At 35.6% G+C, this 60,948-nt stretch overlaps 3 protein-coding genes and 1 long non-coding RNA gene across 6 annotated transcripts; 2 read left to right on the forward strand and 2 right to left on the reverse strand.

Annotated features, from left to right (window-relative positions):
• Window positions 1–26,042: 26,042 nt before the first annotated feature.
• Window positions 26,043–29,241, reverse strand: LOC113283061 (hydroxyethylthiazole kinase-like). The gene is made up of 2 exons (XM_026532212.1): window positions 28,623–29,241; window positions 26,043–26,769 (listed from the first exon to the last, which is right to left on the reverse strand). The coding sequence occupies exons 1-2, from the start codon at window positions 29,076–29,078 to the stop codon at window positions 26,368–26,370; spliced, it is 858 nt and encodes a 285-aa protein (XP_026387997.1). The 5' UTR covers window positions 29,079–29,241; the 3' UTR covers window positions 26,043–26,367.
• A 1,597-nt stretch (window positions 29,242–30,838) lies between these two features.
• Window positions 30,839–32,985, forward strand: LOC113277928. The gene is made up of 2 exons (XR_003325224.1): window positions 30,839–31,118; window positions 31,627–32,985. It is a non-coding gene; the product is annotated as an uncharacterized LOC113277928 (long non-coding RNA).
• A 9,974-nt stretch (window positions 32,986–42,959) lies between these two features.
• Window positions 42,960–47,364, forward strand: LOC113283062 (transcription factor PIF1-like). The gene is made up of 8 exons (XM_026532213.1): window positions 42,960–43,406; window positions 43,494–44,409; window positions 45,182–45,280; window positions 45,365–45,430; window positions 45,550–45,615; window positions 46,090–46,401; window positions 46,498–46,560; window positions 46,792–47,364. The coding sequence occupies exons 1-8, from the start codon at window positions 43,306–43,308 to the stop codon at window positions 46,909–46,911; spliced, it is 1,743 nt and encodes a 580-aa protein (XP_026387998.1). The 5' UTR covers window positions 42,960–43,305; the 3' UTR covers window positions 46,912–47,364.
• Window positions 47,365–47,896: 532 nt separating this feature from the next.
• LOC113283063 (zinc finger HIT domain-containing protein 3-like) lies at window positions 47,897–53,373 on the reverse strand. Of its 3 annotated transcripts, XM_026532215.1 has the most exons (8): window positions 53,107–53,373; window positions 52,859–52,890; window positions 52,490–52,567; window positions 51,860–51,940; window positions 50,797–50,885; window positions 48,752–48,802; window positions 48,246–48,305; window positions 47,897–48,142 (listed from the first exon to the last, which is right to left on the reverse strand). In XM_026532215.1, exons 1-7 carry the CDS (start codon window positions 53,184–53,186, stop codon window positions 48,291–48,293), a joined length of 426 nt encoding a protein of 141 aa, XP_026388000.1. In that variant the 5' UTR covers window positions 53,187–53,373; the 3' UTR covers window positions 47,897–48,142; window positions 48,246–48,290. The 3 variants fall into 3 exon arrangements, with proteins under 3 accessions (XP_026388000.1, XP_026387999.1, XP_026388001.1); XM_026532214.1 differs by lacking the exon at window positions 48,246–48,305; XM_026532216.1 differs by lacking the exons at window positions 48,246–48,305; window positions 52,859–52,890.
• Window positions 53,374–60,948: the final 7,575 nt, after the last annotated feature.

Below are 60,948 nucleotides of genomic sequence, written 5' to 3' on the forward strand. Positions count from 1 at the left end.
CTTTACTTTTTTCCATTGTTCCCTCCGAAAGTGTGTTTGCAAGTTACTATCCAGAGCAGTTGGATACAACAATTCATTGTTCAAAATTTTAGAATATTTTTTTTACAGTATTCCAAAAAAAAAATCTCAATCCCCCTATTATGAAATCATATTTCCGCCACTGTTTATAAACCATATATACTAATATCAATATTTACATCACTCTTAATACTCCTCGATGTCATTTTTTCCCATCGCATCAGTCTTCATGACGAAATAGTGATAGGTTTTCATGTTTCCACAAGTGAAAGATTTGTCCCAGGATATATGTCGAAAGATTCTATCGTAAAAATCATTCGATATGGCTTGGTAGTCTTAAGAAATGTTCGAGTCTAATTATATATCCCATTAAGAAGTGACCCCTATAGAAAGCTTCCTACAGAGTTATTTTCCTTAATTCTTTTAGTTGTCTTTTCTTTTTCTCTTAATCAAAATATATGTCTATTATTTATTTATTATCAAATTATAATTAGGTAACTATTTGTATCCTAAGTTTTACTAAGTGATAGGAGAAGGTTTTCTAAATATCTAGACTCAAGCAACCTACTTAGGATAAGGCAAAATAAATTACTCACAAAAAACTCAAATGACAGCTAAGTCTGGTATAACCCGACCCAAAACGTAAATAAAAATATTGGATATTATATTCTACCACTCTTAAAAGAAATTTCGTCCGGAAACTCGTAACACACTAATAACCTCAAAATTACACACAATATAAATAGTATAATAAACAACACAGAAATTCATTCCAGTGCACAACTAACAATTTGCATGAATTCCATAAAAGGATGCCCACGCCGCGTATATTAGAGAGCATCTTCCCCTATAACATCTCACTTGATAATTGAAAATTGGGTGAAAAAATGAGTGACCACATCATTCTAATGGGATGACCATGCCTTTTACATATCACATCCATTAAAAATGTACATCGTTCTTACAAATGAACACGACCTACAAACTGATTTATGATTATAAAAAAGGTTTGACAACTTCCCACCTGAAATTGAAATCAGTTCTTCTTCTTGTTAGAGTATTGCTCGGTTGATCCCACAAGTTTTGATATCTCAACCTTATTGTTAATGTTAGATGATCAAAACTATATCTTGATTTTTAGTCTACTAACTCAAGTTTCAGATAGGTTAGAATTATAGCTGGGTGTTAGAGATCACCCTTGAAGACTGAAGATCGGCGAAGCCATTTAGATAACTTCTATATCAAGTATGTGAAGACTGGACCATTTTATTTGACTAATTATACCATCATTCTATATATTGAGACTATATTGTATGACTTATAATAGAATCGCAAAGAAGACGTTTCCGGTCAAGGTTGTCTTGTGAAAAATCTCGAAATATGATTTAGTGATTAGATGTTCAAAGGTCCTTAACAATATTAGTTCTATGAATTAATTTGTGGATCAATTGAAAATTTCCCATGCAAATGATTGTGTCGCTTGAGAATGTTCAAATATCATAAGAGATAAATATAAACTTACTGAAACTTGTACTCAGGGTAAGTTGGCGAACAAGTTTGAAAACCATAAATATCTGAGATATATAAATACAAGAAGTTTTTCGAACCAGTTCTCAAACCACAAGTTCATTTTGGAATAGTTCACGAACCGAATCGTGGTGAACTGAATTTTACAAGTTGGATAAATGGGTTAGCAGTTGGCGAACCCAGTTCACGAACCGTGGTCAAATGATTTCGGTATTCTAGTAGGGTTGGCGAAGTCGGTTCACGAACCATAGCATCCTGACTCGTGAACAAGCCCCACGGTTGGAAAAACGTTGTACCAACTGTCCTGACGATGTTTAGCAGATGCTTAAAGACTTATTATTTTAATATGTTTAGTATTGTTAAAACTCTCTTAAACACTTCTAAGACTTCATTGATTACTTAAAGACTAATGTGTCTGTATCATGATTAATTTCGTAGGTGTTCAAATGAACATCAAATAGCTTTTCGTTCTTTGGATAACTTTCCAAACCGAACAGTCATTATACACGGTTTCGTAAGTGAACCTATGTGTATAGTCTTCTATTGTATTTTGAAGTCCCTAATTGTTTGCTTGATTCTTCAGTTATCTTAGCTTGAATTCTAAGCTAATCCTGGTCTTTGAAAACTATAAATAAAGCATCTATGTCAACTGGGAAAACTAATCCCTGACACTTTGTATCCTATTTGATTTATAGAGTCGTCCTCTATTGACCTTTTAGGTCAATGACTAAAAGACTTCGCTTTGGGGATTCGTGAATCCAGGTCCGACTATCTTTACCTTGATAGTTCGTGAATCCTGATCTTGTTTTTCTTTTATCGAGGTTTTCGTAATATTTTTCAGACAATATAAGTAGTAATCACATAGTTCTCTTCGTCTCATACTTTGCGATTCCTCAAGATAGATATCTAAAGACTGATCTTAGATTATCTTTCAAATATTGTTCTTGAGAGGTGGTTAAGAATATAGGCTGCTCTTCGAGAATAGTAAGTTCCGGATTTGTAAGGTTTGCTAGCTTTGTCTATTGCAAACAGATTTTCACACTTTTATCTTTGATCTAAATGGAATCAAATAGGTTTATCTGTTAGAGGAGGATTGGTATCAAAAGTCTTCACTTCAGCTGAAGCAACTCTTAGGATATGTAAAGGACGTCAGCTAAGGGAGTCAAGTGCGTAGAGCCTTACGAGCTTCAAGAGACGTAAGGAACACAACTATAAATAATTCGTTTAGAGGCTGGGTTACATTCCAGTCTGAAGTATGATAGTAGGATAGTGTCTGTAGTGGCTTAATACAGTGTGGTATTCAATATGGACGAGGTCCAGGGGTTTTTCTGTTATTGTTGTTTCCTTGTTAACAAAATTTCTGGTGTCTTGTGTTTTTTATTTTCCACATTATATATCGTTTATATTTATTATTATATTTACATAGGTTAGTACGTATTTAATCTTAGTATATACTATCACTTAATTGTAATTGATTATGGAACTAGTATATACTAGATTGATCTTGGATGTTGATTTTTGAGATCGTCCAAATACTCTGCTTAGAAATCAGATTCAATTATGTCTATATACATACTGATTGAGTAGAGGTTAAGATATTAACTCTATATACATATTGTCAAGGATCATTAATTCGGTCTACTTGCAATTGTACTAAGTTTTCTCTATACGGGTTGTCAAATTAAAAAGTTGGGTGTACTTGGTATCGTTGCGTTTCCAGTTCTCAATAGTACTAATAAAATAAATTAATTAACCCAAAATAAACTCTTAAATTCACCAACTTCTTCCTCCCCTCCAACAAATTGACTTGGCAATCAAATGCATATTCCCAGTAACAGAAAAGAGTGTTTCTGGGGCAAAGAGACAAGCGAAATTACACTCCTAATATTAATTCACAAACAAAATAATGATTATAATATTTATCAACAATTTCATCACAAAAATCGTAATAAAAATCATGACTAAATTATTCATCACAATTTCACCATTGTTGAAGTAATTCTTCCCGAAGATAAAATGACACCCAAATATTTATCTGGGAAATAAGATAGTTCCATGTTAACTGTTTCACTTATCTGCTGTTTCCTTGTAGCTGAAGCTCCATCCACAAAGCACTTACTTTTTGTTTTGTTGATAATTTGTCCTGAACTGACTTGATAATCATCCAATAAATTTAGTAAGTTCTTCAGACTTTTTTTAGATCCATTACAAAATATGAACACATCATCTGCAAAAAACAAATGAGTGGGATGTATGCCATTTTTTATCACCATGGGTTGAATTTTTCCATTGGACACCAATTTTGAAATATTTCTGCTCAACACATCTTCCATTAAAACAAATAGAATTGGAGATAATGGATCTCCCTGCCTTAACCCCCTACTAACTGGAAAAAATCCACATGGACCACCATTCACCATAACTGAAATTCTTGCTGATTGAAATAGAGTTATTAGCCAATTACACCAAGAGGAAGAGAAACCATATTTCATCAATGCTTTCATGAGAAATTCCCAGCTTACAGAATCATAAGCTTGAGAAATATCCAATTTTAGTCCCACATTTCCTCATCTTCTTTTAAATTTCATTTCATTCACTAACTCAGATGCAAGTAAAACTTGTTCTTGTATGCTTCTTCCTTTTATATAAGCTGATTGTTGTGGAGATATTAATTTGATCATAAAGCTACTCACTCTTGTATTAATAATCTTAGTAAATATTTTGTATATAACATTACTCAAACCTATAGGCCTGAACTGGTTTGCAGTCTTTGCTCCTTGTGTTTTTGGTATTAACACTAAGAAACTAGAGTTCATACCTTTAGGAATGAATCTCCTCCTCCAACAGAATTGAATTGCATCCACCAGATCATCTTGTATTATCTCCCAACGACTTCTATAAAAAATTCCAGAGAAACCATCTGGACCTGGAGCACTTTCAGGGTCCATGTCAAACACTATTGTCCTGATTTCCTCTGCACTAGGAATGGCATCCAAAAAACTTTGATCTTCTTCAGTGATAAGTTGAGGAACAACTTCTAGTAATTCTTCTTTAGTGTTGACACCTTGTTCTTCAAACTTTTTTTGGAAGTGTTGCACCAGTTCATCTGCAATTTGAGATTGATGTGATATTACATTCCCATCACTGACTTCCAATTCAGTAATTAAGTTTCTTAAATTCCTTATTTTCAGATTAGTATGAAAAAAAATTGTATTGGCTGCTCCTTCCTTTATCCACTTGATTCTTGACTTCTGCCTCATTAGTGTATTGAGTTGCACTTCTTTATTTGCATGTTCATTTTGTGCCTTAACTAACTCATCCAATGCTTCAGAGTCAAAAGGATTATTATCAGATATTTTCATCATCTCCAAGACTTTATCTTCAGATTCTTTGAGTTTTACATGCACATTTCCAAAAACTGTCCAGCTTCAGTAATTTAATACTCTTTTCAACTCTTTCATTTTCTGCATAAAGATGAATGCAGGATCACCTTCAATAACATTTGACCAACTTGCTTTTACTACAGACAAGAAATCTGGATGGCTAATCCACATTTTTTGAAATTTTTTGGATACATTTTTTGGTATTGGAATGCTAGCACAGCCACCCAGTAATGGAGAATGATCTGAAACAATTCTTAGTCCTACTTTGTACCCCCAATCACCATATATCTGCAGCCATTTTTGATTGTAAACTACTCTATCAAGTGTACGGAGTATTCTCTTTTTTCCTTGCTGGCAGTTAGACCAAGTATATTGCACACCTGTTTTTGGAGCTTGAAGAAGTTCACATTTATTCAAACATTCACTGAATTCCAATATTGATTTTCTGTTAGGAGACCTTCCACCCACTTTTTCATCTGGAGATAATATAGCATTGAAGTCACCTAGGATTATCCAAGGTTTGTTGAGGTCATTAATCACTTCCATTTCAGACCAAAGAAATCTTCTCTGCACTAACTTAACATGTGCATGAACTCCAGAGACAAGTACATCACCTATACTAACAGTAACCATTTGACTTGACATTGATAGAACTGTAGGTTGAGTAAGATTTTTATTCCAAAAAAGCCAGATATTACCTTTATTATTTGAAATAGAGTTATGAATAACCATTCTTTTCATTCCTGGAAGATTTAATTTGCTGCAAAAGGAGACACTACACTGAACTTTTGGTTCAGCAATCCATACTAAAGAAGGGCTGACTTGATTTATCAGAGACCATAATTTGTCTTGAGCCCTTTTTCTTCTAAGGCCTCTGATATTCCAATACAAAATCTTCATTGTTTAGAAGAGGGGTTTTTGGTACCCCCTTTACCCTGGTTCTTTCTAAAGTTATACTTATTGTTGACTGGAACTTGTTTAACTCCTTTCACATTATCCCTTGGCCTGGTTCTTTCTAAAGTTATACTTATTGTTGACTGGAACTTGTTTAACTCCTTTCACATTATCCCTTGGAATGACTGAAGAAGAAGTTGAAGTTTCTTTTTCTACCACCTTAGCCCAAGATGTAACTTGTACTGCTTAATTAGTAACTTTACCATTTAAACCATTTACAAAATTGACAATACTGTTTTGTAAGCTATTTGCTACAGCTATGTTGAGCAAGTTTATTGCTCCACTTACTTGATCAGTTTTTTCAACCTCCATATTTTGATTTTTGGTCTTGCCTTTATTAGAAGTTGTATCTGAAACTGCATTTCCAAATTTGACAACACTATCCACTTCAGTATCTTCTATAATGTGAATCTGTTTTTGAGGCTCTATTTCTGCTAAGATTTCTTCATCAACACTAATCACATCATCTTCATATTGTTCCTCTTGGTTGAGATCATTGAATCTCCCACTATTCGTTTCTTTTTTTTTGTTTAGCAACTAAATAACTTTTCGAACACTACTGTTTTACAGGATTAATAAAGCATCAACCTTGGTAGTTGCCATATTATGATTTCTTAAAGCTACCAACCACACCAGAAAACTGGTGTGTTGATAAAATACTTACCAACAGATTTACTTTGTGGCTATACTTGGTGACTTGAAGTATTTACCTTCAGTTAAACTTTTTCGTTAGAGAATGGTCGTAGCTGAAAGCTACTAACAATGCAACCAATTTGATGGTTGGTGTAGGTTTCTACCAACAGATAGTGTCAGCGGGTAAGATGAGTGACAAAAAACTTTCACCTTCCAAGGTACATTTTCGTTATCCAATCATGGTGGAAGAAGGGTAATAACCACAAGTATGATATTTTTGTTGTTAAATTATTGGTGCTAAAGAGTTCCACATACTCTCGTTGCTAGAAAACTGGAGGTCAGAGGTTTCTTCCAACCGGAGTTGTTTTTAGTTACCAGAAATTATTGCTGAAGAGTTCCACCAACTACGGTTGGTAAGAAAATAGTTACTAAAGCCAAGTTTTCTTGTAGTGTGGTCTTATGACTCCCGAAGAGCAGCGCTAGATTGTTATTCACCTCACAAGTATAAACTTGTTGAATCACAAAATCTGAGAAGAAGAACTTTGCGTTTTCTGTCTATCTTGTTTGTTGGAGCAAGATCGACAATCAAAATAAGATCAGATACACAAACTATCAAGATAATGATATTTGAATCTGGCTTCACTAATCCAAGATGAAGTCTTTTTAGTCGCTAAACCCTAGAAGGGTTTTAAGGAGAAGACGAATCTAGTTTACAACTAGGACACACAAGACTAATGTCATGGATTCAAATATCTCAGTTTTTTGAGGTTCTCCTCATATAGACTTTCAAGATCAAGGTTGGTTTGGATTTAAGCTAAGATAGCTTTGGAATCAAGCAATCAATAATCACCGTTATATAAAAAACTTGACTTGAGATTAACGTAGAAGAATATACAATCTGCTTAGGATGAACCATGACCGAACCGTTTGCAAAGACTTGTTGATGTTCGGTTAGCCAAAAATAACCACTTGAATAAGCTTAACCATGTTTATATAATCATGAGTCACAAATGTGATCAATCATGTCTAGATAATGTTTCTAAAGAGTTATTGAAATGTCGATTATCTCATAGAAATAATTCTGATGCATCTGAAAATATTCAATGGGGTAAGTATGTGTACTATACCTATTCGCGAATATTCTTGTCATAGTATGTATACTGGATATGTGTACCCTTAAGACAAAAACGGCTTCAGAAACTCACAGATCTTTTATGGTATGCGTACCTTATTTGGTTTTAAAACCAATAGATCTTTTCCGATTTGCATACTAGGTATGCGTACTTTTCCTGGTTCACGAGTTCACGGACTTTTGTGGTATGGATACTGGGTATGCGTACCAAAAAGTCACTGCCGAACTATAGCTACGTCGGTACGTGTACTGGGTACATGTATTGCGGCTCCGGACCTACAATGGTTCTCCCAGTATGTAAACTTGTATGCATACTTTCATGTATCCAGATTTACATTAGTTCTATATCTCTCTAATAATCGGTTCGAAACATTTCCGGATAACATCAATGACACGTATCACTATTTCATGCATTTTCAAATGATTAAATCTTGAATCATAATTAGGTCATAAACAATAAATTGATCTTCACTAAATTCATCAAGTATGAACAAATGTTCTTAAGATTAGCATATTCAAGAACAATATTCAAGATAAACTTGTCTCGGAATTTCTGTTATGCATATACTGCCTAATTTAGTCATGCGAAAATGTTTCATAGATAGAAAGGTAAAAACTTGAGAAATAGGTGGTTCAGTCTTCACTTACCTTTTGTTGAAGAAGTTCTCCAGAGCTCCTGTTGATCTTTGCCTTCAAATGGTAGAACGCAATGATATCCGAATCTGAAATACACACTTCTATCCTAATCCTGGACTGAGTAAAAGTATACTAGAAATCAAGATATAGGTTTGACAACTAAATTTGAAAACAATATTAAGATAGAAACACTTGTGAGTTCGACCGAGCAATGCTCTAACAATCTCTCCCTTTATCAATTTTAATGACAAAACTATCAATTCATATGGATTAAAAAATAAAACTTCAAAACTACAAATTTACCATGCTTGATTTCCTTGGTTCTTAAACTCCTTGAATTCTTCATTACTTCAAGTTGCAAGGATTCTGAATGTGTTCAAATCAGCTTCGTTGTTATTGAAAATCCATAGAGATAACAACTTTGAAAAGATTTCCAATCGTCGTTATACAAAAACATAGTATTATTATCTTCTCCAAAGTTCAATCATATTACAACTTCGAAGTAATACTACAATGATATGTTTCTCCCCTTTAGTCAATACTTACATCTTTTGCATAATAGGTGAAACCTATAGAAGTTGATTCACTCCCCCTTACATAATGATCCGTAAACCATATGTATGTAATGTGAAACTACTAACTAATTCTCCCCTCTTTTGTCAATAAAAATTGGCAGAGGTACGAAAATAATGGGATCATAATGAATTCTATCAAAAAATGCTTCAAAGGAACACATATCAACTTTAATTTAGATGATATCACAGAGTATAAATACTTAACGTTGATCTAGGAGATTTAAGATACAAGCATCCTCTGTAAATTCCACAGCCATACACCCCACAAAGATATAGCAATTAATCTCAAGTTCGCTTAAGAACTCTCCCCCATTTGATGTCATTTCCAAGAGAACAAAATGAGTGACCTTACTTTAATGAAAAAGAAGGATTTCATCGGACATTAACAAATCACATGGATTTGTATCCTAAACATCGAAATAAATTAATCTCAAAGCCAGTTACGAATAAGGAGATAATTTTAAACGGTATGACTCAACACAATAAAATCTTACGGAGTGAATAGTGCAGTAATTTCACAAGAGTGTGATCACGAATAGATCAATACTGTGACAAATTCTAACAAATCTTGTTCTATTTTAAGTTTATAAAACTTAATAGATTTAACTTTTGAGCATATATGAGATATCAGTTCAATTTATAAAAAGTAAAGAACACATATATCTCATAAGACTACGTAATATATTAAACCAATAATGATTACATACTGCAAGTTCATCTCCCCAAAACTCTAGAATTTAAATAAATAAATCTAAAAACATGCAAAATGAAAATTGTTGGAAATAGTTTGTGTAATCACAATATTTTCTATACCAAACCCTAGTTATCCTTCTTGAACACAAGAATAAATTCTCACAAGAAGTTTCCTAGTACTCAACATCCTTGAAAAAGTCGTTATCATCTCCGAACTCCTTATCAACAACAGGCATAGGAACATACGATCATGAATAAAAGAGTTAACTCCTCCTAACCTGTAAGGCTGTTGATTGACGAGTGCTTCTTGTAGTTCAAGAGATTTTTTGTAGAATCAGTTTCAGTCTCTTCACCACCCTCTTAGTTTTTTTAAGTTCTTCAAGAAGAGTTGCAAACCTTTGCTAATAGGAGCCTTATGCTCTCGGTTTCTTCATATTATTCCTTTTCCTTTTAAGAGATGAATCAAAAGGATAGGACATCTCTTGTTCCTTTCTAGTTGGATAAACATCAACAACCATTGAAGCATAGATTTCACGAGAAGATGTTGTGCTTGGAGTCTCCATAATTCGTAGGAATAAAATGGATTTGTGAAAACACAAATATAATGCTCAATAAGAAAACTTCTTGTGAAAGAGATATCAGTCTTATTAAAGAAGATATGTACCATGCAGGGTTACGGAACACTAAGTTCACGTACTAGGAAAGTACATAAAACCTAAGAAGAATGAAATGTCATTTTTATCCTTCCTTAAGTTTCTACGTAGATTAAATTTTTCAGTGCCATTAATTGAGACATAGATTAAGATGAACACGTTTATTGATTGATCAAAATCTTAGTTGATTTATGTCATTCTTGACTATATCGAAATGTTGATATCCACAGATTGTATACAGTGGTAGTGTCAGAAATGACTCTCACGAGAATATATTTACATGGAATCAGTTATGTAACCGATTTATGACCAGATCGAATTATCCTGGACTATTTTGATGGAGCATGGCTCAACAACAGAATATCGCTATTCTCTTAAGAGATGGCAAGACAACATAAAAAGTCTCATTCTATCAACGAACATTTAAAAGATGGAAATCCAAGTAATAATATCCAAATTTGATTCCAAGCCCTAATCTGCACAGTCCTTATCTCTTTTAAGAGCACATGAGACAAGATGCACTTTTCAACACAATTAAATTATGTTGAGGTGAGCAGTAGAATGCTCACCACTAGGTTCGTGCATGGAATTTTTAATACCCTTCTTTTTATACCTGACTCTTCTCTTCATTTGAGATTTTACCTTTTCCCTTAAACCATTCAATATTTTCGGAGAAGAAGAGTTAACTTTACGTACCCCATGATTGGAATTTTGAACAAGTTTAAGCACATTTTCCAAAAGACGAGCCCTCCGTTGTAGTTTGTTGACATACTTTAGTTTGTGTTTGTACTTGAAACATTGTGTGAGTCCGGGACCCTCAATGGTAGAATAAGGACATGTAGGTTTTAAGATATATTCAGGAACGACATTAGTATACGAAAAATACAGTACATCCTCCAATGATTTTGATGAAGAATCATCAATCAAATTATCAAGATTGATATGAGTATTACAAATTTCATCAAAATTGATAATCTTTTCCAAGAGTGCTACACTTGATCCATCATCTTCTTTGGAATCATAATGATCAGATGTTTCATCAAGTGTTGCAGCAAAACTCTTGTTGTCGATGTATTTCTTTCGATTTGGGAATTCATTAGCAAAGTGATTGAACCCTTTACAATTGAAGCATTGTGGCATATCCTCATATCCAGTATCGTTTGAGTCTTTTTTTTTCAAAAGCGGCTCAATTCTGATAGTATTCAAAATTGGCTAGGTCCCGGGGTTTTTCTATATTTGCGTTTTCCTTGTTAACAAAATCTTATGCGTGTTATTTACTTTACTTTCGCATTATAATTTTTATTATAATTAATTAAGTAATAATATTATTATGTGTTAAACTGAATTACTTGACATTGGTCCTAATAGTCAGTCGGTTTTATTACCATAACTATTGTCAAGTAAATATATTATTGTCGTATTATCTCGACCTCGTCCATATACAATCACACAAAGTATAGGACTTATAGGTTGATATTTAAAAGATTGTAGTGTATTTGGGTACCCTCGTCTTTTCAGAACTACAATCCAAAGCCGGAAAAGATATTGCGTTCAAGGCGCTGAAAAACACTGAAACTCTTAAAAGTGAAAGTGTTGATAACTCTGTGAACAATCTTGTTGATCCTGGATTTTCAGATGAAGAACTTTATAACTCGGTTTCATTAGTCACAAGATAGTTTAGAGAACTTCCTAGGAAGAGAAATAAATGGTTCACTAGAGAAAAGTTTCCTAAGTTTGCAAAGCCACATAATCGTACAAAATATAATGCCAACTTCGTATAGTTGAGACCAAGTAGACTACCCATAGATACTTAGTTTCCTCAGTACCGCTGCGTTTTCGACTTCTTGAGTCACGTACATGAATCACTACTCCTTTAAATCGTATTCCAAACAGTAAAGGAATACAACTGTTTGGTAACCACATCAATCTTTGGTAAAGATATTTCTGAGTTGTCAACAAAGGCTCTTATGTTTAATCTAATAAACTCCTTTGTTTAGTTAGATTAATCCAAAACTTGATTACCAAACTAACCAATTTCCGGATTCGCAGTCAATCAATATAGAACTCAAAGAGTAACTATAAAGTGGTGTCGATCTTATCAACTAGATAATCACAAGTCTATCAAAGATAAACAAGATCTAGTTGGATCCTAGCAGATCAAGATGTGTACACAAATTCACAAGATACGAAAACTAATAAGAAAATCTTCTTCATCTTCAAATCTTCAATTGCCTTCTCAATAACCTGCACAAAACAAACTTGAATCCTCTCATGATTAATCACACACTGAGCGGAGTCTGTTAAAAATGGATTATCACAAGATGTATTTAGATCTACAAATAGTTCTAAAGATCCAATCGATAATTTGGTCTAGTTTGAGTGAACCTTATGTCAGAAGAGAAGGCTTTCAAAAATAATCAAACTAGGTGCAATCAAAGTTCCAACAAATGTTGATCAATCAAATGAATAATCGAAAACTAAAATAACAATGCAATTATCTAGTTTCCCATCAACGGTACTCGTAGAGCTTCTTGATCCACAAAAGTCTTTAAATGAGCGGTCGTAAGAGATTTCGCTTAATTAGGGTTTCCTCTCCGGATAGACGGCTCTATCAGAAACAACACGAATTAAGTTTGCCTGACTTTTAGGATAGTTTGCAAGAAATCCAAACTCAAGTATTTATAGACCAAGGTTGTTTGGACAACAAGGAGATTCTAAAACCGAAAATATTCTCAAGATATGCAATAAAGTACCTAAATTCGGTTTTCCTATTTCAAAATAAATGTCAAACAATATTTCTGAAATCTCTCTTAGAAAAATTCTATTATTAGCTTAGAACATTAACTAATAAACCTTTTCCAGATGGTATGCTTTAATTGTTGGTCATTAAAACATATATATTTGAAAATCATAATTAAATGTTTTTCACTATTCGGTTTGGGATCACCTTGAGCATCGAGGAATATCTTTGAAAAATTAATGATAAGAGTTATGTACATGTTCAAATAATGTCGACATCTAGAAGTTTCTCTTAGCAAACCCTAATTCCTAATTCACACACAATATGAAGAGATGTGTGAACTTTGGAAACTCGGCTTGTGACCGATTACACCTTGCTTCCCAAAATTAGTTAGGATGTTTACACTTTGTCACACAATATAGGCTATGACCGGTTATACCTTGATTCTCAATATAAGTCAAGAACGGTTTTACCTTGTCATCTTGTATTTGGAGATTCAAATATATTCAATGAAGAACCGGACCAACACACTTGTGATTTCCCTTTCGATTATGAAACAAGTTCATACATCTACTTCCTTAAACCAATGTAATAATATATAGTTTCCTACGATGAAATCACACATATATCCCACACATAATCAAGTAACTAAATACATAGATTATGTTGATGTCGTATTTACGAAGTTCAAAAGATAAGTGTTATATTTTGTAATTCAATATAATTCCTTGACACTTTAATCATAACGATATGACCAAGTCTAATCACTAGAGTATTATATATACACCTTCGCATGTTATGTTTTCAATATAATACGACTTGAAAGATACGTTAGGAATGGAAAAAAGTCAAGTCAATATTAATAACCTCAAGAGGAAGGATGATTTCTTCGTTGTAGTCGTTACTTCTTCACATTCTTCAGGTCTTTAGAGTAATACTTGTAAGTTTCAACATTCTTATACTTTATAGTCTAACCTAAACGAAGTTGACTCTAGTAATTAATCAAGTGACTCTAGATGAATTTTGATACGAAAATATGACAACCAAACTTGACATACCAACGTTTGGTGGGTTTAACCTATTTATGCTCTAACAAGTTCATAATCAAAGATCTTTAACTTTCTAACTAAGGTGTTTCTGGAATGTGTTGCAAGGTGATATCCTTCCATGATGACATGTTTCTTAGACTCGTATCTTGAAGGTAAAGATCGGAGAATTTTCATCACAATCTCCTCTCAGGGATTAGTATTCCCTAATCCAAAACAAGTATTAACAATTCCAGACACTTTTTTTATTAAACTCATCAATTAAGTATAGATACCTACGATCATGCTTCCTCTTGAACCACTTCACCACGGTACTCGTTGGGAAAGATTCTTAACCTGTCGCACGGTTCATAGTTGGGGTATGATCAACTTGTTGATTGTTGGGAACTCAAACGAATCTTCATCAGACATATGAAGATTTTCCCAGTCAGAATTTAGGTTTTGAATCCTACCTTATTTCTCTGAGGTATCTCCTTCGAATACAGTTTCTAAGTGATCGGTTGTCAATCTCCAAATATAATTTCACTTCCTTACTCAACTACAATAATGTAGAAAGTGGTAGGAAAGAGATCGTATCCATGGGGAGGCCTTTGTTGTTATGCAATTTTCGGTTTCTAAGATAACCAAGGGGGTTTTTGTTTTAACAAATCAGATAAAATAAAGTAAAGCAAAGTAAATAGTTGGAATAATCAATAAGGAGAAGATATTGGTCATGGGATAATATCATTCACAAGCATGTATTTTTCATCATTGAATAGAATTGATAATTTAATCTCTTATTTATTAAAAGTCCTAGAATACCTTGATCGCAAGAGTATCCCGCTAATTCCCTATTTTCATCACAACCACATTAAAAGATGCATATGTGAATTCTTCCTAGAAAGCAACCCAAAGTGTAAAAGCACAATTAAGTTTAACTCCCTAAAAGCTTTAAGATTTATGGAATAAGACTAATCAAAGCAAACAAACGTGTAAGAGCACTAATTTGTTTTAACCAAGGTTATGATTCATATGTGACTAGTATGATCTATCACTACAATCACTAACCACAATTATGCTACTTAAAATCAGGGACAAACAACTTTTACATATTGAAAACCCTAATATAGCTCTAGAGATGAAAGCAAATCGGATTGATTCCGGACTCAACCAATCAAACAATCAAATCCTAAAACACTATAAACCATGAATCATAAACAATAAAGTTGAGACAAAACTAATCCTTAGAATCAAATAACATGCATTGAGAAATCAACTTTTATCCCATAACCAACAAGTGTATTTAGTTACTCATAATAATGGAGTTCATCATCATCATGATCAATAAAATAATAAAGAAGATGAAAGCAAAGCAAACCGTAGAAGTAGTTTTCTCCAAAGCTCCAAAAAGAATAATAAAACTAATAATCCCAAAAGTTGTAGAAGTCTTCCTTTTATATCCCTTTGCTTCCCAAAATTAGGTCAAAATTTCAAAGCCCATTATATGAAAATCCGCGTGGCCCAAAAGTCACAAAAACCCGTGTAGAAACTCTGCTGAAAAGTCGCCGAAAAGTTAGCCGGTGAGTCGCCGGAAAAGTGCTCAGGTGACCGGAAAAGTCCACCCGATCACCGGTCAACGGCCTGAATCGGTCGGGTCAACGAGTCGACTCGGGAAGTCAAACCAAATCAGAGACTCAACTCAGTGATGTCAGATGCTGAGCCTAGTCAGACCTGAGTAAGAAGCTAACTCAGCTGACTTGGTTCAGGCTACAGTTGCATGCCACTTTGCACAGGCCGGAGCTGTGCTGCACAATGATTGTGCATCACTGCTTCACTTCCAGTTCCACCTGCAATTCAGTTCAGGCCATAATACACAGCAACACACTTGAGCCAGTCTCAATCTCGAGTTGCACTTACTCAAATCAACCTGCACTTCTGCAACACAGCCAAGCTTCCAGCCTTCCCTTCTGCTCGTACAACACACATTCCATTTCCAGCTCATCTTACCAACTCATACTTGCAGTCTTCCATGGCCTCACTGCAACTTCATACCTTCTCGGCTCAACCACACTGTCACAAAAACTTAATCTCACCTGCAATCAGTTCCGCTTGACTGCAATCTCTGCCATTCCTCATTAGCTTTCAGCCGTGACTGCACCAGCAGGACCATCTGCATCTCTCTGTACAACTTCATGAATCACCACCACTGCCTTCACTGCCATTTCTGTCTCTTTGTTGACTGCAATTGCTACAGGTCCTACCAACAACTGCATCTCCAATTCTAAATCATGCCCTGCCTGTATCAGCATTGAGTCGAGACATTGCAGAAGCAAAACTCTGCTCGTCCAATTTCTTTCTTTCTCTGTTTCCTGCACTATGAGTGGCAGGCCTCAAAGATGGGTATATAAAAATGAAGCGAAGTGAAACGCGGGCCTACAGTAATACCGCAAGTGCACGGTCGTCGGTTGTAGCTCGTGCAAGTACGGGTCGATCCACAGAGATTGGGAGTGTTTTGTGTGTTTAGCTATTTTGGGTTCTAGTTGCTATTGTTGGGCTTTGGGTTTAGTTTTGTTTGTAATGATGAAGTGCTTTAGGCCTTGGGCCTTTGAATTGAACTGAGCCTTGGACTCAGTTGGTCTTAAAATGAATTGAACTGGGCCTTAATAATGAACTTGGGCTTTGGTCTCTGAATTAGGCTTTTGATTAAGCCCACAGTTGACTGAATTGGGCTTTGAGCCTTAATGAACTGGGCTTTGGTTAAGTTCAGTGGACTGATGGGCTTTTGGTCTTAGAAACTGGGCTTGGTTTAGCTAGGCCTTTGGGCTTGCCTTAACCTAAACTGTGGCTGGGCCTAGGAGAGGAAGCAGTAGCAGCAGTAGGACTTAGGCCTTAACCAGCTGCAGCAACAGCAGCAACAGGGAAAAGGCAGCAGCAGTGGAGCAGCAGCAGACAACAGCAACAGCAGCAGCACAAGGCAAAGAAAGCAATGCAGCAGTGCAAAGGGCAAGTGCACAGCAGCTGCACAAGCAGTGGAAGGGAGGCAACAAGAGAAGAAGTAGCAGCAGCACAAGGCAGTGAATGCAGCAGCAGCAGCAGTACTGCAGGGCAGTGGAAGCAGAAGCAAGGACAATGAAGCAAATGAAGAAAACAAAAGAACAGCCAAGAACTAAACAAAGCAAATACTAGACAGCAAAGAAAGATGACAATACAAACCAAGGCCTAAGGCCAAGGGCAGGGATGTGGAGATAGCTAAGGAAAATGAATAAGAAAAAGAAACAAAGCCAAGTCAATGGCTCTAGGCATTCTTCCAGAGTGGGAAGAGAACTAGCTTGCTCATTGTCACTAGTGAGCACTAGTTTCTCCCCACTACTCAATCAACTCAGTGCATCCTAAGCATACAAATGGAATGGAAAGAGAATTAGCTTGCTATGAGCACTGATTTCTCCCATTGCACAATCAAATCAATGCTTCAAAGCTCTAACCTAGCATTCCACTTCTTGACAGTGAATTAAAACAACAGTGAACTAAACATGGCACTAACAGTGAACTAACATTAAGCACAAAACTAAACATTAAACACAAAACTGACATAACAGTGAACTAACATTAAACACAAAACCAAATTGAAATTAGAAACAAACAGAAATTATAAGAACATAAATTAAATGAACATGGAATTAAACATGAAATAAAACAGAAATTGAAAATTAACTAAAATTGAAATTGAAATTTAAAATTAAACATTAACAGAACTTCACAGTCCTGGACACTGGCTAGTCCAGCATAAAGTTTTACAACAACACCCACAAGGCTATTTATAGTCCACAACACTCAATTAGGGTTCTACAAGTTTCCCCCAAATCAGTCAAAATTAGGGTTAGATATTTTACCTAATTTGATGTGATAACTCTCAATTCTTCTCGACCCATGCTTCCATTTGTACTCCTTTACCTCTCCACGCCTCCAATTGCTCTCCTAACTCACCTAACTTACCAATTTTTCACACGTTAGGGTTTTGAGAAAAACGTGTATAAAAATGGGAAATTAGGTGGCTAGATAGGTTGTAATGATGGTAGTGGAGATGGGTTATGGTGCTTGGTTGATTTGAGAGGAGATGGTGGTGGTTGAGGTGGTGGTTGAGCGGGGCAGGGTAAGGTGGCGGACATGGCAGGAGCAGAGCTCGACTGCTCGAAGGAGGAAGATGAGACTTGGGTAAGGTCTGTTTGGTTTGATGGGTATAGGGTTAGGTTGTTTGAGTGTGAGGCGGCCCATCATATTTCGATGTCTTGCGATGCTTAGCCGTGGGGTGTGGAGATGGTAGGTAGATCGGGCGGTAATGCGGAGGCAAGCGAGGAGCGACCGTCGGATGAAGGGATACAACGAAACGAACGGTGCTAGATTAGGTTAGGTGTTGTAGTGTAAGGCGGAGATATCAAACTTTGATGAACAGCAAGGGAGAAACCGTTGGATTCAACTATCATCTAATCTGAAGGCTTGGAATTTCAGCGCTGTGGTGCTTGGCAGAGACTTCAGATTTTGATGATCTATGAAGGAGCGACCGTCGGATGCTTCTGAGAACTGATCTGATGGCTGAGAACGGAGGCGTTTTTGTGTGTAGAAAATGAGGTTGTGCGCACCATTCTTCGCGGCTTCCTTGCGTGATTTCTCCCGGCTTTTCACTACTTTTCTGCTCTTTTTGCTCCGCGACTCATCCGAACTTTATTTATTACCTAAAAATGCAAAATTAATTAATAAAAATATTTATTCTTGAAAACAATGAAAATACAGAATATGGGATAAAATGTAGAATTAATGCACAAAAGATGAGTTAAATGCCAACAAAAAGGGATAAATATATACATTATTTGGCACTCATCAATGAGCCCTTGGTACTCAACTGCATAACCCAAAGGACCCAAATACTCTTCATTCATCCATTTAACTGCTGCAACATCTAATTCAGGCTAAACCCATCCTTCTCATCACATCAAACATTCATAACCTCCACCAATTCTTCTTCATCTCAGCTCAAATGAGCTTTCAATCTTCATTCCCTGTCATAAACCCATTCTAACTCATATTAGAACCAGACCAACTCCAGCAGCAACACCATCAGATTCACTCCCTTGATTTCTTCATTTTAAGCACAATTCACCAGCATTGGCAGCAACACATAGCCTGAACCTTCTCCTTGCACAGCTACAAGACCACCTGCACTTCAACATCTCAAACTCGCAAGAATCCATCACCTGCTCCATCTCTATCTCTTTGTTGACTGCAGTAAGTTAACAAGACCCCTTCGAAAACATCCACCATTATCAACACTACCAAATCTGCAATCTCAGTGCCACCACCAACACCATCATAGCCGCAACAGATCAAACCTTCTTCTTCTTTGAACATCACAGACCCATGACAATCAACATCACTTCATCCTGCCAATCCAGCCCATACCCATTCTAATTCAGCTTCGAGTCCCAGAAATCCTTAGTATCATCAGTAACAGCATCCTCAAACCACCACCTGCAATTTCAGATTCTCTGGTTCAAACTCTAACCCCTCTGAAATCTCACTCAAACCCATTTTATCTCAATCGAATTGCAGCAACACACCCATCAACTCCATCGATCTCAGAAACATGTCCTTCTCTTAATCTCCACAAACCCCAATCTCTGAAATCCGTTAAAATCATCACCAGATTCTTCAATCGATTTTACTGAAATGCAAACCCTAACTTCTTCTCGATCTCTGTCATCAACTGAGCGACAACAACTCAGTTTCTTCCTCAATTGCTTGTATTTCATCATCAGTTCCATCTTCTGATTCTTAAACTCTCTATTCAGCAACAACATCTTCTCAATCTCAGAAATCCAGCTTCACCCTTTAATCTTTACCGGTAGCAGAACCATCTCTGGTTTTACGCGACACAGAACCTCTCCTCTCAATTATGATGCCGCCATTGTTCAGACCAATATGGAAAAATAACAACAGAGGAAGAGAAATGAATTTTCTCTGATTTTTAGGTTTGGTGTAGGAAATGAGGTTGGATATAATCACCCAGGTAAAGTAGATAAGGGATACCCAGTGACCAACTCAAACATGGCTTTTCGGTTCCAGAGAACCGACGGCTTAATTCCTTTCTCAACTCCAGTGTCAGTTTTGAGGAACTGGCAGTTCATTCTTCACCTCCTTCTCATGCACCTTAGTCCGCTCCAAGTATAACTCGCCAGTGAATTGACTTTGTTTCCTTTACGCTCCAAATGGACGTTTTCTCCTTCTTTTGCTCAAAACGACTCCAAAATACCTAATAACTCAAATTCAAAATAAGATACATAATTTACAAGAAAAAATAGCAAAGAAAGCATAAATACTAGATATAAAATTAGGTGTTTTAGACACCTATCACTAAGATATCCCAAGCATCTTTAGACTTAGTGCACGAAGTCACATGGTGCTGAAGATCTAGGCTTATGGCGTGAAAAATTGCATTTAACCCGTCATAATTGTGCTTTTCAACACTTATCTCCGTTTCACTATATTCTGCTAAACATTTCTCAACGATGTTTCCGTCTCTAACAAATTTTCGGAGGATTATATCCTGTAACCACAAGTTTACATGTCTCCAAGTCACGGGCTTGTATAAAGGATCGCATTGTAATATTCCACCATAAGTAATTTGTTCCATAAAAGGATGACGGTATGTTTATCGAGATTGCACTCCTGTTCATATAGTCAGATTGCTTCAAACATAGATTTTTTAGGTCTTAAACGTGCTTGCCTGCTTTGATACCAAAATGTGGGGGTGCCAAAATACATCACCAACTTTTTCTTAGACAACCTATATGGACTAAACTCAAATATAATTCCGAAAGTTCAACTTAATAAATCTCAATCAGGCAAGATATGAAGAGTTTATATCTCTTTCTCTCATAATCAGAATGTTACACAAACTAGCTAGTCCATGAACCTGATTATATCGTGAGAGTACTTGGACGATTCCAAAGATCAATACCCAAGAATCAATCAAGTCGTATCCAACAATTGCGATGGACTTATCCACTTGAATAGATTATAACGTACAACCTGTGATATTTCAATTATAAAGATAAAAAATATAGTGCAGAAAAGAAATCACACATACACCAGAATTTTGTTGATGAGAAAACCGCAAATGCATAAAAACCCCGGGACCTAGTCCAGACTTGAACACCAAATTGTATTAAGCTGCTACATACACTAGCCTACTATCAAAACTTTGGACTGGAATGTAGTTGAGACCGAATTAAACCGTCACAGTAATTCAGTTACAGTCGCGTTCCTCACGCCTCTTGAATCCCAGAAGGACTCTGCACAATTGATTCCCTTAATTGAATTCACAGTAATACTGAACTGTCGGTATTGTATTCATTCGACAAAACAATACCGACTGAATTGTCGGTATTGTATCATCCAAAAAGACAATACCAACTGCTAACCTGCTACTGAAATTCAAATTCGATTTTTTTTTATTTAAATACAATTTTGACTTTTTTTTTATAACCTATTGTGTTTTGATTCAAATCATTTTGATTATCATAATTTGCGTTGCTAATCAAAATAATTTTTTTGGTAACCTAAATCAAAAATCATTCATCATGATTTATGTGATTTTTTTTTGATGGAGAAGAAAAGGGAAAGAGGATACTAAGAAAATAGGTTTTTAGTTTTTCTTTTTAGTTTTTATTAGGGTAAGGATAACATGGTTATTTCACACCTAAAAAAAGGACCCCTTAACCAAAATCCAACCCTTTTTAGCTTTGAGTATCCCCAATTTGCGGAGGTATCCCCCAATTGCGCCTTCATTAGATACAACCCACATAAATATGTAATTAGCTAAATACAACCTAAATTATTTTAACAATTTTTTTAAATACAACCCAATCCATGTTGACCGATTAATAGAAAATTTTCCCAATATTTTATTTCTTAATACATTCAAATCTGATTTCTTTACTAGTCTTCTTCTGATCATAAAAAGTGGGAAAATCACATCACAGGTGGAGGTAATATTTTTTCTTTTTGATCGTTCAAAACCCCCAATATCCTTTCAATCACCGAGTTCAACAGGCTCTGATCGTTGCCAAACAAATCATTGAAAATATCAGCGTATCACAATGCCTCCCAATTCCAAAGATCCCAAACCTAAATTACTGCAACAACATGAAACCTAAAAAAAAAATAAGTTTCTTTATAACCATTGTAATTCATTAAACTAATTAATACCTTCTCAGTTTAATTATATGCTAATACATCATTTAATGGAAATTTGACCAGAAACAAATGATATTGCATCTTCATCACAAAATTTGGATAAATGATCCACTTTAAGCACCAAGCAAAGAAAGAAACTAAAACCAACTGGCATTAGCCCATGAGTTGGTCAAGGGTTGGGCTCCCAACCTATAGGTTGCAGGTTAATTCCTGTGTTGGTCGTGTCAAAAGAAAACAAAATACTAGCATTTGAATAAATAATTTATTTAAGGAAGAAAAAATGAAAAATTAGGATAATCAAACGGTTAGTAAATATATTTATTTTTGGTTAGCTATTTTTTGGTTATGAATAAGATTTGACTTGACTTTTAGGGTTGTTAGTTATTTTTAAAATAAAATAAATGAGAATTTCGAAAGTATAAATATGGTTGTATTTAACCTAACAGTGGTTTATATTTAGTCATTTTTTTTCAAAAGATGCACCGGATTTTTATAAACTTTATATATTTGAAAAGCTCTTTGAATTATGTACGTAACGAGTACAAATAAGAATAAAAAGATTTTATTTTACGCAAACAATTTCATGGTTTTCAAATTTAATATTGTTAAATGAGTCAAATTCAAGCATGTGAATTGCTCAGTTGATACCATCCCGACTTTGATTTAATGTTCCAGATATATTAGTAATCCTTCCTCGTGTGGGGCCTATCAAATTCCCCTCTCATCTTTCAAAAATGGTTATAGGGTGCCAAACTTAAAACATAAAAACCTGAACAAAAAAAAACTTTTTATTCTCATCTAATCCTTCCAAATTCCATAAACCCTAATTAGGCGAAAGTAAAAAAAAAATTGATCCAAAAATCGATCCAACCAAGAAAAGGTAAATCTCCATCAACTGTTCTATTATCAGCATTTATTCATTGATTTACATGTTTAAAACTTCAATTTTGAAAAATTAAAATTTCTGGTTTTCCCAGAATCGGTTCATGTGCATTTATCGTATCAACCGAATCTGGGTTTTGTTCTTCGTCCATGATGAACATGTAGAGGAATCGGCTTATAAGATAATTTGCATCGACCGATTCTAGGTTGAAATCAGAATATGAAACGATATCATCAGAATCAGTTTATAAGTGCATTAGCATAAACCGATTCTGATACTAGTTGATGTTATTTTGAAATTTGTTCTCATACAATCGGTTTTTGTTTACGTGATAATGTACCGATTGTGAAGTTGTCTCTTCAGATTCCATTTCACAATCGGTTTTTATATGTGTATGACATAAACCGATTCCTGGTGTTTGAAATTCCCGTGTGTTTTTGTGGTTAGAATCGGATTACATATGTTGTCATATGTACCGATTGTTTGACTAGATTTTTTTTTGTTGTATGTATGGACTTCGTCCACATAGCATTTTATTCACGAGATCTCACCCAGGATGATGTTCACAGGGTACCACAACCCACGGTACCCAGAAGGCTCTACAAGTTCGCCTATGGCCATGAGACCAATCTTGAGCAAGCCACCGCACTGGCAGATAAGCTTTCACTAGAAGAGCTTGTTGAGCAAGCCATCGCACTATAGGGATGCGATTGCAGCTGGAAGGGATCCCGACGAACATTTAGAAGGACTGTTTGAAGAAATCGCTGAAGCTCAAACCTTTGCTGCTGCTGCTCCTGTTCCTGACGTTGTTGCTGCTTCTAGTGCTGATGGTGATGTCGCAGCTCCATAAGGTGGATGCTCTCTTCTATATTATAATTAGTTTTAAGTTTTTCTTTTTTAAGACTTTTAGTGGTTTGGATGGTGTAATTTCTGGATGATTATGGTTTGAGAGGTTTATGAACTTAATGCACTTACAGTTTTAATTATAATTATGTGCATAATGAGTTTATGGCAAAACTGACTTATGCATGCTCAAAACTGTGTCTTTCAAATACAGGCAAACAAACGGGTTCTACGACTTCACCTATGAACTGATTGTTGAGGTTCCATTGGGGTGGGGGGGGGGGGGTCAATATGTCTTAGAAATGATGTTTTTATGTATCTTTTTCTAATAAGAATCAGATTACATGTGCATATATATAAACCGAATAATGTCGGTGAAAATTCAAAAAATTTACATGGCCACAATCGGTTTATGTTGCCAAACATAAATACCGATTCTGTTTGGCATGAAAACATAGTCGGTTTTATGGACATTCGAGAAGACTGATTGAGCTAAATTATTTCACCTTTTTTTTCCAAAAAAACTAGTCGTTGGGGTCTTTCTCTATTATAGAGACCTCGTCCTGGACCCAATTTGACTCAAAGTTGCTCATTTTATTCGCTCCTACTACATATACTCCACAACTACTCATTTCATACCTCCACATACAAGAAACTGCATCGTTTGAATCCGCTGAAGATTTGGCAATCTCCAAAGCATGGTACGCCCAAAGTCGAGTTATGGATCACTCCTCGACGTCCGTGAGCTTTTGGGAGAAGATATATAACAAATTTAGGCAAGATTACAGGAACCCGGAAGAGAAGAAGTCTTCAAAAATCCATGATAGGCAACAAGTCATCCTAGATGCGACAATTGCTTTTATAGCTATCCAACAACGGATTTTGAACGCTAGCCACTTTAGCATGTCGTATATTTATGGTTTAATTTTTTATTTTTATTTTGCTCAATCAAACTTTTCTTTTATGTTTTATTCTACACAATTACTTTTATCAATTTGTAACTAATAAAGTAAGCTTGTGTAGTGTTTTCGTAGCATGAATCCGTGAAAGCGCGCTACTTAGAAGAAAAGGGGGAAGCATCCACATTTGATGAAAGTTATCACTTCATAGTATCCAAAATTTCGGAGTACGGCCTGGACTTTATGGTGGGTGAATCGGACTCGGATTCATCCAACGAAGATTGATAGTTTTAGGAGTTTTTGTGTAGATTTTATGGGTAGATCTCTATGTAAAACCTCATGAAACTATAACTCGTCCACTAGGGTCACCTAGGGCTCAAAGGCTTGGTGCACGTTTTAAGTGCATCCGTGATTCCTACGAAAATGAGTAGATTTGAAATGAATGAAAACTTTTTTTCTTATAAAAAAGTAAAAATCGGTTTATATAGGACGCTAAGAAAATCAGATTATCAGAATTGGATTTTATCTATGCATACTTCAACCGATTTTATATGTCCTTTGTAAATTTCAAAACACTAACCCAGAATCGGCTTACTAGTGCATGAACGTAAACCGATTCTGGTTAGTGTTTCGGAAAAAAAAATACATTCAATTGTTTGATGTTTTGAAGATCGATTAGCATTAGTTGATCTCACATCTAACACAGTTAATTAACGCCTAAAATGACTAATTAACACTAATTGATCAGGGTTAAAATTTTGGCAAAAAAGAGAACAGTTGGTTACAGGGTTTTGGGAAATTACTTGCTAATGGTCCTTTTTGTCTTTAGTAACAGGCCCCAAATTAGGAAGGATTATTAATACCTAGTAGAGAAAGTGATGGATCTCATTATCGACAATGATGCTACCAAAAAATCAAACCAAATTCACAAATAATAGCACTTGTCATGTCTAAGCAGTGAATAAGTACATTTAGCATTAAAATGTTTTTGTAGATCTTCTAGTTTTTGCATAGTACTGCTTTAGGGTAAAATATTATAAACTGGAATTAAAACTGAGGGAAACTACTGAGTCATTTACTCTTCTTGCTCTTCTGTAACCTGTAACCTGCACATCTGCTTCCCACTTTGAAGTTGATTCTTCGTAGTATTCCTGATTAATGAAAAAAAACTTGAAGAAGCAGTGACATAGAAAGTAGATACTCAAAGAAGTCGGTCTCTCTCTGGACCTTATGCTTCGGTATATATGGCATAAACATATGCAAACATAGATGTAAGAAGGTTCAAAATAATAAGAGACAACCTCTTTCCTACTCTTGAAAATTCTACTAAAAAGTGAAACCCAAACTTTAAATCTTTCACTTTATTATTTTTACACAGAATGCTGAGGGGCCTGGGGAACTAAAGAAGAATTGTCATATGTTTAAACCAAGCTTTGATAGGTTAATTGTATATAGACTAACATTATTAACAGAGCTGTATGCTAAAGACTTGAGGGAATTAACATATTTTCTTTCATAGTGATTCATGACGCTCGACTCATGCAACTGATGTTAACCCGAGAAAGGATAGTAGCCTGATCAAGCCCATATAATGAATCTAATAAGTGCATGCGTAGTGAAGCTGGACCTTCGGCCATGTCCATTCCTATCTCACCAGCAACACCAAATATAGAAAGCGCTGAAGCTGTGGCTTCGAAAGCATGCAAGGGGTCTACTGCAACAAATGCTGCGATGAGAGCTGTAACAGCACAACCAGTTGCTGTGATCCGTTGCATCATGGCTACTCCATTATGTACACCAACCAAACGCTGCCCATCGGTTATTATGTCAACTGCTCCGGATACTGCAACGACTGCGCCACTTGCTATAGCCAAGGATTTTGCTGCTTCTATTGCATCCATTGACCCATGTGAGCTGTCCGCCCCCTAGACATATCCATGCGATAAATATTCAGTTTATAAAGTTTTTTGCTACTAAACGATTGGTTTATGCAAATGTAAGAATACTGTGAGTTAAGTTGATGAAGAAGAAAAAATTATCTTTATATCTAGTTTCCTTGTACTTTTGTGCGGTGATCTAGTTCAAATGTTAAATAACAAGTATGATATCCATCAAAAAATTGGAGCTCAACTTCGACTAGTGATGCCAGGCGTGTCACGCTTTGGACTCATGTCATATTCCAGGCATTCATTTATGTGACATTTATAACTAATGCAAGTTAATATATAGGTACCTCATATATCCACTTGGTTTCTTACTTTTCTATTTTCCATTGCATACTTATCCAACCAACATGTATGTCATCTTAAAATAAAAATAAAAAAATCAATCTAAGGAAAACAACAATGAGCAGAAAAAGATAAAAATGCTACTCACTAATTGGTGAACTTGGATTTAAGGAAAACAACGAGATATTTCCCAGCCTTAGCCGTAATGTTTCAAATTTCAAGTGTTTCCAAATAGTTCGAAAATTGGTAGTCGTCTAGGCATAAAACTACAACAAAAATGTAAATTCTTGTTTGGACCACCAAATAAAAGCTCTACTTCAAACATTTCCCATCCACACATGCATGAATCTCCCTTTTCCACCAGTTATTAGTTGCAAATATCTATGTTATAGTTAAGCTATTCTAGTTTGATTATATTTCTAACATTGTTCCAACCAAGTTTTCTGCCTTGCTATATTGAAACACCAAAGAAAAATGAGTCTGCATATCTGGACACTATACTATGAGGTAACACACTTGGTTCAACCTTTTCTGAAGCAAACTCTAGAAGCGGAACATAAAAGACCATCTTAACTGAGAACCCCTGTCTCCTAGACAGCCACCTGGTGCCTTTACTTTTCCAGAGGCTAGGTGGAAACTCTAGAAGCTGACACTGTATCAATATCAGCCTATCTGTATGCAACCGCTGAGTCCCCAGAAGAGTTCAGCAAACAAAGTCATAAATTAGTGAAGGGAAGATGCCGACATTAATTTGGAAAAATCAGCTACTAGATTCCTGTCTGAATCTTTGACTAAATTTTCTTTCAGGTGAATCTGTGTTTGATTTTGAAATTTCAGACCTGTACAATTTCCCAAAAACTATAGGTGGACATCATAATGTTTGTCTAATTAAACACAATCCCACAACAAGTCAACAACATCTTGACAAAGATGACCAGACAGAACTTTGTTGCTGGCATTATTCTTTGATCTCCACAGTCCATACAACAACATCTTGACAGTGTCATGCTTAAATGAGCTTGGTTATTGATCGGAACACTTAATTGCCTCTATTGTTTTAATTCCTCCGCAGAAAAAAAAAAACATTTAGCTGACCACTTCCTTCACCCAACCCACTGGGTTGAGAAGCCAAGTCACTAAACTCACTACCAAGATGGCAAAAGAAAGCAGCATCAACATATCTGCAAAGTTGGGTTGTAATAAAATGCAGTTTCTCACAAAGGTAGCAGACATAGTACAATCACTCTAGTTTAGCACACTTTCGACCCTCTGTAGTCCCTTGGTGGGGCTGAGAGTGTCGTAAAGTACTTGGAAAGTATGACTTCCAGTTAGCATTCTTCAAGTACATAACTAGGTAGTCCAATTCTAGGATTTTACAGGTACACAGTTCTCCCTAAGAATCTGAATTACTTCAAAAAATCTAAGTTTCAATGATAAATTATACTAATTTCACCCAAAAAACCTATACAAAAGAACAAGAAAAATGAAAACTTCCCTTCCTATTAAGATAGTAATTACGATTAAGCAAGTGGGTTAGTGAGTGAACTGACCTTACTCGTGTGGGTATCTCTGGAAGCATTAGCAAGAGCAAGAATTTCAGAAGCATTACCACGTATAACAGCAGGTTTAAGACCCACAAGCTCAATACAAGTCTTGAGTCGAAAATCAGAAGCAGAAACAGCAACTGGGTCAAAAACCCATGGTTTCCCCAATTCATTAACTAACTCAGCAGCTGATTTCATTGAAGGAAGCCAGTCCGGTGATAAAGTACCAACATTCAGACACAGAGCATCGGCATGAGGTGTGAAATCTGGGATTTCTTGTAAACAATGAAGCATTGCTGGTGATGCACCTGATGCTAACAGAGTATTAGCCACTAAATCCATGGATACATAATTTGTTATGCATTGAATCAGTGGTGATTTCTCTCCTACTTTTTCAAGGTTCTTCCATGACTTCATCCCCCAATCTTCTTCTTCTTCTAGTGATTGATTTTTGTTTCCCATAGTCGGATTCACTGTCTCTGATTTGGTTTCAGAGGCGCTGTCGATTGCAGTGGGAACATAAATCTGGGCAGAAATCTAGTTGTATTTGGCGGAGAGGAGGAGTCGAAATAGAAATAGGGGATTTTGGATTTTCCTCCCTCCTCCTTGGAACCACAAACACGGAACCAAGTCTGAGGCAGGGGACCGGTGGGAGGATTAGGTACATTGACTCAAGGAGTACCTCTGACATTTCTTTTCTCGACCAAACCAAATGTTATCGCTTTGATTCCTTCTTTATCTTTATTATCACCAAAAAAAAACAAAAAAGTTTCTGATTTTTTATTAATTTTTTTTACTATATATATATATATATATTTATTTATTTTGTTAGAAACGAGAATTTTTATGTGTGGTTAATTTGCCTGGCCAAATTGGAGTATACATAATGAGACAAAATCCAGGTCATTTGGAAGTAAAACAGGCCACCCCTTAACCACATATTTTTAAATACCTAATATACCCTTGTTTAATTTGCACTAAAAAAAATCTGATTAGGTTAATTAATTGATTGGGTAGATTAAAACTTTTGAATTGTGAACTTAAGTTATGAAATTTTGTTTTTTATTGAACTCATGTGGGAAGATTTTTGATGAATTTTTTTTCTTTCGTGACTATTTTTTTCAACAAAAATGAAAGCATACTACCCAAACACTTCTGAAAAGAGGATTGCAAAGTTGATGTATAAAATCATACTCGAAATTAAAAAAGAAATCAACACTTTCAGTTCTAAAACTATGAAAAGTCGGCGAGGTCGACGAATGAAGAAGATGTCGACTAACTTTAGCCGGCAAGGTCGACGAATGAAGAAAATGCCGACTAGCTTTCGCCTGCAAGGTCGATGAATGAAGAAGATGCCGACTTTATTATTTTTGACACACAGGAGACTGTTGTAAATGCTTCACTAGTCGGCATATTATTGATTTCTTACCTTGCCGGCTATCTTATAGTCAGCAAGGTCGATAAAAAAATACCCCACCGACTATAAAATTTTTGACATACAGAGAAAGGTGTTTCAAATACATGATCAGTCGACAAGGTATTAATTTCATAACCTGCCGACTAGACTATAGTCGGCAAGATATAAGGATGAATATCGTGACGACCTTGTAAATGCTAATTTCAGAGATGAAAAGTCGTCACGATATTCAACCTAGGAAGCTGCCGACTAGTATTAGTCGGCAAGGTCGACAAAAACCATACCATGCGGACTTGAGATTGGGTATGATTTTGTACCCAATCTCAAACCGCGTATAAAGTTGTACTCGGTTTGAGATTGGGTACAAAATCATACCCAATCTCAAATCCCGTAGCCAAAAAAAAAATATTTTCGTTTTGATTTTTGATTTCATCACACTGGGTTAGAACTTAGAAGATAGATTTTGAAAATTATTTGGGTGATTTATTTGGATGATCAGTCGGCAGGGTATTAGTAATAAGGGTAATTTGGTCTTTAAGCATCTTTTGGACACCCCTTAACACATTACCTTGGATGGGAACAAAATGGGTATACCCCAATTAACCTGGATATGCCCCAATTTGGCCAGGTTAATTTGAGGCTAATCTCAATTATTTAACGTCAACGCGAATTTTGTTCCCTGATATAGGGTGTCTAAATTGGAAAAATCACCGTTTTTTTTTCTGATCAATTAAATCACCAAATTATCCTATATTAAATCCTAATAGTAACCTAAAACTTTAATTGATTTTGTTTATATTTCATTTCCATCTCCATCGATGACCGATTATTCTTTTCCTTTTCTAAAAATTTTCAAACAAAAACATTGTGTCCATTACCGATGACTGCAAAACTAATTAATCATTCATTTTGTCTACAATGTCGAAATCGCCAAGATTTATGCACGCCAGTGGAGTTACTTATCCTAGTGAGAGTAATCCAGGAATTTCTCAAGCGATTTGAAATAAAGAATCGAAGAACAAAAACGGTTGTCAAAGACGACCAAACTCTGAGTCAATACAAGCAAAAGGAATAGCTCGAATCAGGTAGTTTTCTATCAGCCAAATCCTCTAAATTAGGATTTAACAACATGTAACCATTATAAAAATGAAAATTTTGAACTCAAAGTTTACTAAAACCGGTATATGTTCATGTTGGTGTAGACCAGTTCTTACACGAAATGGTCGATGTTCATCCCCATAACGACCGATTAATCTGTATGTGGCCAATATCGATGTTTTCTTGTATGGAAGAAACAACAGTATGTTTGTTGGTTGATTTTGATAGAATCGATTTATGTTGATGACCACATAACCGATTATATAACATGTGATTTCTTATCTGCCAAGATCATAATCGGTTTATGTGAATGTCCAAATAAACGAATTCTTAGTAGAAAAATGCATACATTTTATGGATAATTTCTAACCTAGAATCGTTTTTTATAAGCATTTATATGCATCGATTTTGTTGTTGAATAATTAAGAATCGGTTTGTACTTGAATTTCGTAAATATACTTGAATTTGACTGTTGTTTTTCGTGTACTTTATAAGGACAACAAGGAAAAGAAAAAGCAAGTTGAAAGAGAGCGAAGAAGAACGTGATCTTGCTTATCCTCCGAGTTTGGTCCTCGTTGAAAGGGAGGTCAAAATTTGGATGTTAAACACCATAGGGGATCTACCACTAAAGTTAAATCGCTCACCCTAGGTGAAGCAACTCCAGTGGAGCTTCCAACACGAAATATTTTTTGAATCTCTTACAACATGTGATAAAGAAAGTAATGAAGGACAACGTGGTGGCAAAGAAGTTGGTAAAGAAGAAAGTAACGACAAAAAAAGCATATGAAGAAAAAAAATGATGAAGAAGAATGTGATAAGGAAAAAGGGAGAGGAAAAGAAGTTCAACAACAAGGAACCAAAGCAAACGCTCCAAAGCTACCACCGAAGAATAAACGGGAATACATGCCCAAGTCGGAGATGATGTTCCCTCGCGGTCCTAATAATCATTTTTATGGGTTACCTAATATAAGGGAGAACTTTTATAAGGGGTACAAATAGAACTGGGTTGTTGTCCTCTGTGGAACCGTAGTAATCATCTCAACCTTATGCTATGTCTCGACGCTATCATCTATTATTCGTCTAGTTTTTTGATGATTATTTATCTCGCGGTATGCTTTTTAGGACAACAGAGATGTCGTATGTCTCCTTATGCTAAGGACTTCACATGATAAGAATCCCGAAGAGTCTTCAACCTAGTATACGTTACAGGGTTGTTGGTTGCGGTCAAAATTCGACTGTTGAATATGACAAACCTCTTTTTTCTGTCTTCTCCGATAGATATTACGGGGAAACGGGTACTTTCCTTTTTCCATTAGGAGAAATTACAATAACTCTAATTCATGTGAAGTTGATTACTGTCTTCAACATAGGAGGTAAGGTCATAAGGAGAGCCAAACAACATGAATGAGCTTGAATGCATGAAGATTTACGTTTTCACTAAGAGGGTCTTCGGTTGGGATGAAGAGAATACTAAGTTGGAGATACTAGTAGGTGCAATGAAGAAGAGTATTCAATCTCGCGAGCTTGAGGGAATAATTCTCACGGATGTGGGAGTTTCTTAAAAAATGGATAGTTGACTGAGGAACGTATCAATGCTACAACTTATGCATATGTCCTCTACATCTTGGGAGTTGTTATCTTTGTCGATGTTTGCGGTTGTCGGAACACCGATAATATACAGCTATTTAAACCACAACAAAAGGTTCACGACTTCTCTTGGGACTCCGGGTGCCTCGTACACTTGTTGAACTAGTTTAGAAAGTTATCTAAGACTGACAGGAACTAAATCGGAGGGAATATGACTCTTCTGCGTGTAATCTAAGTGGTAAAGTTATTGTATTATTTTTTATGTTACTATTTGTTTTTCGCACCTATAATCTATGTTGATGTAGGCGTGGATATACTTGCACGTCCTAGAGTTTGATGCTAAAGGGGTCAATTTGAGAGAGATTTGGGATGGAGGTTGATACTCCTTAAATGGTGTGTCGAAGACTTATAATACGGAATTTTTGGAGATGAGATGCTGATTGGACAACTTGACAACGAAAGATATGTTGTCGTTCCCCTTACAAGGAAGCATTTGCTGAAAGAATGATGGTTTCGTACGAGAAACAATGTTATATTAGACCTATTTCCACCCCAAAATACATGTAATGTACAACCTGAAAAAAGTGGCGAGATAATGTGGCAGTGTAAAAGGTATCCCAAGATCTGAGTGCTCAATGTTTAAACTCGGTTAGAGCAAATGTAAATCTCTTAATAACGATATTGAGGTTGTTCACCAACCTTTACCAGCATCTGATGATTGGGAAGATGATACGTACCATATCAATGGTTGGATAGTTATCCAAAGAAAAGGGGTGAGATTTAGTACCTTAACGTTTTGCATACTCGTGTTATACGAAGAGGCTATAGGCCCTTCATCGAGGACCGAGATAGAGATCTCGATATTTTAATGCGTATATTTACTCCTTTATGGTTTTGTTAATGGTTTTGGCATGATTTTGATGAATGGTTGGTTTTTTAAATGAAAACATAGGAGACAAATCGGGTTTAAGATCAACCAAGCAAGAGTTTATACAGTGAAGAGACAAAAGGTTAATGAGAATGGAAGGAAGATTAAAGAACTGAAAATTCTGGAGGATGAATTCAACTCAGACACAAGAGTCCGAGGGATTCAGAAATCCTGTTACAAGAATCTTTCCATTTGTATATTTTCAAGGCTAAAGTTAGCTCTGAATTTAAGTTATATGATAGCTTGAGATCCAAGCAAAAACTTTCTCAGTTTTTATGAAATTCTTGTTAGGAATTCATGTAAGCATATGAAAAGTCCACCTTGGAATTACACAGATGAGTATGCACTATGGTTCAGGGTTTTGGATCGTGCACAGCGATAGACCATAGTGGTAAATATACCTTCGAACTTACAAGCACACAGAGGTATTCAGTAACACTCAAGACACAACAATAATCCACAAGCCCAAAGTGATATTGTGAATAAGTTGTCTTAGAAATATCTATGAGAGATAGCAAAAGAGAACATAGTCATATAGAATAGTTCATGACCTTATTGCTAAATTGGAACTACATATGTTTGCATACCACTGGTAGGGTTTGCAAACCTATGCCAGTTCGCGAAGTCATATGGTAGGTGAAAACGCAAGGGATGCCAAATACACCCAACTTTTTTATTCGACAACCTGTATAGACAAAACTTAATACAATAGCAAGTAGACCAACTTAATGATATTTTACAATATGTATATAGAGTTTGTATCTCAACCTCTACTCAATTAGTATGTGTATAAAAACATGGTTTGTGAACCTGATTGATAAGAAAAGTACCTGTATGATCTTAAAATTCAATATCCAAGATCAATCTAGTCGTGTCCAAATAATCCAATCGGAATTCTACCAAATGATTAAACTTGTTATCTATCTTTCAAGGTACGAATTCTACAAGAAACAAGTCTCGTAATCGGACACAATTAAGCGGATGTATCTACTTAGATTGAATATATACAAACCTATGAAAATCCAATTATCAAGATAAACAATATAATGCGAAAAAGGAAAAACACAGGACACTGTTAAAGAGGAAACCGCAATAGCAGAAAAACCTCGGTACCTCATCCAGATCTGAACACCACATTGTATTAAGCGATATAAATATTATTCTTCTATCATACTTCGTACTGGAATGTATTTGAGACTGAATCCACCTTCCAAGAAATTCGGTTACAGTCGCGGGTGTTACGTATCTTGAACCTCGCAAGGCTCTGTGCACTTGGTTCTCTTAGTTGACGTCCTTTACAGCCTAAGAGTGTCTTCATCCGCAGTGAAGACTTTTGATACTAATCTGTCTCTAACAGATAAGCCTATTTGATTTCAGTTTAGATCAAAGATCAATGTGTGGAAATTTGCTTGCAATAGTCTAATTAGCAAACCTCACAAATTTGGAACTTAAAACTCCGGAAGAGCAGTCTATATTCTTCACCTATCAAGAATAATCTTCAAAAGGTCAACTAAGATCAGTTTTCAGATATCTATCTTGAGGAATCACAAAGTCTGAGGCGAAGAAAACTTTATGATTTCTATCTATCTTGCCTGAAAGAGATTACGAGAACCTCGATAACAAAAAAGCAAGATCAGAATTCAAGAACAATCAAGGTAAAGATAGTCGGACCTGGTATCACGAATCCCCAAAGCAAAGTCTTTTAGTCGTAAATCTAATTATTTTTCTCATAGGAAACCTAGGTCAGTAGAGGACGACTCTACAACTAGGACACAAAGTATTAGAGATTGATTTTCCCAGTTGAAAGAGCATCTCTATTTATAGTTTTTTCATGGTCAAGGTTAGCTTAGAATTCAAGTTAAGATAACTTGATAATTAAACAAACTTTATTCTCTATTTATACACTAAGGTTCATTACAGAATCGTCTATAATGACCATTCAGTTTGGAAAGTTAGCCAACGAACTAAAAGAAATTTAATATTCATTCAAACACTTAAAAGTTAAATCATGATGCTCATACACAAGTATTTAAGTGATCAACGAAGTCTTAGAAGTGTTTAAGAGAGTTCTAGTAATGCTAAACATATTATGAAAATAAGACTTTGAGCATTTGCGAAAATATAAACCGGGACAGTTGGTGCAACGGTTTTCCAAACATATGCCTTTTTCACGATTCAGGGTGCAACGGTTCGTGAACCGGGTTCACCAACCCAACAATATTTCTGAACTCAGTTGATAATGGTTCGTGAACCGGGTTGGCAATTGTTAGCTTAGTATTCCAACTTAGAAATTTCAGTTCACCACGGTTTACCAACCGATTTCGTGAACGATTCCCAACTGAACTTGCGGTTTGCTAACTGGTTCGCCAACCTTCCTATATTTCTTAATCGTCAATTTTCCTGTATTTCTAGAACTCAGATATCTATGGCTCGCAAACTGGTTTTCCAATCTTTCCTAGGTAGAAATTTTAGTAATTAAGTTCAGTATTTCTCTTTTATGATGTTTGAAACATTATCAAGTGATAAAATTATTTGCATGGTAAATTTTCAATTGATCCGTAAATTAATTCATAGAACTAATATTATTAAGAACCATTGAACATCTTTTCTTAGAATCATACTTCGAGATTTTTCACAAGGTAAGCTTGACTCGAAACTTCTTCCTTGTAAATCTACTAGAAGTAATACGACATATTCTCTATACATAGATGGTGAGATAGTGAGTACAATATAATGGTTCAGTCTTCACATACATGATACAGAAGTTCTCCAAATGTCATCATCGATCTTTAATCTTCAAGGGTGATCTTTGATACTCAACTACAAATTCTAACCTAGTTAGAGACTTGACATAGTAGACTAGAAATCAAGATATAGTTTTGATTATACAACATTGAAAAAAGATCGAGATAACAAAACTTGTAGTTTCAACCGAGCAATACTCTAACAGTAGGGGTTTGCAAACCTACCTTATTCCCGAACTTATATGTAAAGGGTTCGGAAACCGTGTTTTCAAACCTCTATAATTCGTGAAATTCAAACTAACTTAGATAATGCATATATGAAGTATGTATACTTTGCGCAAAGCAGTTCTAAAAATATCTCGAATAACCATAAACAATATGCATTTTTGCTTGGATAAAAAATAGTTTGCGAATAATAAATTGTTCTAACTAACATTGTTAAGGATATATGAACATGCATTGCTTGAATCATATTTCGAGAGTTTAACCAAGACAATATAGAAGTCGAAAATTCTTATTCGCAATATTAAATCTACAAACATCATACGACATAGGACAGTCTTCACATACCTCTTTGTTGATGAAGTTCTCGCAAATGTCTTCGTTTTTTTTCCACTCTTCAATCTTCGAGAGTTATTCAGTAATGTCTAATGCTCAACTGACATACTCTAAACCTAGTCTGAGACTTGACTTTAGTAAACAAGAAATGAAGATATAATTTTGTACATCTAACATTGACAGCAAGCTTGAGATAGCAAAACTTACGAGTTCGACCGAGCGATGCTCTAATAATATTGGCATTAGGGTAAAAAGAAATGGATACTCTACGCTATTAGTGATAATCAAATTTTGTTAAATCGAGATATTGTTCTTTATATTTAGTTATAAAATAACATTCCCTTCATATCTAGCGGTATAAAATCAATTTTGGATGCCCAACTCCCTCACCCATATGAGTTATATTATTCCTCCATCAAAAGACATGAAAAAATATAATCCCCTTTAACTGAATCGAGCATTGGTTTTAAAATTCTTGCACCATCAGCGTACACACACTATTTTATACCTCCATAGTTAATATATTCAACTTTTAACTAAAGAAGAAATCATATTTAATGGGGAAAAAAAGTGTAGATGAATCATAAAAAGATTAAAGACTCGATGAACATTGGATAAAATATGTTTTTTTTCCCCAAGGAAATGGTAAATGCTTATGGAAATTGACAAAACTAAAAGGTGAATACAGTATGAATGATCTCATCTTCATATTGTAACGCACACAAACCATATAAATAATCTAAAAAAATGTGCATATAATTCAAAAAAAAGATTGAAGACTCGATTAACAATTAAGTCCATGTGATGTATTCTCGGGTAAGCGACATAGCCTAATGATGCATTCGCATCATGATGAAGCTTTGGTAAGTAATACAACAAAATAATGCATCCTCTGGTAAGCAACACGGGGAATATAAGGCATTTTTCAACCAACATGCTCTCCCTATATAAGTCTTACCCATATTTTTACAAAGGAAAATTTGTAAGAGTTTGGAACTCAATCCCACGTTATTTAAATACAACATTAGACCAAGTAATAACTTCACAAAATCTAAATGATGCATTCTTGGGTAAGCGAGGTAGAATATGGTACATCCTCGGATAAACAACACAATAAAATGATGCATTTACGAGTAACTCACATAAAAAAAAAAATTCATTTACATCATGATGTATCCACTAGTAAGCAAATAGCTATCAAGATCCAACATTTTTACCAAGCATGCATCACAAGTTTGAAATGATTCATCAATGTGCTCAATGACGCGTCACGGAGCACACACCATTTCCAAGTGGTGAATTGGAGGCAAGATGCATCCTATAATACGCGCAATATAGAAAATATATGGGACACACTTATTATGATCTTTGACGATCATCGACATATTATCAGTACCTTATGGTGTTGATGCTAATGATGACTTTCAGTATTTTGAGAGGAGATAAGAAAGAAAAGAACAACAAATAGTTTTAATGATAAATAATTAATCTTCTATCTTTTTTTCTTGTTAATAAAAGGCATTTTTTCCATCTCAAAGTAATAAAGAGAGGAGAAACCTGCTCTATTCTTCTCTCTCATACGATCAGAGAAACCCTAAAACACTAAGTCGTCGTTGTTTCGATTTTCTCTCATGAGAGCACATCGGGGTAGGCCTTCCCATACACTCTCCTACCTCACATTTCTTTCTATATTAGCTATTTTTTCTTATATTGATTTTATTTTATTTTAGATCTTAAACTACTGTTTTTCTCATGTTATTAGAGTTTGAATCTTCTTTCTCTAGCTTTGTTTTTAGATTTTAGTTTGCCCTGTTTCAACCGGTTTTTACTAGAGTTTATCTCCTATCATCGTCTTGGATTATCTTTTTTGAGGGTTTTACTCATATTTTTGTGGCTTTTGAGTTATAGTGAAGAAACTCAATAGTTGGATCTCGATTCTCTGTAGAAAGAAAAAACTCACCAAATAGATTTTTTTTCCAGTACTTTCCAGCAGTGGGATATTTGGTCATGTGATGGTAGACTGATTTTTTTTTGAATGGGATGGAGTATTTTAAAAGAAAATCCCCTAGTCTAAAAAAGGCATGTAACAAATTAGAAAAGCAAAAAAAAAAAAAAAATCATTAGCTGTCAAAACAAGTAAGGTCATTCATAGCACGTTTGGATACAAATCTGCTTCTGACTTCTGCTTCCCTTGAAGTCGAAGTCAGAAGCAAAACTATTTTGCTTCACAAAAAGTTAACTTTTCGATTTCTAAAAGTCGTTTTAAAATCTGATGACCAAACTAGCTCCTGACTTTTCGACTTCTAGAAGTCGAAAAGCTACTTGTGATGTGCTATCCATGTTACATTCTTATTAGATTTCTGAAATGGTAGAAATAATTGTAAGGGTTCATATAGTCATCAACGTTTGTGAAGCAAATCAAGTGAAAGTGAAACGTTAATATCCTGATATTTGATGGCTTTTTATTTGTCATAAACTGCAATGATTTTTTTTACAATTTTGGTCTTGAATCTATAACGACTCCAATTTTATATCGGCTCTTTAACCAGTATATGAGACTTTGCTTTTTTTATGAAAAAAAAAGTTCTAAAAAAGTATCCATATTAGTAATCTTATAACATATCCCAAATGGGGTTATCCATAAAAATTTACCATATACTTTTTGTTTTCGGTACGTTTTTAATAGTTGTTTTCGGTACTTTTTCAGCAGTGAGATACTTGATCGTGCAGAGGAGACTGATTATTTTATTTTATTTTTATTTTATTTTTGAAACATTGCAATTTTGTTTTTGATTGAGATGGAGTATTTGAAAAGAAAATTCCATGTTCTTTGAAAGGCAATGTAACAAACCAGAAAAGCAAAAAGAAAAGAAAAATGATTAGGTGCCAATGCAAAAGGCATGCACTTGGTCCAATCAGACGCACTTTTGTTACCTCTATTCCGATTGTTATTCTTATCTCTTAGACTGACTAGATGTGAAGTTGGAAAGTGGTACCAAACAAAACACCGAGTTTCCATAGGATCAGGCAAATGGACACACTGAAATAGACACCGCTAACCAAGGAGTGAGAGAGACATTGTGATGTGCTAGTAGTAAATGCTCAATTAATTAATTTTGAATTAAAATTCAACAATAATTTTTTTTTTTCTTTTATTATTGTTACTGTTGAACGTTGCTTGATATGCTCTTATAAAATAACCTAGGGATTATTCCTAATTTCCAGACATAAAATATTGACTAAATACATTATTTTATTCCATTTTCTGCTGGACATAAAATAGCCCAGCAAAAATAGTGGTTATTGCTTATTGCTACTGGACATTGTTTGATTTTATTTTCTATTTGATCTCTGTCCCATTTCAGTTGGCATTATGAGTTTTTTCACACGGTTTAAGATATTGACGGATTTTTTTCTTTTTTATCATGTCTGTGAATAATGTCGTAGAAATCAGTTGGAAGGAGTCATGGTTTTAATGCAAAGGTGAGTCTGAAAAGTGTGTGTTAAAAAAAAGAAGAAGCAATCTTACATTTTGACACACCAAAAAGATCCCCAAATTATCACCTAAAATGAGATAAGGAAAAATATACCAATTTTTATCCTGATCAAATTGGGGTATACCTAATAAGATAAAACCTGAATCATTTTGAAGTAAAACAGGACATCCCTTAACCTTGTATTTTTTAAATGGCTAATATACCTTTGTTTAATTAACACTAGAAAAATATGATTAGCTTATTTAATTGAGTAGAATAAAATTTATGAATTTAAGTTACGAAATTTTGTGTTTGATATGAATTTATGTGGGTAGATTTTTGATGAATTTTTTTTTGTTTTGAAGATATTTGTATGAACTGAAATGAAAGCACACTACGCCAAGCACTTCTAAAAAGGGGATTGCAAAGATGTTGTATGAAATCATACTCAAAATTAGAAAAGAAATCAATACTTTCAGTTCTGAAAGTATGAAAAGTCGGCAAGGTCGACGAATGAAGACCATGTCGACTAAAGTTGGTCGGCATGCTTGTTTCTAAAAAAATGCAGACTTTATTATTTTTGACACACATGAGACTGTTGTAAATGCCTAAGCAGTCGGCATCTTATTGATTTCCTACCTCGCCGGCTAACTTATAGTCGGCAAGGTCGACAAAAAAATACCTTGCCGACTATAGGATTTTTGACATACAGAAAAAGGTGTTACAAATGCATGATTAGTCGGCAAGGTATAAGGATGAATACCACCCAGTAAATGCTAATTTCATAGATGAAAAGTCGGCACAATATTCAACCTAGGAAGCTGCCGACTAGTATTAATCGGCAAGGTCGACAAAAATTTACCCTGACGATTAGTATTAGTCGGCAAGGTCGAAAAAAAATATCCTACCAACTTTCGGTAAAAATGTTGAATCATAAGGGATTTGAGATTGGGTATGATTTTGTACAATCTAAAGTCGAATAAAAATGTTGAATCATAAGGGATTTTGAGATTGGGAATGATTTTGTAATACATACTCGAGTTGAGATTGGGTACAAAATCATACCCAATCTCAAAACCCGTGTTTTTTTTTTTCATTTTGATTTTTTTTTTATTTCATCATGTAGAGATTTTGAAATCATACCCAATCTTAAGGAGGTTTTGAATATTTTTTTTGATAGATTTTGGTTTTAGTCGTCAAGGTTTAAATTTGGCTGAAAATAGTAAGGATAATTTGGTCTTTTAGTATCTTTTAGACACCCCTTAACACACTATTTTGGATGGGAACAAAATGGGTATACCCCAATTAATCTGGGTATACCCCAATCTAGTCAGGATTTTTATCGGTTCAACATTGTTTTATTTTATTTTCATCCGCTTTCAAAAATTTCCCCTTTCATATTTAATGTGTAATTAACGAGAACATCGTTGTCACGGTGGAGAGGGACGACCAAAGATAAACGAAACAAGTTTGAAAAGGTGAAAGTGTCACTTTTCCTAAAACGTAGGTAGTACATTGTTTTATTAGTTGTGAAGGAAAATTAGTTAATGCATAAACCAAAATATGGATGCATAATGTGTTATGCATTCTTTGTGGTGGTTTGCTTAATGTCCATGCATTCAATTTTCGAAAATTGTGCCCAAAAGGACAAACACCTCCGAATTTTTCGTAGAAACTCTAAAATTGATATTGTTGTTTGTACTCATTGCAGATCTCTTTAAAATCTTTTCAACGGGACAAAGTTTGTAAAATTCCATGGTACGGATTTTTGGATATGTTATATAGTTTGCTTGCCAGTTATACCTGTGAAGAAATAGAATACATAAAGAGTTATAGTAATTGAACTAAAAGGAAGGGACAGTTTTGTCCAGTGAAAAAGTGACGGAGATTTCCAATATTTTTTTATCAAATTGGACATTTACATTAGGTTTTATTTTACAAAAAAAATATCCATAAAAGTAACTCCCTCTTTTCGAGCCCTCTGATCCTTGATGACTTGATGCAAAAATAATAATAATGCTAAGAAATAGTCCAAATTGATATTATTTAACTTTTGAGATAGTTTCTTGTCGAATATCCTAATTATATATATTATGAACCGAAGCAAAATAAAAGCTACTCCCTTATCCAATTTAGACGGAGATTTTAGGGTTTTTACAGGTTCTCTATTACATGAAGGTATCTAATAATTTTTATTTTTAATTTTAAAAGAATTTCTTAATTTATCTTTGGAATCGTATACAAATTTAAAATACAATTTTTTTAATCCGCCTGAAAACATCTAAACCTTCACATGCACTTGAGTAAGTACCAAAATCAAAACTGAAAAGAAGTTAGTGGGTAAAATTGTTGGACGGTAAGAAAATTTTACGGTAAATGTGGGAATTTTGGTCAGTAAATATTTGATGGTACAATTATTTTTGCAATCATAACAAGTGCATGTAGTGCCAAAAATAAATGATTAAAATAATAGAGCTACAAGAAAAAAAAATCTAAAATAGCTTATCTACTATAAAATCTAAATAAAGTAGTAATAAGCAAAAATCCAAACTGATTTTTAATTAAGAAAACAATAAAATCAAAAATGGAAAGTATAATGAATCAGAGAGTCGGTATGGGCAGGAGAAGCAGATATGACAGTTAGACGGCATGTCATTTCAGAGACACAAACACACATTACTACTACTAACATTCACTCTCTCAAATCAATCACTGTTTTTTTCATCAGAGTTAGATCCCATTTCCCCATTTTCACTTCTAATCTTGATTTTGATGTACTCTCCACCAAATTCATGTTTCTGAGCTCCAAGTAAGGAAGTATTGGTCGTAGCAATTTTTTCTTCTTTATTTTGTTGTTGTTGTTGTTGCAGTGGAGAGGAGAATGAATCGGTGGTGTGTTCCTGATTTTGAAGTAGAAGAAGACCACCACTTAATCCCATCTTCTTCTGGATTACACCGCCCTCCTAATAATAAACCCTCAAAGTAAGTCTATTTGATTTTTGATGTTTTTTTTTTTTTTTTTCTGTGTTTTGATTTTGATTAATATATATGTGCAATAAATAAATATAGACATGGAGGAGATGAGCTAGTGGAGCTCTTATGGGAGAATGGACAACTTGTGAATCAGAATCATAAATCACATAGGAAGAAAACCCATCATTACTCAAACTCAAAATACCCTTATCAATCACCACAAGATGATTTTGGGGGTGCAAGTATCAGTGGCAGAAGAGAATTTCAGGATATGGGGTCTCGGCTTATGGAAGAAACAGGGGAGGGGGGAGCAGCAACTGGGAGCCAACATCTCTTTATGGAAGAAGATGAGATGGCTTCTTGGTTGCATTACCCTCTCTCTCCGGATGACAATTCCGCATTCCGACCAAGATTCGGCGCAGATGATAATCATAATAATCTTGTTTATGCTACTCAATTTGGGGGTGATTATACTCCGCCACAACCGCAGCCGCAGCCGCCTGTGAATAGGATAACTCAGATTATAGATGACCACCCAACAGAACATAAACTCCCAGCACCTACTCCTCCAGAACATAAACTCCCAGCACCTACTCCTCCTACTCCTCCAGAACATAAATTCTCAGCAGCTGCTCCTACTCCTGCTCCTCATAGGCCGCCAATACCAACACCAATGTCATCATCTTCGTCATCCAAATTCCATAATTTTGGGCATTTCTCGCGACACAAAATGCTGCAAAGTGATGAATCTCAACCAACGACTTCAGATAAGATGAGGACTGGATCAGCAGTATTGGGAAGTTCTTGCGAGACACCGCCTATGTGGGCAAGTAAGAGTAGTGATACAGCAGTGCCAGAAAAAGATGAAGCAGCGGTGGCCTCTGAGCAGATGACAACAAGGACATCCTCTTCCGCTGGTTCAGGTGCTGGTGCCGAGCCGTCAACAAAAATGCCTACGGAGGACCGTAAAAGAAAAGCGAGAGAAACCGACGAACAGGAGTACCAAAGTGAGGTAAGTAGTTTGTTTCTGAACAATTAATAAAGCATGTGAAACCTCATTACAAAAATAAATAGTGAGCATGAACGATGATACTTGTTATGATGTAGACCAATTCCACCTGATATACCTATATATGCTTAGATATGTAATTTACCGACTACAATAAGCTAGCTACGAGGTATAACACTAACATTACACTGTCAGGCTCAAATGTTTTGATGGAAAACCTAATAGGAGAATAAAACCCTGGCAACATAGTCACCCAAGTAAGCTGTCTATGAAAGCTTCCGGCTCCATTGTCTTCATTTGGAGTCAAGTTTGGGTCCCCCACAAGCTAACAAACATACCCGGTCCTGGGCTTGTCTATCTACTCTATTTACATTTGGTAAGTTGCCAAATTTAACCAGTTTCAAACATGCTTAGGTTTGGTATGCTCAACCATGATTCTGTCTAAAACTAAACTCCAAGCAAGATCTGATTTTGCTTGAAAATTAGATTCATGTTGAACCACAGAACATATCTCGAAGGTTTGAGCCAAAGCTAGCATGCTACCTATTTTAGCATAGCAGATGGTGCCTCAGGTTTGGATAGGTATGATGGGCAGTCAGACTTTAGGGAGGTTTTGAACCAAGGTTGTGTAATAATTCTTCACCTTGTACTCCCTTGAAGCGAATGCACGTGAAATCTGAAACTCTGAACACAGTTTCTAGCAGACAAAGTATCCTTATTTATCTTCATGACTAGGCATCTTAACTTTAAACATTTGCTTCTTTTTTTGGAAAAGGATGACAAGTTCGAATCTGTGGACACAAAGAAACAAGCTCGTGGATCAACATCTGCAAGGCGAGCTCGTGCCGCTGAGGTCCACAATCTCTCTGAGAGGGTGAGCTTCTTCTGACTTTTGGTTGCCTTGTCAGTGAGTTGGGTTTCTGTAATTATTCTTAATACAGTGTGGTATTCAATGTAGAGACGTCGAGATAGGATAAATGAGAAGATGAAGGCCTTGCAAGAACTCATACCTCGTTGCAATAAGGTACACTTGTGCATATTTTCCTTCACTATTTTTTTCTTTGCGACATGAGCATGCTTTCCTTAATCTAGTTTCATATAGTTATTTATATATACTTTTCCTTATGTGTTCCGACTTTCCAGTCAGACAAAGCGTCAATGTTGGATGAGGCAATTGAGTACTTAAAGTCGCTGCAGTTACAAGTTCAGGTTTGTTCTATAAATCTTTTGCTTCTTTGGTATTGAGTCACTAGAGCTGTTGTAGTGACGATGATCTGATTGATCATAGATTTATTTTAGGCAGAAATGAATAACTTGACCAGTCCCTATGAAAAGCTTCTCATGGACACGCTGAAGTTTTTAATACCAGTAGTTTTTCGAATCTGCTAGACGTCGTTTATTTTTGTCTGGTTTACCCAATTGCCGTCTCATCGACATCACCAATTTGGTAGTGTTTTTGTTATAGGAAAGTCATACCTCTACAGGTTTTTTGCATTTTGGAATCTAAGACTTAAACGACATCTCATAGATTTAAGAATACACAAATTAGTGCTGTCTAGTTTTTGTCTTTTGAATGACTCTTGGGAAGATGAACAATTTTTTTTACTTCTTCTTTTCCATTTGTCAAAACGCCTGTGTTGAGTTTTTTGAGATATCAAATTTTGTTATAACCACTTTTGGCAGATGATGTCGATGGGATGCGGCATGGTCCCTATGATGTTTCCTCCTGGTGTTCAGCAATACATGTCCCCAATGGGGATGGGCATGGGGATGGGGATGGATTTTGGTTTGAATCGACCAATAATGATGCCATATACCTCAGTTTTAGCTCCTAGACCTCCCCATTTGGGTCAGACTCCTCCTGTGCCTGGATTTCGTGTTCCGCCTCCCCCTGCAAACACAAACAACTCGCTGAGACCCCCTATTTTCCCTGCTGATCCCTACCAAAATTATTTCAACAGCCTCCACATGCAAGTACCAAGACGCCCGGATCAGGTAGTATGCCATGGACTCCATAGCTCTATCTATACTGTCATGATAACTTCTCCAAAGGATTATATTTTACTGATAATATGTTATTTGTAACTGCAGAATGAATCCATGGCCCAGCCATGCCCCAGCAAAGGTGCGAGGGTGACAACAACCACAAGCCTGGTAAGCTTTGAGCATAATCAGATCTCACATTATAATCTGAGAATTATCGTAGTACATTTTCTTGATCTATTACTGTACCACCGCCTCCTTGGTAGTTTTGATTTTACCATAGAGAAAAGAACAACAGAAAGGAAACAGTGACTTCATAAATAAAGTAAACCAACATGAATTTTGTCAGCCATGTTAGAGCTGACAAGCATAACTTACCTTCTTGTGTTTTTCATATTTCAGGATGATCCTTGCTTTACTGCCACCACTGTTAAAGAGACAGATGCAGGGACCAACCTACAATTTGGTGGGTCCCGTGATACTACCTTGAAGATCACCCAGGCAGGGAGTCGACCAATCTGATATTACTAAGTTTCAACTTCAGGATCATTGGAACATTTCTCTGCCTTGGCTAGCTGTTCACTACTTTCTTACTAAGCTCAGGATTGCTCGGCTTGATAGTTTTGGCCAATCAAAAATTGGTCCAGTTCTTGATGTAAATATACATGGCTCGCCCGAGATGCTGAATGCTGCCTCTAAGTGATCATCACCCATAAAGATATTTTTTATTTGCGAAGTTTGAAGTAATTCGGCTCCCTTGCAGACCAAGGAGTTGGAGAAGGTGGTCTTAAAAGGTTCTGTTGGAGCTAAATTTTTGCAGAGAACCATGATAACAACTGCTGAATAGTGTCAGCATGTACTACTGAGTATTAGGTTATAATGCGGCTAACACTTGTCTTTAATCACACTGAAAGCACAAACAACATAAATCCACATATGACATGCATATATAAATAAATCCCATGTCCCCCTTTTCGTCCCTTTAGCCATTTTTTATCTTTTTTCATTTTTCTTTTTCTTTTTGTTTTTCTTATTATGTCTTATCTTATATTATTGGATAATGATTATTAAATAAAACTAGTGGGAAGCCTAACAAGCTAAGCTCTGTTTTTTTTTATTATGTCTTATCTTATATATTGGATAATGATTATTAAATAAAACTAGTTGGAAGCCTAACAAGCTAAGCTCCAACGACATACTACTACATTAATTGAACCGGTTGTTGTGCTAGCCTACCAGCGAGCCTCATGGGTAACCTAGCCGGAGGAGCCAAAACGGATGGGGGCTGAGGATGGGGGCTGATAACGAGTTAATAATAAACCCTTTTTTTTGTTTTTTTTTGATATTGTCATTGAGTTGATAATTTGATAATGAGTGAATCTGTTTTATGGTTTATCTTGTAAATTTTAAACCCTGCCTGTTTGTCTATCTATTTGTTGGCTCAAGATCAGGATTTTGCGGATTCCTACTGGGTTGCCTTTCTGTTTTTGTTTCTTTTTGGCCAAGATGTAACAGATCAAGTAGCAAATATAGGTACAACCAAATATTTTACGGATCTCCGTACATTGTACAGACAACATCTCAGATATAGGTGCCAGTTGCACTTTTAAAAGCTTGTTCTCTTGGATTCCCCCTCGATCAACGTGCTTGACCATCATTGGGACTGTTGCTGTAAAGATCATTAGCTACCACATTGTGATCCCATCTCTGAGTTCCATCCTACTTGTCCTCACCGCTCAATAACAGATAAAATCTGCAGAAAATGCCATCAAACTTGTTAGAAGCTCAGAGAAAATGGAATCGTGTATAGGTTTAATAAATACAGTTTTGCAATACAAGTTCATCGAGGCCCATACAAGGGATGTAGAAGAGAGATCAGCAGTTAGGATTCGGGACACTCTTCACCATGCGGATCCCTACTGTGCAAAAAATTGTTTTTTTCTGTTACAATTTGATTAAAAGTTGATAGTCTAATTATGTACATAACATTCGGAGGGATATATAGCTATTTTTTATGAGGACATTCTTGCAGCATAAATTATCATTAACCCTCAAATCAATTGGGAGAGAAGAGAGTGATAACCTAACTATAAAAACCATAGTAACTTCTTCTTGGTTTTGAATCCCCCTTGAAATATTAACCATATATATTTTACTATAGAAGATGAGGTCTAATCTACATCTACATTCTAGACGATGTGGTTGAAATATTTACCATATAAATTTTACTATAACATCCACACTTTGGACATGTGTGACTGTCCAACTCTTCGGAATTTGTTTAAAAAAAAAACAGGAAACAAATAACTGGAGGGAGCCAAAAATAGTCATAATTGATTTGTTAACATTCAATAGCACTTACCTTCTCACTTAGTATGCGGAAGTCCTCCAGTTTCATGGCATTTTCAAGTTCCTGCAAAGGAAACAAGATTTTAAAGAAAAAGAGATGAGGAAAAGATAACTACAAGACATTTTATACACAAATGCTCTATTTTTGGTTTTAGTCTGCCAGTTGCTTTTGATGATATATGGAATAGTGCAAAAAACTGCAGCCCTCTGATTAGAGAGACTTGGATAACTGCAGCATGTTCTGTCATTAAAGAACTGGAGCAGCAATTCAAAACCAGAATAAAGAAAATGGTGTTTGAAGGTGGATATAGAATGAAAAGTAATAAGTGGAACCAGCGCTATGATCTACAGATTGCTTTCTTTAATCTTGGAATAAGACACAGTAAGTTTCAGTGTATCAAGACTTGCTACTGGAATCCTCCTCCTATGGGATATACTATGTTCTGTTGTGATGGCTCATCCTCTGGCAACCCTGGAGCAGCTGGTTTTGGAGTTGTGGTTAGAGATCATGTATGTCAAGTGCTTGGAGTCTCTGGTGGCATAGGCATTGGTACTAACTATATTGCAGAAGTGTATGCAGTAGTATGTGCAGCAGAATTAGCAGTGGAATGGGGCCTGAAGAACATAGTTTTATGTTCTGATTCAAGATCAGTGATTGGAGATTTTGCTCAAGGAAATGTCCCTTGGTTTCTTCACATGAGATGGCTAAAAGCAACTAGCAGAATATCATCTATTATATATCTGCACAGCTTCAGAGAAGCAAATTTTTCTGCTGATTCTGCAGCTAGATTCTGCAGCTAGAAAAGGTGCCAACTTAGCTGCTGGTGAAAGGCAAGTTATTATGGGAAGACCTTCTTTTTTGACAAGGATTGAACTACCAGGAGTTGCAATACTACAGATTCTGCTGAAGGAAAATCTTTTAAATTGTTTTATAATGTTTCTCAGTTGTAAAATGTAGGAGCAGGCATTTTTCTTTTCTGAGTTTTGGGCCTGTGTAAATGGGCTGCTCTGTGTGGTTGGTGATTTTTCAATCTTGTATAACTTTCTTATTTTTAATATAAATGAAATGTGATTTAGAAAGAAAAAAAATACACAAATGATAGAGAATATTTAATTCATTAGTTTCTATTTTTACTTTAAAGCGGGATGCGGTTTAATATTGTTTGTTACACCATGACATTATCAACCAAATTTTCGAATCTATATTTGAGCTGAACTTAGTATTCACATATTCAGAAACTTGCAGGAATGAACATCATGTTTAGAATACAAACAAATTATATAATCCGTGCATACTAAAGGTGCATTTGGGTTAAACCGAAACAGATAATGATAGGGTTGCTAGACTTGATAAGGATTAAAGCAAGATAATGGCATGAGGGACAATGTATGGAAAATAAGTACTGTGAAGATTTTCTTCAAGCCACAGCCCCACAGATGAAAACTCTTGTAAGATAGTCCTGAAATCTATGACGTATAATATAACATCTAGGAATTCTGCAAAAAGAAAAAGCTCAAGCGTAGAGCTTCCTTTTCCCCTAGAACCAAATACACTAAAATTTCCAATTTTTATTTTCTTGTGGATTGAAGATTCGGTGAAATTCCGAGACCTTCTAGTTTACTTTACGTTTAAGGAAACAGTTTGATTCTTTAAGATAAAGTTCCAATGTGAGATTAGAAGATTTTGCTTCAGAAATAACCATGGAGTGTCTACTAACGGCTTCCGTGAAGATTATGCCTCTTTGAGATGAAACATGTTAGCGTATCCTAGTATCGTAAGCCTGTCCAGCTTCCTAGTCTCCTAGCAAACATCTCATGAAAGCCTAAAATTAAACTCACTTTCACCAATTTTGTGATTCAAATGACTTACTGGTTGCAGCATCTTGGACAATCACTACTCAAAAAATAGAACAATGCATGTCGGACTGAAGGTCGATAGGTAGTAGATGTGATCCTCACACTAACTAGTTCAAAACTTGTTATCAGGGGGTTAAATTGCTCCAGAAGTATGAAGACCAAACAGAAAAGAATGTATTCAAGAAGATTAAAGGAACTTACATTCTCTGAATTTGTGGCAGAATCAATATTGTATATGAGCTGACGAAGTTTTTCATCTTTCAATGCATCTCGAATTTCATTACACAAAACTGCACAGGGAAACACTTGAAATTCAGTTAACAAGGATAATAGCGAGAAAAAGGTAACAATGAGACAAGGTTATGCGACCGCAGTCCCTTTATGTAGAATAAGTTTTAACATAAATGAAGTATTTCATCTCTAGTGGACGTAAATAAGAAAGTACCACTAAATTGCATACCAAAAGCCACAGTTTAAGAAGCACAAGCTATAGGTGATTCATTTAGACATGCATAAATTGATTAGTACACAAATCTAATGTTTGTCTGAAAGGGTTAAGATATTTAAAGAAGGGTATTTTTGAAATTGATGAAGAAATACCAAAATAATTGTTAAAGGCAACATAATGAAACTTCACATTATAAAGAGGGAGGACTACATTTTTATTTATTTCAGAAGGAAATCTTCATAATGTTTTTGTTGCCTCTTTAAAGGAAATCAGTTTTAAAACTATGTTATTTTTCAGCTACTCTTTAATACTTACATATGCTTTCAAAGGTGATAAGATTTGCATCTCGTAAGGTATAGATACCAAACCAATTGATTTCGTTGAAGTGTGAACGAGACACTATCTTATATCACTAAGATACATCTTAAGTTAATCATCACTAAGATACATCTTAAGTTAATCAACAAGTGTTAGGTTCCTTTTGAGTCTCTCATCGAAAGTTTTTCTTTACAAAAATCCCTATTAGCTTTGCATGCTATTAACGTTTCTCTGCTGAATTTAATTCATATCTCATAAACTTTTTTTAAGCATATACTTATCTCATAAACTGCATATCTTTGGCTTTAACTTACATCTATGCCGATTCATTCTGATACAAAATATCACAAGGCATGTGCAATGTAAAACCACAGGCCTAATTAATACCTCACACCTTTTTAATGAGAAGGATTGAAAGGTTGACCAACAATTCAAGAAAGAGCAAAACGGACTAACTATTAATGGTAAAGAAAATTTAAGCATGGTCACAAAACTTACCTATGGACTGCAGCTTTGTTTCGGGAAGTATCAAATCTGGCTCCTCTACTTCTAAAGATCTTTTCGAAAGCAATGTCGGACCTGCATCAAATAAATGGCACTAGTTAGAATGTTGGTAACTTACTTTGTTTTTAGCGAACACTTTTGCCAATTTTCAGAACGTGTCAACATTTAGCGATGATAAGAAATTTTCAGAATCTGACATACTTTAGGATAGCAAAAAATCAGTTCTTTTGGAGGATATTAGAGGCAAATGGTAACTATTTATCTGTCTGTTGAGTGTTGAAATCAATTTTTACTTTTCTGTCCAACTTTAAGTTTAGCTTGAGTGTTTATTTAACACAAAAGTAGCATCATTGGGACATAAAAGTCATTTCCATGTTTCACTTGATCATCATCCATATCAGAGAAGGTATGAACATCATCAGTGACGAGGATCTAGTACAGCGGAATTACTCAATCAAGTTGTCAATAACCCCATACTGTTTATTGTGCCAGTTGACAACCCACACTTAATGACTGAAGCTGTTAAGCTCTTCTTCCTTTGTTAACTATTGACACTCTAAAAACTATCCCAAGTTTATTGCACAAATTTAAAAATTCGTATAGGAAGTAGTCAAAGGTTCTTACATGGCTTTTGATCGGGAGTTACTTGATTTGAAGATGGAGTTTCTGCATTGGAAGCTACTTGCTTTGAACATGGAGTTTCTGCATCAAATAACCACATGTCAGTTCAAAACAAAGTGGTAAAACCAAAATATAGAATGACAAGCAGAATGATAAACAGTGTCCTCAAATCAAAGATCTTTTATACCATGAAGATTTTGCAAAACATAATAAGATGATGCTCAACATTATATGAAAATGTACAAGCAACATTCGAGCAGCAACCAAATTGAAGATAGAAATAGATTGTAAACAAAGGGCACAACCTTTGCCACTAGTAACTTAGGAAGAAACCAACCAAACTACACAATACATACAAAAAATCCAGATTACCTTTGTGTTTCTTGTAACAGGTTATAGAGCAACTGCACAGTGAATTCGAAAAATCGAAATCAAAACCAGAAAACCAAAAAAAAAAAAAAAAAGAAAAAAAAAAGTGAAATTAGCTTGAGTCCCATTGTAATTGGTTGCCTTATTTCTAGGGCACTTGAATGATACTGTGTTTTAAGGTTGTTGTTCAGAAAATAAAATGGAACCCTAATTTTAATGGAAGAATAATGGATTAGAAGAAGAATACTTACTATGGAGCAAAACATGAGGGACACTTGTACTTGGAAATTGCATCTTTGCAGACTTCACAATTTCGAGTACCACCGGCCATTTTTTAGAACTTTCAAATCCTCCTCCTCCTCGTCTAAACCGAATAAACAATCTCGGTTTCTCTATCTATATATCCCGTCCGTCTTTCGAGCTCCGCTCCTTTGCACAGTTCTGTTTCCTGTGCTTTTAGGTTATCTCAGTGAAGAAGAGGGACAGAGAGATGAGCTGGTTTTATTTATTTGGGTCTAGACTAGAAGAGACTAGTAGACTACCAGGAGCCAAATTCTGCGCGTGCTTAAGCGACACTGGGCAGCGTCGTGAGGCGAGAGGCAATGTTTTGAAATCCGAACCGGACGTCGAACCAGTAAAATCACTGGATCAGGATCAACAGGTCTAACCAGTGATTCAACCGGGAATCACTGGATCACACGTATATAAATAGTTATTAACATCTTAACTCATGCTTAACGTCGTGTTATGACGAGGACACCCTCGTGACATTTTTTATAAGAATGCACTTTACAACCGTTGGATAATATACGTATTTGCATCCCAAGATAATTTTGAAAAGATTAAAATATTTTTATTATTTTTTCACGTCCTTAATTTAATTTTATTTACACCTTGGTCCCCCTTAGGCTTCAGACGAATCAAATTCAATCTCACCTGTCAGGCCGTCACAACAAAGCTTCTTTTTGTTTCCTAAACATAAAAATCTAGGTTTTTTTGAAAGAAAAAGAATACGGAAGAGAACTCATTAAAAATCTTAATGAAGGATGATATCTATCTCCATAAATCGTACTTACGCACCAAGTAGAGAAACGTGCATTACTGTGAAGATATCTTACAAGTTGCTCAAGGCTGAGCTTCCACTTTTGCTGATACAGATTGGTGCGAAGTAGAGGTATATTTGGACTCATATTGTGTATATTTTGATGTTATGAATAAGTACGGGCAGACTAATATTTCTTCATGAGTGAAATATACCTTTCTTAATATGGTGTGTTAATTACTTGTTAGTGGGCATCTGTAGTTCATGATTTTGGATCCTTCGTTTCCTAGTTACATGCATCTCATCCTATCCTAATTATAGTCTGGATAGTTATTTGCTATATATCAATGAATTGATCTAACACTGTTTCTGATTGTATTCAAATGAAAAATGAGAATACATCACTTTTGATCATGATTACCCATCAGGCGATCGCAACTTCGATGGTGTTGCTGGAGGGACCAAGATAAAAATAAAATAAAATAAAGGGGCGTGAAAGAAGAAAATAAATAAATAATACCCTTATAAAAGCTATAATGAGGGTGACCTCGTCACTGCATGACTCCATTTTAGCTTGTGTAAAAGACCCGTAGATAACTAGGGATGGACACGTGCAAGTTTGGAAAGAAATTGATTGTCCACGTCTTTTCCTCATTATGTCCACATATTTGCCATCCAAATGTTGTATTTTTTACGTTTTCTGCCATCAAGCCCTAACTTCCATTGCATTTTCTCTTCTTCTCCTACGGCATCTCTCTCGCTAACACAATTTAACTCTCCGTGCCTCTCAACTTTTCCTCTCAATCTACCTCTCTAAAGAACCACCGCACCTTTAAAAGAATTGAGATCAATTGTAACAAATGTGTGTTCATATAAAATTTGAGCATCTATTGTAACATTTATTATTGGAAGATTATCTACTGATTTCTTCTAATCTCTGATATCAAAAACATTTATTCTAAAAAATAGTGATTTCTCCGAAGCTTTCGCTCAGCTTTAGATGGTATCTCCATTGAATGAAGAGGATTAAGGTCGAAAGTGATCCGTGTTTCATTTGATTTTTTTCTTCTTCTGTCTGCGGTACAGTACTACTGGGTTACTTGGTAAAACCCGTTCTAAACCAGACTGATTCATATGGGTCACTGGTTGGACCGTCCAGGTCACCCGGTTCTCTGGGTTTTTTAACATGTTAAGTGGATATGTGTTGTACCGGACCATTTTTTTACTGGTTCACCGGTTTAACGGTCCAACCGATCGGTCTGGTCCAGTTTTTAAAACACTGGCCAGAGGACGAGCACAAGGGGTCCAAATGCATTTTTCGGCTGCATGCCCCAAAGATCAGGGAACCAACAAGGACATTTAAAGCGCGTTTGAATACTAGAAACAGAAGTGTTTCTGCTTCTCCAGAAATAGAAATCAGAACCAAAAAAAATTTCCTTCATTTTTTTATTTTGATACGAAGAATGTGTTTTATTAATTTGGTGTAGCAATTACATCAGTACAATCTCTCAGAATCTCCTCAACTAAGAAGTCTTGTGAATTGGCATACCAAGTGTCTGACACCATAAAGGTCCTAGCCTGCTTACAACAGTTCCTATGGACCCAACAAACTTCAAGTTTGTTGATTTTGCTCCCATTATGGACTCAACAAACATGAAAAATGGATGTTTAAACCAACAAATTTGTTGGTTTGTTCATTGAGTTGGAGGATGTAGCGGACGAGCTTGCCTCAAATGCTGGCGTTGGAGACACAAGCGCTTTCATGGGAGACGCGCGTTCTTTGGTAAATCGCTAGAGCTCGTGCTTCCAGCGCGCGTTTGTCATGGAATCGCCAACGGCTGAATCTGGACGGCTAGAAACTCTTGTGATCTAACGGCTATAATTTTTGAGTTCTATAAATACTCCTCATTTCAACTCCAAATTCACACATTCTTCACTCTCAAGTCATCTACAAAAATTCCCCCCCCCCAGAGTTCGTGCTGTTAGATTCACTAAACAAGAGGTTTTAGCTATTTGTAGAGCCTTTGTTTTTCACACACAAGATGATGTCATGAGTAATGTAGCCGATTCGACGTTGGCTTTCTGGGAGAAAGTTTTCATAATGTTCGCCGCTGAAACGGGGAACATCCATGGGCGTGATTCTGGCGGATTGCAGCATCGTTTTAGTTTAGTTAGTAGTCATGTATCGGAGTTCATCGCTTTAATAATGGAGAATCACAAAAATAAGCTCAACGGTGAGCCGAACATGAAGTGTTGCCCAGACCTCTAGCGATGTGGCAAGCATCTCACCACGGTCGTCCTTTCGACTTCCATGCTTGTTTCAACATTCTTAGGGTGCTCAACATATATGATCCCTACATCGCCCTAGTAATTCCACCACCCGCCGAGAATTGACACCTACGTAGTAATTGTTTTAATTTAATGTATTTCTTTTGTTCTCATGTATGATGTGGTTGTTCAATGCAGTATGTTTTTATTTATGAAATTGATGGTGCAATGTTTAATCGAGGAAAATTTTATATTACTTATGATATTGATGGTTTTAGATAATCTTAATGACACAAAATTAACAACAAATTAAATAACATATTACCATAGTGAAACGGTTTTTCCTTCAACTTCAATCAGCCCACTCCACCAAAAAACACTTAGGATATTCCCAGAAATGCCTTCCGTATGTGTCTTCTTCATAACAAATCCGCAAATGCATAAAAGTCTTGCAATCGGGCTTTGAGCATCCACTGACAATGGTTGTATTCGTGATCTCCATATCCACAATGCTTGCAGTGTAATAACTCATTCTTCAATTTGGCTTTAAGTTTGAAGTTTTTGCAGAGTGTTGCAATCTTTTCTTCTTCTTCCTTTTTAATCTTCGTAGCATCATCTCGCATATGTGGTTCCTCTGGATAGTTGGGATCTTGACATTGCAAATACCTGATATTTTTCGGTTGTGATTCAATCACCATTCTGATGCGTGAACAACCTTCCCGCGGACACTTTGAATATATCCAAGGGCATTGCATAAGACTGTGGTTATCCATGAAACATAATGGACAAACCTCTTTTGCTTCGGCACATAATATCTGCTTCGCTTTTCCTTTAGAAAACATGGTCGATGTTGAGAAATAAATATGTTGGTTTGGTTGAGAGGCCACCCCTAGTGTTATTTATAACAAAAAAATAAGCGTTGGTAATTCAAACGGGCGCTTAAAGTAAAGTCGCGCGGTTTTACTACAAACGCCAACGACTACATTTTCAATGGCTCGATTTTCTTTCTCGACCTATAAATTCCATTCTCCTCATCTCCAAAATCACTTCTTCTTCTTCTTCTTTTATAAAACTCTTAATCTCTCTCACTTCGCAGAAACGTCTGTTAGAAATCGTGCTCCCAAGTTTACTGAAGAAGAGGATATAACTATACGCAAAGCATATTTTTTTCATAGGGTAATCACTGGTATGGGATTTCAAGACGGTTCTTTTTGGGAGAACGTTTTTTCAATGTTCGTCTCACTGTCGGGAAACCCAGGAAACCGAGATGCTCGTTTTCAATCTATTAGGCTTACACTCCAGACATTTGTTTCTCTGGTAATGGAACTTGATCGAGAAAAGTTCATCGGTGTAACTGAAGATGAAGTGAACCAAACAGCTCTTGATAATTGGGAGGAAGCTCACGACAAACCTTTTCGTTACGAAGCGTGTTTTAGAATTCTAAAAGATGGTCCATCTCAAGTACATTTGTACTGCACTCGAATGCCGCTCCCGATCTTTACAATGAAAGAAGATGTTACTCTTGTTCGATGTTGGATACATCGTTTGATGAGACCAATAAACAGTGACTATTTATGGGAAAGAGTATTGGGACATTTTGTAGCATCGCGGTCCGAAACCATAAGAAACAGTAAGAGCCTAGAACTAAGAATTGCATTCATCACTAAGGAAGTCAAACATTATACGGAAGTTTTGTGGATGGTTTACCGTAGTTATTCAGGATTATCCAACGAAGAATTGGTGAGTATCTTACCTTTGTCCTCACTGATCAACTGCATCATAAATATCTGAACTTGTTATTTATTTGTTTTACAGAAAACAATCGCTCAGACCAAGTTTACTGAAGAAAGCGGAAGAGAGTTTAATCATTTTGAATGTTATGAACTCTACAAAGAGAATGTCGTTGGATTTGATGTAGTTTGATGTTTTTTTCGTGGTTTATTAAAATGTAGTTTGATGTTATTTGCAAGTTTAAATTGTAATAAGTTTCGCTTAATCTGAAGTGGAAATTCTATTTTAATATCTAAATATTTTCATTCATTGATGCCAATTCTTTTACAAGATATAAACATAGGCAATAATAAAACGTACTAAACAACTTCAATAAAAATCGAGTACAAGCTTTGGCCTCCTGTTTATGTTCATTTGACGTATCTTCCATTCAACGCGCTCTTTGACAATTTCGCCTTTGTTTTTGAATTTTTTGTTGTTAACTTTCAAAACTGGAGCTCTTCTTTGCCTTTTAGCGGAACATTTTCTTGGAGCAACTTCAAAAACTTGCACTTCCCTCTTACAATTTTCAATCTTTTTAAAAATCCCACATATCTTAGAAACAGAAGCTTCAAGTTTTGCATCGCAAAAAATGTGATTGCCTTTTAGCCATTGAGAAATAGATTTTAAAAGAGAAAATTCAAGAGAAGTGAATTTTGGTGTGAGTGAATTGTTTGAAATTGATGGTAATTTATAGAGGTAAAAAGTGAATTTTGAATTTTAAAAAACTACCCGTCGGAGTTTGTAGCAAAAACGCCAGCGTCATATGTTAAAGCGCCGCGTTGAAGCTTTGAACTCTAGCGCTTGTCCTACCAACGCCGGTGCTTTAACTACAAACTCCAGCGTTTGTCTCTCGGTCGTGCGCTTAGTTATCTAACGCCCAGTGCTTTACCATAGTGGAAAAACCAGTTTGGCCATCCACCTGGCTCAATAAATATATGGGTTTGTTCATTCCCATAGAAATTCCCCTTGGTTAACTTATCTGTCGGACCATTACATTCTCTGACAATATGATTACATACTCATCTTGAAAAATTACTCAAGTAAAATAAAACGTCTTTTATAATATTCATATTTTTCCAAGATACACATGGATTTTTTCCATTAATTGCATTGGCTACGTTACCTGAATCAACTTCAATAAAGAGATGCTCTATTTGAATCTCTAGAGTCCATCGAACTCCTTCCAAGATAATAGGCATTCTCCTTCTTCATGGTTTAGAACTCCATGCCTGGCCTCTTGATGCTCCCCTGCAAAATTCCTCGTAAAAAGTTGACTTTTATGTTTATTAAAGTCATTCTCAAATGATATTACTAAACTGAATTGTGACTTTTCAACTTTCAAAGTCGAAAAGTAACTTCTGAATATACACACAAACACAAACACCCTATTAGTGTCATTATGGTCTTCGTAATGACATTTTTCATATGTCAGTTTTATATGCTTACTGCTCAGTTAGAATACCTTTGGGAAAGAAATTGATCGCGCACATCATTTTCTTAATTACAAAAATCGATCAAATTCAGTTTGTTTTAAATTTTATGAATGCATCATCTAATTAATCACAAAAATAGCCACTAAAGAACAAAAAAGCATATGAAAATGAACAAACTTAATTACAATCATAAACCCCCGAAAATGATAACTCGCTGATTACTTAACAAAGAATCTAAAGATTAAGCAAAAGGATGGAGTTTCCCACTGAAACCAAAAAAACCAATTAAATCTCGTTTATACGGTAAAAAACATCGTCGTTTATTTCCTTCTTTCGTCGTTTTATTTCTCAAGTATGCCGCCGGAAACATTTCATTTCCGGCAGTTGTACTAGTTATAGTATCACTTACTTTCTTCGCCGAGAATTTCCTACCCATCGGTTCTGTATCTTCTTTGGTACTTTGCAATGGCTCGGCATGATTATCTAAGTAGTTGTACGTCTTATTAGGAGTACTATTACTTCGATGAATCAAATCTCTAAGCCTAAAACTTTTAGGCCAATTACTATTTCCAATGGACTTACTCTTCTTATCAGGTCGATGGTAGGTATGATCTGGGGATGTCGTAAAATTTTTGGTTTCCAAATGCAGTGTAGGAGTGAAATAAGGCACATTCATTATGTATGCGAAGCAAAGGTCATGCAATATAAGCGAAGATCATCACACATAGTAAAATGAAGATGATGTAATTGATGATGTCAGCATAATCACGAGTAAAATATGAAGATCTATGCGAAGTGTAGAGTGTGCGAATCTGAGTGAATGTACATGAGTGATTGTAACGCACAGTGATTCCCAAAATAAAGGATCTATTAGCTGTCATCCACTATGTAAGTATCCTATATAAAGGGAAGGGCTGTCATGTAATGAGGGATCTCTGAGTGTGTGTTAGACAAGAAATTAAGAGAGAAAAAGTTTATTTGGAGAGCAAGTAAAACCTTTGTATTATCTTGTATCCAATTTAATATTTCAATAAATAAACGAATGATCTTCACCATGATTTCTTAGTATATTGTTCATATTCTTATACAAGTGTGGTTGTAGAATTTCCTGCAACTACATCTGGCGCTAGAAACAGGGATTGTGATAAATCCTGTTGGTTGGTTTATAGAATCTTGGAAACTTAGATCTGGAAATTTTGGAGAAGACAAATATGAAAAGTGAAGAATCTATAAAGAAAGCAAGAATCATGATGATACGAGAAAGGGGAAGGAGTATACAGTGTAATTCTATAACAAAAACATCAATCTCCGATGCGGATTTTCAAGCAGGAATAACAGGAAGAATACACAAATGAGATTACAACGGAAAGAAGGTGACAACAGTAGAAAAGGAATCCCCATTAAAGGAATGGTAGAAGACGCAGATAACGTTTGCAACAGATGAAATTCCGGAAGAAAATTTAAAACGAACAGATCCGTTAGTAATCACAGTAACGGCTGAGCGAAGCAATAATGATGAAAAGACGAAAGAATCAGAAGAATGGGCGATTAATAGAACGTTGGTGGATACAGGAAGT

Source organism: Papaver somniferum, chromosome 5 (assembly GCF_003573695.1).
Source record: "Papaver somniferum cultivar HN1 chromosome 5, ASM357369v1, whole genome shotgun sequence".
NCBI classification, from domain to species: Eukaryota; Viridiplantae; Streptophyta; class Magnoliopsida; order Ranunculales; family Papaveraceae; genus Papaver; species Papaver somniferum.

Excerpts from the sequence above, each read along its gene's own strand:
- LOC113283063 (XM_026532214.1), bottom strand. The coding sequence starts at position 53,186 with ATGGCCGGTGGTACTCGAAATTGTGAAGTCTGCAAAGATGCAATTTCC. Across the intron at positions 52,891-53,106 it reads CCCTCATGTTTTGCTCCATA|TTGCTCTATAACCTGTTACA; the intron begins GTAAGTATTCTT and ends TTCACTGTGCAG. Across the intron at positions 52,568-52,858 it reads CTGTTACAAGAAACACAAAG|AAACTCCATGTTCAAAGCAA; the intron begins GTAATCTGGATT and ends TATTTGATGCAG.
- LOC113283061 (XM_026532212.1), bottom strand. The coding sequence starts at position 29,078 with ATGGGAAACAAAAATCAATCACTAGAAGAAGAAGAAGATTGGGGGATG. Across the intron at positions 26,770-28,622 it reads GAGATACCCACACGAGTAAG|GGGGCGGACAGCTCACATGG; the intron begins GTCAGTTCACTC and ends GGATATGTCTAG.
- LOC113283062 (XM_026532213.1), top strand. The coding sequence starts at position 43,306 with ATGAATCGGTGGTGTGTTCCTGATTTTGAAGTAGAAGAAGACCACCAC. Across the intron at positions 43,407-43,493 it reads CCTAATAATAAACCCTCAAA|ACATGGAGGAGATGAGCTAG; the intron begins GTAAGTCTATTT and ends AAATAAATATAG. Across the intron at positions 45,281-45,364 it reads TCCACAATCTCTCTGAGAGG|AGACGTCGAGATAGGATAAA; the intron begins GTGAGCTTCTTC and ends TATTCAATGTAG.